Genomic DNA, 72089 nt, shown 5'->3' on the forward strand with positions numbered 1-72089 from the left:
TTTCATTGTACTCTAAGAAAAATAAAGAGTCAAGATTTCAGAAGTTAGTAGAACAGATGACATTTATATAATGAAAAAGATTGTCCAGCTACCCTTGGAAGAACCACATTACCCCGGAATACAGGGCGGGGGGAGTACATGAAAGCCACAGCAGGTCCGAGGACAGGCTGGGTCGGAGAAAAGACGGGAGAAATTTTGTTAGACAGAAAGTGGAAGGGTTGAGTGATGGTGATACCTGTACCATGCATGGGATTTTGACAAGATAGGTAGACTCTACTTAAAATCATGTCCAACCTTCCATTTTAATTATATTAAGAGAACTAGTAAATTTTTAATTACTTACCATCTCTCTTTTTGACAACAGACTGATGTTTCTTTTAAATATGACATATATTAAAACTTAAGAGATGACTCATTTTTATACAAAGGACTTTAATATTCATGACTCCTCTGCCTTTTCACCCATCTAATTTACTTGTTGGTTCACTCCACAAATACTCCTTGAGTACTCAAAATTGTCTTCTGCGTAACTCCCACCCCTGCCCTCAGGCATCAGGTCCTTCAGGAAGGCCCCGTGACAGCCACGAGCAGGGCACGTGTCTTTTTTGGGTTTTGGTTATGCCTACCAGTGTCCAGTCCATAGCAAGCCTCTGGGAGTACTGTTATATGGAACTGGGTTGACTCGTAGACCCTTCCTCAGGCGCTGGGTACCCAGGCGAATATGTTCAAAGTGCTACCCCTGAGCAGGAGGGTAGAAAGGGCAGAGTTGGAGTGCCCTGCAGAGGAAGCCTCCACTTGGAAACAGGTCACAGGCTCCCCCTCTCCCGTCCTTGTCGAGAGGAGAGCAGGAAGGTCTCTCTGGCCAGCCCAGATGGAGACTCGCTCTTAGGGATGAACAAAATTCTAGTCCTGAACCTCTGGTCCGCATGTTCTGCCCCAATTACTTACATTCCTTGACTCTAAGAGGCTCTGACAAGCAACAAGTGTGGAACATGCTGGGACTTGATTATCCTGTTGAATAGGCTCTGGGTGAGCTGGGTAAATGAAAGGCCTGCTGCTGCCTCTGAAATCTAGGCCGAGGAAATAAAGTGAAATTGGCAAATACAACATTTCAAATGAATTCCAGCCACTACCTTCAAAGACACGAGAGTCAAACCAATATGTGAGGTTCATAGGAGACATCCAAGGTGCTCGGTGACTGTTAATCGGCTATTCACTCCTGAGTCCACGTTACACGCAGACTCTCGCTTTCAGCTCAGCACACATTTATCACAGGCTGGCTCTTCATGTGTTTAGTCATTCGTCACTCATCGCACGTTTCTGCGTGCCCAGAGCTACGCCTGCCTGAAGAAACAGGGACGGGCTTAGCCAGGATTGCCCCACCCCGAGGAAGCTCATCATCTAGTGAATGGTCCACACAGGAAACCATCACTCAGAAAACCAGGGAAGATTGGGTAAATACAACAAAGAAAAATACGGAGTGTGAAAAGGACGTAGAATGAGGTGCCCTTGTCTAGGCTGAGTGTCCGCAGCTCCCTCTCCAAGGAAGCAAAGTGGAGGGAAGGACGTGAGGATGAGTTGGGGGGAACCAGGCAGGTTCTCTAGTGAGGGCTGGCGCCTGCCTTTAGAGAGCTGGAGACACAGGTAAGTCCATATTGGCTGTATTAGTCACGATGGCTCCGGACGCAAACAGAAGGAATCTTAAACTCAGTGAGCGTGGACAATAAAGGAGTTCATTATCTCACGTGACTGGAAGTCCAGAGGTTGCGTTGAGCAGCCCCTAGGAGCAGCTGAGTGAGTGGACTTGTAATGTAATCAAGACTCGGGTTCCTTCCATCTTAGTCAATGTCTGTCTGTCTGTCTGTCTGTTGTCTTCTCTTTCTCTCTCTCCATCTGTCTTTTATCCTAAGCTCCATGTTCCTCCTGCATCTGATCCTGGCCAGCCCTGTAGCCCCAACAGGGCATCCAGAAATCACAGGACTGATCTACACGCATTCTCATTCACGTTCAGGAGGGCGGCACAGAAACTGTCTCTGGGCACGAACTGTTGGATGTAGCCTTCGGTTTTCTCAGGCTAATTCGTTCTCCCAAGTTATAGAAATTGCAGGGAAACGTCTTGCACTGATTGGTTTAGAACAATCAGAATTCAAACTCTGGAGGCAGCACCCCCAGAAGGGGTGGAGCTGAGTGCCAGCATGAACGCAGAGCTCTGGTAGGGAAGTGGGGATAGATGCTGCGTGAGCTGCCATCAGGGCCCACTGCACGGATTCCCACGCATACAGGGGAGACGCACGTCGAGCACACTGCTGGGCAGAGGGCGTGAGGAGAGCCTCGTCTTCTCTGGTTGTGAAAAGCCTGCATTTCATTCCTGTTCTCCCACCACCAGCTGTAATAGCTAGGTTAACAACTGGGCCTCTCACTCCCGGCTCGATCACTTTTAAAATGGGGGGAAGAATTATAGTTGTATGGCATGCTTTTGAGAATTGAATACAATAATGTAGGCAATGAATTTGATATATGACAGATAATCGATGTATGTTTCTTCCTCCTTCTGTGACCCTCCATCCATCTTGCCCCAGAGAACGGGGACACGCTCATTCTCATGGCTAAGCAGCCTCTGTGAAAGCTCAGTGGCAAAGTTGGGTTTAAAGATGGGGAGAGGAGGACAGCAGAGGACATAGCCTACGTGCGACACTGGAAACAGAGAAGAGCTTAACACCGGAGAAGGGAAAGGCGCCTGGGGTGCCGGGCATGGATGGCGCACGTGTTACGTGTGTGACTTGTCGTGTGCGTGGGGTGAGATGGGAGGGGAGGCAGAGGAGGGCCAGGTCTGCTCTCACCTCAGGATCAGCCTTCCTTTCGATGGCTCGTGCCTTCTCCCTCGCTCAGGTGCACTGTGTGTTTTCTTCGGCAGGAATCCCCTCTCTTCAGGTTCCTCAAATGTCATGCGAAGAGGAAGCAGCAGACCAGCCCACTGTCCACCCACACGCCCGGACACGCGTGAACACCGCCTGGACTCACCCTGCGACCACAGCGCAGAGCGGTGTGTGCCGATCAGCAGGTAAGGGGGGCTAACTCAGCAAAGACGTATAATGTTCTGCTTCTGAGGGCCATATCGACGACAGAAGCATGGGGTGTGCTTTTGCTCTTGTTTCAACAATTTATAAAAATGAATAATGCGATCTTATACTAAGGAGAGGGCAGAGACATGGGGAGGACAGAGAATTCTAACCACAACGTTTTGATGAAATCTAGAGATGCCAGGAAACATGTGTGTGGAAGGGTTTAAGGAGGAAATGTGGGAATCTAATATTCCTCCCAGAAATTGGTTTGGTTTAGGAACATCCCAGTAGTTTTGGAACCTGTCTGTATTTTAAGGGAAATGTGGAATGTGCGAAGTGAAATGTAGCATACTGGGGAAAGGTGAGGTGCTCAGAGTTGCTGGAACACACGCTTTGAGGAGGGGTTGGCAGGAGGCTGAAGGCAGCGGCAGAGGGAATTGAGAGCCTCCTACTTCATACTCATGTGTCTGGACTTCGTTCTAAAGGAAAAGCAGGGTTCAAGAATGTCTTTAGCACAGGGACGTGCTGCTTGTGTCTTCGAGACTGTTTGGCAGCGTGGGGCAGAGTGACTACTAACCAGGGGCCAGGGAGAAGGTAGGTGTAAAGGCCCGGTGAGAAACAGTGAAGTTCTGAGACAGGGCCGATGTGGAACGGCAGGAGAAGAGCCTGGCGAAGTAGCAGTGGCCGGGTGACGAAGGGACTCATCTGCCGCCTTAAGTGAATTCATTCTGAGTGGCAGAGAAGTTTGAAGTGGGAAAAGGAGCTTTGGTATTGATGGACCATCCCTCATGTAGAAATAGTCCCAGCTTCAGGCGTGGAAAACGGAGCCAGACTCCATCCACGTGGGCCCTGGGTGGGACTGGGCCACCTGGAGCTGAGAAGACAGGGAGGATGGGGAAAACTGGGTTTCTCTGGAAAGGATGGGAGATTTCTGTTCTGAGAGTTTGGTCTTACATTTCAGACATTTATGCTACCGGTAATACCTTATTTGCATTGCGGTTTGGACACGGGCAGTGCCTCGGCTCTATTACCTGAGCGGGGGCCCCTCCCCAGTTCCCATGTCGACGTCCTAACACCCAGGCCCTGGAACAAGACTGTACATGGAGACAGGGCCTCAAAAGCGGTGATCAGGGCTCATTGAGTTCACTGGGCTGGGCCCTGGTCCACTTCCACTGATGTCTCCATAAACAGGGACTAGGACATGGACAGAGGGTTATGCAAGCCAAGGAGAGAGGCCTTGTAAGAACTCAACCCTGCTGACACCCTGATCTCAGACTTCCGGCCTCCTTGCTGTGAGAAAGCGGTGAGCCAGCCCATGTGTTTGCCATGGCAGCCCTGGCAAACCAACACATGTTTTATTTCTTTACATATCACGTGTTTATTTCATGAAACTGACCTTGTCTCTGGAGATACAGCGATGGATAAAAATCAAAGTCACTCACTATAAAAAGAATGTTCTAGTAGAAGAAAATGGGGTAAATAAATATGTTTACTTATGTAAGTACCTCAGAGCAGCAATTTTCAACCTTTTTCATCTCCTGGCACACATAAACTAAATTACTAAATAAACTCACTACTAAAATTCTACACCAAAATGCATATTTGTTTGATCTGACCAAAAATAGTTATAATTTTGATTAATTTCCACCAGACTGCTGTTGTTGTGTTGGCTGTTGTCATTTTTTTATTTGACCTTCTAAGGGAAAAGATGCCAGTGCCCCTGACTAATAGGCACCACATGTTTTAAAAGCACCAGTTGAAAATCATTGCCCTTGAGAAAGAGATAAAACAATCTCTTTGAGGGGGGCCGCCATCATCAATATACAGAGGGGAGCCAGGTAAGTCTTCACTAATGAGACGACACTGACAAAGACCGACCGAGAGGAGGGAGCAAGTTGTGCGGACACCTGGGGAAGAAGGATTTGAGGCAGTAACACCAACTGACAAGGCCCTGAGGCGGGAATGCGCTGGGATTTCTGGGGATGTAGCAAGAAGGCCACTGAGCTACCCCAGGCGTGGTCAGAGAGGGGCAGTAACTGCCTTTGGACAGTTAGCGGGTGGGTGGAGGGAGACTGGGTCACATGGGGACTCACAAGATACTCACGAGTCTCTTGGTCGAACTTTCACCAGAATGCTCTTTTAGTTTCACTGCTGTGGTGCTCCCAGTCTCTCCACCATTCTTGGGCCATAGGAAGCAACAGCAGGTGTTTAAGCCGCTGCTGACCTTGGACTGGCTTGGCCTAGAGCGAGACAGGAGGGCCAGAGTCAGAATCGCAGCTACGGGATGGCAAGATGAAGGTGGGCGTGGAAAGACAGTGCCCACGATGGGCAGCAGGCAGCATGGCTGTCCGGAGTGTGTGTTCAGCTGCATGGTGCAGGAATGTGGAGCAGGTGGGGAAGGGCCGTGGCCTGGTCTGGACCCTCCCTCTCGCATCTCAGTTTATCCACTGTCGGCCGTCCCAGTGAGCACTGACTGCCACAGGGTGACAGCACTCCGAGCTCTGGGTCTGTGCTTAAACTGTGAACTGTCCCTGGGTGTCAGCCCCTTTTGCAAATGCCCTGGCGCTTCCCAGCAGCCACACTGGCAGCCCTGCTCGTGGCAGGGGGCCGTCTCTGCCTGTAACCTGCCGCGGTGATGGGAGGCACAGCAGCCAGCCAGCTGAGGCCACACTGCTTTGTAAGCTCTGGTGTCCCAGTTCCTTTGGACCTCAGCGTCATCATCATTGTTATCATCATCATCGCCAACATTTATTCAGTGTTTGCTGCGTACCAGGTTCTGAAGTAAACTCTCACAGACCTTGATTTAATGCTCACAACAACCTGGGTGGTGTCATCATCCTCATAGTTAGATGAGAAAACTAGAGGAGGGAGAAGGGAAATCACTTGCTCGGCTTCACACAGCTAGCTCGGGCTCGTTGACCTGCCAGCCACATGGCCAGCCCGGCGCAGCTGTGGGCAGGCGCAGGCACAGCCGCACCCCCGTGGAGCCCGGGCGCCCAGCGCTTACAGGAGGCCCACGACCCGTGCATTTCAGTAGCCGACACATGCTGCTGCGGGCACTGGCCTGGTTTACTTCACCAGTGTTGTATTGCATCCTCACAAAAACCTGAATTTTACAGAAGAGAAGGCAAATCCCAGGGTCTGAGGGCTGTCATGGCTGCGCAGGGACGGGAAATGGGGGCTCCTCGGTGCCCGAGCCCTTGTGCCTGACCCATGAGCGTCGGGACGCCCTCTGAGCCAGGCTCTGGTTTCAGAGCGCAGCCTGGGTCTCAGCAAAGGATGCCGTGCGGCTCCACGAGGCAGAGATGCAGGGTGAGCCACACAGGCACTTCCCACTCTTTGAGGAGCTGAGAATACACAGCACAAAATGTTTAATGAACAGGTGAAATCAATTCAGTGAGACAGGTCCACAATAATATAATTTCAAAACGTAAATGATGTGATAAGTACACATTAGTGAGATGGTCGACATTCCTTATTGTACCCTACGTCTTCAGACAGGCGTCTATTTTCTGCTTAGAGCACACACCGTTTCAGAATCGCCGCCTTTCAAGGGCTCAGCGGCCACACGTGGCGAGACGGTAAGTGCGGTCGGCGAGCTTGCAGACACACAGATGCACCAGCGGGCTCACTCGTGTGCACGTAACAGACCAAAGCCAGTTCTGTGATGAGCCAGGTTGGCATTCTCTGCTGCTGCTTCTGTTTCCCTCGTGTTCCGGACATACCTTGCACCCACCCACTTGCACCCACCCACCCATACCCACCAGTTCCCTGCGCCACCCCCCGCTGGAGCCCCCGCACCCTCCGTAGGGCGCCCTCTCCTCTGCGTCCTGCACCGCACTCTGTGCGCTGTTGACTCGGGGCCCTTCTTTTCTGGCAGATACGAAGAGTCGAACATCAAGCTGCACTTCTGAGGGCCAGAGGAAACATTTTTATCTTCATTTATGTAAGAAAACTGAAAGCAAGAACAGCATGAGGTGGCAAGAGCCTTGGGCTTAGTGTCAAGAGAGCTGAAGTCAGATCCCCTCGGGCCCTGATCCACAGTGCGTGAGTCTGTGCACCGCAAATGGGCTCAAAGCCTTTGCCGAGTCGCCCCTCAGCAGCCTGAAGCCCCAAGCAGAGTGAGCACCCTCGGTGTCCCCGCTCGTCCATGTGTCTGTGCCTCTTCTATGCTGGGACTGCCTCTGACATGTCCCTCCCGCCCTTCCTGCCACCCACCTGCCTGCAAGATGGCGGCGTGTCCAATACTGACGAAATGATGGGTTGAGTTAGCCTGGCACTGGTGCCTCCTCTACGGGAGGCTCCTCCTAACCAAGGATTTGGCTAAAACCTAGTAATGCCACTAGTAAGTGTGTTGTGTGCACACATGTGCACATCCGTGCACACCTGTGCATGCATGTGTGAAATGTGTATGTGTGTGTGTGTATGAGAGGATTCTGCTCCAATACAGCTGATGTTAGGGCAGGTTGAACTGTGGTTTCCTGACCGTTCCCAGAGAGTTCTGAGTCCACCAGGGGCTCCTTTTCTTCCTTGGAGTTTCCATTTAAATGTCACTTTCTTAGAACATTTTCCTCATCCAGACTTTATAAAGTAAAAACCATGCTTTTATTCACCATCTCTGTTTTTTCCTTCCTTGCATGTATGTTAGCTCACAGTGACTCTAAGTGTGTAAGTATGCACCTGTTTGAGAGAATATGCTTTTAAACTGAAATACAGCTGTGTAAAGGCAGACATCCGGTGGCTTGTCTACTATTGTCATCATCGTTCGGGTTTGTCCCCCACTGCCTGACATTGTTCACGGTGCTTAGTAGTTATTCAGTACATAGTCATTGGAGAAAAACAACAGCAATAAGGAAGTGAGGAAGGAAGGCGGGAAGGAGAAAGGAAGGAGGAAGGAAGGAAGGAGGGAGGGAGGAAGGAAGGATTATAGTGAGGAAAGGCAAGGAAGGGTGAAAAATGCAGACCCACTTATTTAACTGGATTAATAGGTTTTAGCCAAAGTCCTTTGTTAGGAAGGAAGGAAGGAAGGGAGGGTGAAGAGAGGGAGAGAAGTGGGGATAAACAAACTAATGAACAAATGAGCTAAAAAAAAAGGAAAGGAAAGAAAGCAGTTTGGTAGGTACTTAATTTAACAATTTAAAGGAGCCTCTTATTACTCTTGTGTATTGGCCTCATGAGCCGACTTAATTGTCAAGAATTTTGTATGATAATCAAACAAAGCAAGTTGTAAACAGTACAAAACTCTGCAAATCAGAGGCCTCAAGCCCTTCCCCGCCTGCTCCCCAGGGCCTAGGACACACTTGCTCCTTCTCTCCTTCTGGCCCCATCCTCGCCCTGCTGCCTGACAGTGCCTCCACTCCTCTCTGTCTTAATCCCTGCTCACTCTCTACAGCGTCCTCTGAGACTGCCCAGTGATGCCCGTTCCCTGCATTTTGAGTTAGGTATCTCCTCCACATCTTTGTGGGGTTCCATGTGCCAGTAGTGACAGGGGCAGGAAGCCACCGCCCCGGCCATGTGGTTCACAAGAGTCTGTTTAGGAGCCTGTCTTCTTGACTTGGTGGTTGGCTCCCCAAGGGACGCCATGTCTTGTTCATTATAATAATTGCACTTAGCAGAATAACTGCCACATGACTGTAAACACGGAATCGATAAATGCAAAGTTGATCGAATAAGTGAACACACCAGTGGATCAATAAACATTTTACAGTTGCTGAACATAGGAGCTGTTTTTGTGAGAATTGTCATACATTTCCTAGTGCCTGAAATACAATGGGAACATAGATGCATGGCGCTTCTTTTGGATTTGTTTTGCTTGGGGTTTTTTTTTTTTTTGGATGGCTGGTTGTTTCTCTACATAAGAACCACTTTCTCTAGGGCTATGGAGCCCAGTCAGACCGCAAATGAGTACTTCATTCATCACGGAAGAACAACAGGCATTATTCTAGACATTCACTGCCTGAGCAAGAGCTGAGCCCCTAATTCACTCTGACAACTTCTTCTAAGTAGCCAGAGTGGATTGGAAACCTTCTCTTGAGACATTCATTGGGAAAATCAGTTTGGATTAGTCTAATAACTGAATGTCAACTGACTTCCAAACAAAACAGCGAGGCTTGCTTGCTTCTTCACAAATCGAGTAACTCAGAAGAATGCAGTCTCAGGAACCACTGATGATCATTCTCAGAGGGTGGAGGCCAGCCGGGGAATTGTTTTTACCTATAGGCCAAAGCCCAAGGACCTTCACTTAGCATCCACAGCCCTTTACAAGTTAGCCCTGACTCTCCCAATCATCGAAAGACATGATTAAATTCCACAAGCATTTCTAGAAAAGTTGGGGGTGGCGGGGAGAGTGCATTTCAGGTAAGAGAACAAACTGAATAAAGTCGGGAACGTGAGCTAAGTTCAGCGAGTCAGGGTGTGCCCACGTGGGAGGAAGTGATGATAAAGTGGGGAACACGAGGACTGACTGTGACGTGTCCTGGCAAAACTGCTGCCTGGACCCGCTGCTCCGAACAGGGAGGTGTAGATGGGCACTTCCTCATTCCTGCCCACCGAGCACCACTCGGGACCCTGGAGCTGGTGCCAAAGACAAGGAAAGGGGAACTGAGAGGTTGTAGGAAGCAGATGAGCTGTTAGGGACCTGGGGACTGGAGGAACAGCCCTGTGGCAGGGTATCTTCTGTCCTCTCACCCAGCAGAAGAAGGTGACGCAGGTCTGGCATTTACCAGTCCCTGACTCACCAACAGAAGAAAGTACGGGAAGGCTCATTCCATCCCTGGATCAAACGGGGTCTCTCTGGATACATCAGGGTACTCAGACCCCACAGGCAAGAGACATTGGGTACCCTGTGAATAATAAGAAGACAGGCAAAGAACTTCCCTTACCCCACTAGGCCTGAGACTCCCTCCCTTTTTCCACTGAAAGATTCTGAGGGGATCGGGCACAAGGCCAGAGAGACACAGTAAAGCAAGTGGCTGCATCCAGGAAGCCTCTTTGTCCCCACAGGCTTGACTAAGATTCACCTTCCCCTATCAGAGACACCAGGAGACTTGGGGGGGGGGGCACTCCAGTAGAGCAGCTGGGCTTCGGGAGACCCTCTGCAGCACCAGCCAGGACAACGAGAGCCCCACAGCACCCAACTGGACAGATGAGCTGAGACTGCACAGGTTCTGCAAACAGGCTGCCATTGGAACCTCCTCCTCCCAGGCCAGAGCCACATTCCACACCCAACCCGGTGACTGCTGAAATAAGTAAGGGCCGAAGTACTCTGTGATAACAAGCGAATGTCCAGAATGCAATGGAAAATCACCTGGAATGCCAAAAACAAAAGAAAAAAAAATCACAACATTGATGAGAAAAAACAATTAACTGATACTATGCCAGTCTGAATCAGTTGTTGGAATGGTTGCGTTGTATGGTGAGGGTTTTACAGCTTGGTTATAAAAATGTTTTATAATTCTGATACAGATTCTCTTGATAGAAATGAAAATAAAAAACCTTAGCAAAGGCCTAACAATTATATATAAAAAGGACCAGCCCTGACTGGTGTAGCTCAGTGGATTGAGTGCCAACCAAAGGGTCACCTGTTTGATTCCCACTCAGGGCATGTGCCTGGGTGGCAGGCCAGGTCCCCAGTAGGGGGCATGAAAGAGGCAACCACACATTGATGTTCCTCTCTTTCTCCTCCCCTTCCCTTCTCTAAAAATAAATAAATAAATAAATAAATAAATAAATAAATAAATAAAATCTTTTAAAAAATAAAATAAAAAGGACCAAATGGAAATTAATAAACTGTAACTATGATAACAGAAGTGGAAAATATCACTGGATGGGCTTAAGAGTAGAAGTGGAAATGACTTACTAATCAGGACCGTGTGGTATCAGTGAGTGAACAGGCACACAGATCAACGGAACAAAGTAAAGGTCCTAGAAATAGACCTACACGAATGTGCTCGATTGATTTTTCACAAAGGTAAAAAGATAATTTAATGGAGGAGAGACAGCCTTTTGAACACATGGTGCTGAGCATTTTGGGCAACCCATAGGAGGAAAAAACAAAAACAAAAAATCTTGCTCTAATCCTCAAACAGCATATAAAAATTAACTGAGAACTAATCATAGACTTAAACAGAAAATATAGAACTATAAAAGTTTTAAACAAACAGAAAGGGTAAAATCTTCAGGAGTTGAGGCTAGTCCTCTGTTCTTAAGCTTACAACAAAAACATGACCCTTAAAAAGGACAGATTGATACATTGAAACTCATCAAAAATTTGAAAAAATTGTTTTTTGCGAATCCATGTGAAGAGGAACACAGAAAACAACTTACTGTATTTTTCAGACTATAAGATGCACCCCCATTTGCCTCCCAAATTTGGGGGGGAGTGCATCTTATAGTCCGAAAAATACAGTACTGACTAGGAGAGAATATTTTCAAACTTCATATGTGGCAAAGAATAGTATTTAAAATATACAAAGAACTCTTAAAACTCAACAGTAAAAAAAAAAAAAAAAGACATTTTGCCAAAGAGAATATATAGATACCAAATAGCAGATAAAAAAATGTTCAACATCATCAAACATCAAAAGTTAAGTGAATTAAAACCACAATGAGATATTACCACACACCTGTCCGAATACATGAACCATGAGAAGATATATTCAGTCCCGATGCGGACGCTGAGCATCACCTGGAGATACTGGACTTCCAGCAGATGCGGTGGGGCACACCACACCTGGCATGGCTCTCCTGGGGAAGGTGTGAAGGTTACCTGTATAGCAGGAGCATGAGACAGGTTTATTGCCGTGACCAGAAGGGTCATGTTTTTCTCTTCTTGGGCACACAACTATTCCTGCAATTAGCCAGTAGAATATGATAGTCAACTAATTCTACAGTCAGTCTGACCCATAAAACAATGATCCTTCCCCAGAAAGCTTCCAGTTCTTTGTTTCTATCTGTTAGCTTCATGGAGAAATTTTAAAGAACGTTTTGGATGTCAGTGGAGCCAGAAATGGAAAGAATTTGGATCCCAAACATCCTCCGAGATGCAGGGTTCTCTGGCTAACCCACATCACACTGTGGTACATGCTCTCTGGCAGAGTGAAGGGATTTGGCGGATGTAATTAAAGCCTTTAATCAATTGCCTTTAAGTAAATGAAAAGGGATATTGCCCTGCCTGGGCGTGACCTAACCTCATACATTCTTTGTAAGAGGGTCTTTGTGTTAATGTAAATGCAGAGTCTCTCTCTCCTTTGTTGGCTTTGAAGAAGGGGGTGGGGAGAAATGAGGGACACCTGTAATAGTGTCAACAGTTAAAAATTAAAGAAAGAAAAGCAAGCTGCCATGAATTCTATGGCACAAGGAAATCAATTCTGCCTCCTGATGGAGTTTGGAAGCCGATTCTTCTCTCGCTGAGCCTCTGGGTGAGGACCGAGTCTGGGTGACCCCTGAGCAGAGGGCAGAGTTACATCGTGCCAAGAATTCTGACCTCCAGAAACTGGACAGGAGGAAAGCGTGCTGTGTTAAGTTGCTAATGTGTAGTAGTTTACTGAGCAATAATAGAAACCCGATAGTTACTCTGCGTAATCTACACTGTATTTACTTTTTGGCAAAAAATATATCACTAGAGTCTTACCAAAGCAAAGAGTTTCGTTATAGTTTCCCTTATTTTTCTCAATCAACCAGAACAGTTTCAACAGATCCTCTTGTAGGTATGATGTTCCTTCTCACACCCTTTTCTCCAGTCTCTCACCTTATCATCGGCGTTATCTTGAGAGTTCTACCCCAACCGTGGAGAGCTGAGACATAATTACACACACAGTTTTTCTCTTTATCTACTCAAATGTGTCCTCTTGCAAAGCCATGCGAAGAGCGACACCAGCTGTAAGAGACGGATCCCCAAACCCCAGTGGCTCCATACAGCAAAAGTTGATTCCTCCTTGGGAAACAGTCCAAAGAAACACATGCTCCAGGAAACTCTCCCACGAAGCTGTCTCCCAGGCGCCTGTTCGGGTCCGAGGGTTCTGACGTGCACTCCAGTGGCCTCCACCAGCAGCTTCCACATCGCTGCGGGGCTCCTCTCTGAGCCGCCACCACATGGGTGCACCGAAGGAGGGGTCCTGCCCAAGAAGCCCCTCGGCACTCGGCCTTGAGGTGGGGGGCCTGTCCACCTCTTCTCTCCTCAGTCCCACTTATGGGTCCCAGATACTCCCAGTTGCAAGGAACCTGAAAAATATCATCCAGTCTAGGAAGGGGCTGGAAGGGGAGGGAAGTAGGTTTGAGGCTCAGCTAACATTATCTGGCAAAAACAGGAAGCTTTATTGCCACAAATAGAAAGTATTTCTCTTCATGCATAGAAATTAAAGTAAAAGTGAATACCATAAATTATTGATATTATCTGAAATTCTGAGTCCCAGCTCCACCTTGATGGAGGAAAGTGAATCTAAAAACGCTGTTTTCCTGACTGGAGTTGTCCTGAAAGTCATTTCCTCAAGCCCTAGGTATTGAATGAGTTGAAAACTATATCTAATTTAGAATGTAACCCATATCCCTAAGCAGGAATTGGTCAATTATCCTCCTTCCTGTCCTTACTGCCTCCTTAACCCGCCTCCTCCCACTCGGTCGGCAGACACAGGTGGGAAGCACCAGGGTGGAGAAGTGGCTCTCCACCGGGTGTCTTGGCATCCAGGTGACATTTGCCAGTATCTGGAGGACTTTGGGGCTGTCACAACTAGGGAGGGGGCACTGCTATTGACTTCTCATGGGTAGAGGCCCGGGATGCTGCTAAATCTCCTGTAACACACGGGACAGCACCCCCCACAACAAGAGGGTAACTGTCCCCGAATACCAATAATGCCAAGGCTGAGGAAACTCGTATAGAGCAATTGCCAGTTAATTGGTAAATCCGTGATATCACGTAGTCATGCAGGAAAAACCTGAAGCACATATTACATGCCAGGCACTGTTCTGTATTCGTGAGGCAAAAGTGAGTAAGACAGACAGATTTCTTTTCCTCGCGGCACCTGTATTCTGGCTTATTACACATGTGACCCAGCTAACCTTCCTGAGAGTTAGGTTTCTCACCTACGATGCGAGGGTCCATATAACTCTCAGGGCACGTACGGAGTTTAAATGAGACAATGCATGTGTAACGGGTCGTTAAAATGGTACTCTTCATGCTTCGCGGGGCATGAATTCAACAGATGTTACATTCCAACGTGAATTGGAGATAGAACATCGTGGAAAAATGACTGACTGTGACTCACAAAACGTGGATATAAAGAGTAGATGGACTTTGGGGAAGGACCCTGGGGCTGGTGGGAGGGGTTTGGGAGCACAGCCAGGCCTGACCCGTGCCCCTGGGTTTGGGGGGAAGGCACAGGAGGGCCACTGAGCCATGCTGGAGAGTGTCACAGGAACCCCGGGCCGCAAGGAGGGATGGTGGCCTCAGGGAAGTCACTGCACCCCTCTCAGTGCGCAGGCATCGAGCTGCGAGCAGATGAGATGGGATGCGAGCCTGGGCCCAATTTGAAGGAGCTGACACGAGAAGTGAGACCCAAGAAAGGTTAGGCAAGCTTTCAAAGGCGCTGTGTCTTGACTCCGCATTCTCCACATCACGCTTGCCCCCACCTCTGCCCCCACCCCCACCCCGGCCCTGCCTCCCAAGGCTCCAGGGCCATGTTATATTCATGATGAAACCCCCAGACTGGATTCTAGAAAGTCTTGTTTACTTTCCCCCTTCTTGAGGGAAACCCCTGATACCTCTGAGGCCCTTGTTTGCCAGAGGAGAGTAACAGCCTCTGATCTGGTCAACAGAATTCATGGAGGGAGAGTTTACTTCCAGCTCAAACAAAAACAGTGTAAAAGCCCCAAACCAAGCAAAATTCAAATGCTCATTCATGCAGCGATGGCTCAGGGGATTTCCTAAAATAGGGCAAGCTCTAAATAAATGCATACAATGGCAGCAGCCGTAAAATGGCACAGAGCACTAATAATAGTGTAAAGCTGTGTTTTCTAAACCAATGCCTCACGGGGTAATTATCCTTCAATGAAATTGTCCTTTTAAAAAAAGAAAATATGGTTGTGAAGTTTGGTAAATGGTCTGAGTTTAGAGATTTAAGTTAGCATTCTAAAGATTCTGAGACGTCTGGTAAAACTGTAGTTACCTGAGCTTCACCCAGCTAATGAAAATTCTGAACTCAGGTCCTAGAGCCATCTTTTCTGTATAGTGACTGGCCTTGAGAAAAGAGACTGTTATGTCCTTCCCGTGGACACTGTGGACAATACCAATAGGGAGCTATTTCTCTTTCCTTACCAGCCCCTTCATGTCAACCCTTTAATACCTGCCCATATGCCCCCACATCACCGCTAGGCAGAGGCTTCGTAATGTAAATGGCAGAAGTCCACACCCTGTCTTTTCTTCCACTGTTTTTCCTGCCCTGCCTCCCTTTAGCTTCTCTGGCTTCTTGGCTCTGCAGTTGGGCTATTTTCCTTGACTCAGTTCTTGGCCAAGCCCTTTGGGTTACCTAGTTTGGGCTTGCTCTCTGAGCTCTGAGTGAGGTAGGTCCCTCTCAAAGACCAGCCCCCTGGTCTCTGACCTGTGAGCTTCACATACTGCCATACAGTCCATCGAACAACTCAGCAAGCCCTTGCAGAGAGCTTGAACTGAACACACGGGTAGGAGTAGGACAGGCCTGGGCGTCCACACAGTTGGTGTTTATAAACTAGAGCCAGACAGACAGGCTCTCCCAAGGCAGCGTCATGGGAAGCGAACGCGCGCCGATGGAGAAGGGCCTCTCACTTAGACTTGGGGGGCCAGGAGGAGGCTCTGTAGAGGAAACAGCACACGCTCTAAACCTTGAGGGCGAGTAGGAATATCTAAGTGGAAAAGGTGGCAGTGAAGGCAGTGTGAGCGCCCCAGACCAATGGAACCATGGGGTCAAAGGGTTTGCCAAGAGACAGAGACAGACCTTAGAAGGCAGAAATAAGCTCCTCTAACAGAAACCTGCAGTTTGGGGGGCTGAGTAACGGGGAAAGGGTAGAAAGGTGCACACTGAGACAGCAGCCTGGGGCCGGACGGCTTGGCCAGGCCCGCCTCCTGGGCCCACCCTTCCCTGGCAGTGGGGAAGAGTCACCAGACCCCCGTGCTCTGTTCAGCCTCGGGCATCAGTGATCTTTTCTCACGGGTCCAGTTCCTGCCCTTCTGCCCAGATCTTCTGCTAAGTTGAGCATACTCTGGTGTGTGCTAGGAGCCTCACCCCGCCCCCATTGGGGGCAGGAAGAGAGGCTTGGGGCTGAGGCCTGGGTTCCCTAAAGGCCAGGTGTCTGCAATAAACACTGCTGGGGGCTCACCCCCAACCCCCACCCCATCTGATCCTGTAAGTGTTAAAATTCCCGCCGGTATCTGAGGATACGGAGGGAGATAAAGTCACTCATACGAGGGTACATGGGTTGTAAATCCCAGTGGGAATCCAAACACTGATTTACTGAAAACCATCCTTTTTCTATCCAAAGGTAATTTTTCTGAGATAAACGGTTACTCCCTAAAGGGGGTAGAATTAGAATTCAGGTTCTTCTACCTCCAGGTTGCATGTTCTTTTCATAACCACACTGCCCCTGGACCGAATGATTGAGTGGACGGAGGGGTAAACAAACGCATGAATGACCGCACTGGTCCCTGCATTTTTTGAAATGACATGCATTGAGTTTGCTAACAGAAACAAAATGTCTTTTCTACTGTCATTTTTTTCTGAAAATGAAGAAGCTTCCCAGCCAAGCTCTTCTGGGTGAGGCGCGGTGGTCTCCCAGTATCCATCGCCTCCCAGAGACACAGGTGCCGAAGGCTCCGTTGTCCATCATGGGTTTGTTTTATTTTATTTCAAGGGACATAATGAGCATCTCATTTATTCTGGGCACTTTTTCTGATGACATACTAGTTGCCATAAAATCTGAAAAGTAAGATCAATTTTATGAGCAATTAAATGGGGTCTCTCCAGAGGTAATTAATTTTATGATGGAGGTTGAACAAGGTGAGAGGGGCACCTGCTTTAGAGGCGTTGCTGATGGGGAGGAATAATGGCTGATCGGCTCTGCAGTCGTTCCAAATTACCTTGCTCTCAGGTCATTATTTATAGGGTAAGCCTGCTGCCCTGTTTGCATGGCGAAGGGAGAGCGCATTGTTCTCTGTAGCCTTTAGGAAGCAATCTACCCTCGCTCTTGTGCCTGTGATGGAAACCCGAACTGCTGCAAACTGGACTTTTCCTTCCTGCAAGACAGATGTCCTTTGATCTGCGGCTGAGGGAACAATGAGGCTATTAATCAGGGAAAGGACCTGGTACTTGTCTGAACTCAGGAAATTGATAACAAAGAGCTAAGAAACAGGTGTTTGGAGGCTATGCCCCTGGTAGAATTAATTAATCCATATGTTCATTTGATAAATGTTCATTGAGAATATTCTGTATGTCACACACTGTGCTAAATATTAGTGTTATAAAGTGAAGCTGAGCATAGTTTTTGGAGAGCTTGTGAATCTGTGCGAGAAGACGTGTTTCTCTGCGATGATTCGAAAATGTGGTTTTTTTTTAAATTGCTCTTGAATAGGCTCGACCACCTCAAAATTCATTGCTTACAAGACAGATGAGTAATGTGACTTGTCTCCAAGGTGACTGGTAACCCACGCCTTTGTCCTCAGAATGGTGTCCCTGCCACAGAGGGACACGTTTAACTAGAATCATCAGGGACAGTATAGTACAATAAAAAAATGCCAAAGGACATTCTAGTCACCATAGTTTATCAAAGTGGTATCAGTCCTTCATGTCTTCTTCATGCAGTCTCCTTTTCACCTGAGTCTTTAGGGTACAGACTGTCCCCTCCCTTACTGTGTCCCCAGGTATGGACACAGTGTGGACCTCTGAGTCTGGGGACTCTGTCCCACCCCAGTTGTCCTAGTATAGCTTTGACCTCAGGCAAAAGTTTTACCTTGAGGACCCTCCTCACAGCCCCTTATAAGGACTATATGCTTATAGGCTTGAGTGAGGAAAAAAGGCGCACCCCAAATCAATGAAGAGAAAACAAAACGAGGCCTCCCTGGGTTGCGTGACAGAGAACTCAAGTGGAAGGTGGCTTCAGGCCCAGCTGAACTGCTGTTCACAGGTAGAGACGTGGGTGATCCCCTTCCAGACTTGCCCCCTTGCTGCTTGGATTTGCTCTGTGTTCTTTGGTTTTCTCCAGCAGGGCTTCTCAGACAGGAGTAGCCTCTCCTGTCCCTGCATTTACATTGTCCCTAAAGCCTAGACTCTCACAAGGAAGAAGGCCCCTCCTCTTATTTGCCCAAAAACATTTCTGGGATTCATTTCTGATTGGACCAGTTTGAGTCCCATGTGACACATCCGACCAGCCTCTAACTGGCCAGTTGTGAGCCACACACCCACCCCTAGAGTAAGGAGTGGAGTTAATCTCATAAGACTGCAGTGGACGTGGGGAAGCTTAATTTCTCAAAGGGAGGTAGGAGTGCTGCTTGCAGAGGATGGAGGCCCAGAGAGCAGAGTCCTCTCGACCTGTTTTTCTTCTCACCTGGAGCATTTAAGCGTTACAAAGTTATTGGAGAATTAACATAGATCAGTGCAGAGTCTCTCACGTGGTGGAAAATACCGAGCAGATGTTCAAAAAGCCCATTTCGTTTCCTTAAAACCCAGATGCATTGTTTCATGCTTCCTTGTCTCTCCAAACAAGAGGCAGAAGGTGTTTGGTTAAACCTTATGGTTCCAACTTTTGTTTATAGCTTTGTCCAGAGAAATGAGTCTGTCAGCTTCCACTGAGTGATAGGTGTGTATTTTCAAAAGGAAAACTGTTTATAAAAACACAGACTGGAATTGCCAGAAATCTGGAAAGGTACCTTGGAAAAGATCACTTGTGTTGACAGAGGTGACCTACCTCGTCCGCCCAGTGGCCATACCGTGTCCCAAGAAGAAAGTTTCCGCCAGACCCTTAATTCCCACAACAGGAAAAATACAACTGGGAAGAAGAGATTCCAAGCTCCCCTCTGGCCCTCGCTGAAGTCACACACAGCACAGCAGCTTCCCTGAAGGTCTGAAAAGCAGAGGTTCAGATGAACACTCCAGCCGTGTGGCCTTAGTGAGACAGAAGAGTTCGTCCCAGAACACGCCTGGCTGCGCACCTGCAAACAAGGCCAGGGGAGCAGAGCAGTGTGTAGTCAGGGTGTTTAAAAGGCCACCTGGCTCTCCAGAGCAGACCCACCTGGACTGGGAGACATGGTCTCATGGCCTGGGTTGGTCACCCAAGCTCCTGGCTTTGGGATCTCCTGCAAGAGCTAACAGTCATTTTGTGACTGGTAGTCTCCTGTGTATGGTCAGCCCACACCCCTTGTTCAGAGCCATGACCTGTCAAACAATTCAGTGACCTGTCCCTCCACAAAGAGGCAAGAGGAACCAAGTCCAACCCAGCTACTGGAACCCTTCCTCTGAAAGCTGGTGATGGGAAGGCGCAGTGATGACGATCTGGGCCCTGAGCAAACCCTGCCCTGCCCTGCCCGTGGCCGTGGCCGTGGCCATGGCTGACAGCGGGGGAACCGTGTGATGGCTGGCGGCTGCCCCAACGCCGACCAGGTCACCGTGAGGCACGTTGCTCTTCCTGCCTTGCTGCGTCCAGCAATAGCACTATTCCAAACTCCTGATGGCGGCCGCAGCAGAGCAAACTCCCACTTTTTTGAAGTTTCCCCCAAATTAGCTAACAAGTTCAAATCCTCTGGCAAGTCCTTCTTAGCACCATATTACTGGAAACCCCCTGGTTCCCTCGGTGTGGGGTGTCCCTTTTTTTCAGCAACTCGTGAGCTCAGCACTGTTGGACCAGAGTGTGGCCCTTGGGGTCAGCAGCAGGAGGACACAGACGTCTTTGCTGAGCACCCAGTCCATGCCGGGCACCGTGGGGAACTGTCCCTATGTGGGTGGGTCACATCCCTGGGTCCAGTCCTGGAGGTCTGGCCCCCTTCCACAGGCAGGTATGTTCACTGGCCCCATCCTGCCAGCACCTGCCGCCTCTACAGTCCAGCGTGGGTGTGTGCTGTGCCCTTCTGGATAAACTTCTGTTGTCAGGACCTAATTCTGTTGGAGAGTGAGAAGCGTTTCCACAATTCAGGACAGAATTGGGAGACAGAGCCCTGGCCTCGGGCAGGAAGCCTGTGGCACGTGGGGGACAGAGGTCCTGCCTCCCTCTGCGGCTTGTGCCTCCCTCTGGTAGGACTGTGCTGCCAGGACCTCAGCATGCGGGCCCTGGGAGGGGACAGATGACCCCCGCCACACGACAGGGAGCCTGTGAGCGGCACAGAAGCCTGGCCACATGCCCTAGACAGCAGGCCATTCCCGGGAAATCAGATTACTGAGTTGCTTGTGAGTCCCGGGGTCCGTTTTTTGGTTAAGTCCAGCCTTTGGTAAACTCCCGTGTCAGTGTGTCGGCCTTGTTTCTACTATGTAAGTGGTGATGCTGGCTGGCCGTCCTTGGTCCAGAGGCTCAGAGAAGAAGCGCCGCTCCCTGAGGCCGGGCTGCAGGAAGGGGCAGTCAGTGCCTCGGGCCCCCAGACACCGAGGCCCCTCGGGGCAGCCTCAAGGAGGTGGGTTCACTTGTTAGTGGGTGGCAGTTCCTTCAGAGAGAGCCTTTGCTGCTTTTAAACGTGTTTTGCCCTGAGCTCAGTAACTGATCCTCCTTCAATAATTTGCTAGTACTTGGAGGGGGAAAAAAAAGATAAGGAGAGAACAGTCTGTGGCCCGAGGAAATCACAGAGAGGCAGCCTAAGGAGGAGCTAGCAGTTGGAGGGATGTGGAGGATTTAACTGTGAGTGGCTTGATGGCCGCAGACCCTGCACACCCGCCCTGTTTCCCCTGCCTCCCTCACTTTTGCACAATGGAAACCACAGCCCAAATGCCCTCTGTCTTGCTGAGAATAAGTGCGTCTGTCTGAGAGCCCTTCTGTCGATCCCTCCCTGTGCTAATCCCCCCATCTGTCCTGCAGGGGCAGCCGCTCGTTGCAGAGTTATGATCTGGAAGTCCAGACCTGTATCATGCGATTTGAGCAAAGAAAATACTGAAAACCATTCACGGCTTCCTGGGCGGGATTATGGTGTGCTCGAGGGGTTTGAAGTATTAGATGTCTCGGAAGCACAGGTGAGGATTCAGCAAGGTCAGCTGGGCTTTTCCTCCCAGAATTCTGTAAAACAAGCCACAGAGTTCCACTGTGAGGCGCTTCCTTTAACAGGGTATTACAGTCAGTAGCCCTGTTGCATCTGCTGTGCCTGAAAAATTTTTACATCTTTTATTTACAGCACTCGACTGGTAGACGGACTAGTCACAGGGAGCTCAGGTCACTCTGGGGCGGGCTTACAGACATGCCAGGTCAGGCTGAATGTGTAGTATTCCGGAAGCATTTTCCTGCGCCTGCTGTGTGCCATCTTTTGTGTTTGGGCCGAGGGAGGCCTGAGTGGCGCATGTTCCGTGTGATCAGCCCTGGAGAGGCGGAGCCAGCTGGTAGACCCTGTGGCCACCCCTCCTCAAGCCTTCCTCCCTGTCACGTGGCACATCCATCCAGCCCCACGGTGGGGCAGCGTTCATTCACAGGGTCCGCTCATTTGTCCCGCACTTGCTGAACTCTAAAGTGAGTCACAGATCCGACTGCTGTCCCCTCCATTGCTAACACCCTGGTCTCAGTGTAATCGTATTTGAAGAAAGATGCAATAAGTTAAGCGTGCTTGGTGTAATAATACCTAGAGCAGCGATTTTCAACTGTTGTGCTGCAAGAGTGTTTAAAACATGCAACACCCGACTGCTTAGTCAGGGGCACTGACTTCTTTTCCCTTAGATTGTCAGATATAAGAATGACAACAGCCAACACAACAATAGCATCTGGTGTGAAATGCCCTGTCCGTAACCATAGACACACAGGTAATATGATAACAGCTGCATCTTATTGGTCACGTCACATAATCAGATTGCATGTTCATTGGTTAATTTTGGTGCCAGAAATCCTTATATGCAAGTGTAGGCACCTGATTTTTTAAAAAGTCACTTTAGAGCCAAAAGGGTAGGTAATAACTTTTTTTTTTTTTGTAAATCAATCAAAATTATAGGGATTTTGTATTGGATCAGCAAAAAATATAACATTTTTTTTTGGTGTGCCACAGGATTTTAGTAATTAGTTTGTGTGCCAGGAGATGAAAAAGGTTGAAAATCACTGACCTGGAGCAACCAGTAAAAAATATGAAGTACCAACAGTGTCACCGGTGCAAAATGGGCTGCTGGCAATGCAAAACCAGAAGAAAGGAATGAAGAGCCACAGGAACAAAAAGTGAAAGGTATAAATGAAAACCAAGTAGCAATTACGATAGAGTTAAGCTCAAATGTATAAACATTTGTAATAAAAATTTAGAAACTAAACAATGCAATTAAAAGGCACAAGCTGTGAAATTGGACACAAAGCAAGACCTAGTTACAGGTTATTAACAAGCCACTTCAACCGGTGGGTAATAGAAGGATAAAGTATATATTGTAAACACATTACAGTGAAAAAGAGGTGTGACTATTAATTAATATTCATCAAAGTGTACTTCAGAAAAAATGTTATTAAGCAGGTGCATTTAACAATAGTTAAAGATTAAACAAATAACAGTTTTGAAGTTTCACAGAGCAAAAACGGAAGAAATCTACATGATATAAGCAAATGTACAATTGAAGACAGACATTTATTTTAATAATTGATAAAATACACACAAAAATATTAACAACATCAAAATTCATAGTGTTGCTAATTCCATATTTAAAGGGGACATCAATAACGAAATTTAAATGCCTGCAGTAGAAAAGAAGAACAGTATAAAGGCGATGGCCTAAGATTACAACTGAAGCAACAACACACAAAAAGTAAATTTAAACATGATATGCAACAAAACAAGTGATCAAAATAAGACAGGAAATTAATGAAGTAAAAATGAGATATAAATAGAAAAAAATCAGCAGTCCGTTTGATTACTTGGAAGGATTAATGAAATTGATGGAAAGAACATATATGGCAACCCAGAAAGGGCAAGAAACCAGAACATACCTGTGTGACGTGTAAAGGAGCAGGAAAACTCCTGGGTTAGGTTAGCAGATGCGCAGCTCAGGGTGTAGCTGCGCGTGACAAAGTGGCAGCCGCAGCGCCGCAGCCTCGCTCAGAAATGGTTTTGCAGTGCGGTGGTGGTGACAAGCCTTCCCCACAGGCAGAGCTGTAGGCAGTGCGCCATGTCATGCACATCGATCCTGTGCAAGGGAAGTCACCCAAGGTCAGGACAGACCTGGAAGCATTGGCAGAGGTGCGCGGCCTGGACAACTGGTCAAGGGCTTGGATAGAAATGGTTGCAAGACTGAGAATGTGGAGTTACAGGTAAAGGTAAGTGATGGGAGTGGTTGTGAAGTGTGAAGACCTTTGTGTCACATGCTGATAGTCAGCAGACCACCTTGGGAAAGGTCTTAAGTCAGCAGACCAACAAATTGGGGAGGGTGACGTTTGCCAGACTCTGCCAGTAGCCGTGCAGGTGATGTCAAGAAGGTCACATTAATTAAATATCCAGAGGGGCAAGAATGGAAGCTGGGCATCTGCCCAATGGCACGGACTTCGGTTTCCCAGGAGAAGCAGCTATACCCGCTCCTGGACACCTAGCACTCCTCCAGAAACTAGGTGACCACTTGATGTCAAGTGGAGCCACCTTGGAAGGGACAGCGGTTCATTCTCAGAGGGACAGACGTGCATTCTGTGCACGGATTTGTGTTTGCCGTCCATAGAGCTTCTTCAAGCATGACCACTGGCCCAGGCCGCACTGAGCGTTCAGCCCACCTGCATGGGATGCCACATAATAGCAGGGCACAGGGCCCACAGCTGACCAAAAGAGGCGCATTAGTGAATCTGTGACCAAGGCGTCCAGTGTGATATTACGTGCTCAATCACACAGCAGCTGTGGGCCTGCTGGAGCTCTGGGACACCCTGCTGGAGGCAGAGGCGGGGCAGAAGCCTCTGCTCAGAGGCGGTGCTTGGTGAGGACAGCACGTCCCCTGCCATGCGCAGTGCGCTCTGCGCCACAGACCTCCGTCTGGGGCTGTGCTTTCCACAGGAAGCATGCGTGTGGCCAGGACCCAAGGGATGGAAGCAGGTGCGACCTCACTCACCATCCCTCCCAGTGGCCGCAGAGGGAATCAGTGACCCCTCCCTGTGACTCTCCGCCGCGGAGCAGTCTTGGATGTCAAAAGGAGCCCACCTTCACCAGGGTCACAGCATGAGCTTCACTGAATTAAAAGCTATGGGTGCAGCCTGGTTAGTCGAGTCTTTTTGCCATGACTGCAGGCAAGCAAAGGAGCCACCGCCTTGGCAGCGGGAATGCACGTGGTCATGAAGGTAAGGTGGGCTGCTGCTATGCAAAGAGGTGGGGAGGAGTTTGCGCAGTACCCAGGCTAGCCACCTGAGTGCTTCCTTGCAGGCCCTTGACCCCTTGTGATGAATGGACAAGCATAGCGACCAGGGACTGCGTAGGAGGGTCTGGATTATGCTACCAGCTGTGCCCCGAGGGAAGCAGGGGTAGCAGCTGAGAGAGGAAACAGAACTGATAGTGGAGGATGACAAGAAATGGCCATCGGGACCAGAGACTAAAGAAGTGGTGTGGGTATACTTCGTTCCACTGACTCCCTTCTTCTAACTGTCTCCTCTGCCAGAGTGACCCCGAAAACAGCAAGGGAGTACCCCTAAGTGCCTGTGGAGGGAAGGATCTGAGCGATGCAGGAAACAGGCTGTTGTAGTCACGATCACACCTCCCAGAGGCTCCTCGATGTCCAGCCTGTTGGGGTGGGAGGTGGGCATGGAAATCAGTGACTTCCAGCAGGCAGCTCCTGGGGCCTGCCTCGGCCGCAGGGACGGCTGGCCCCAACTCGGGCCCTTCTCTGAGCAGCTGGGGCCCAGGGACAGAGGTAAGTGGGTCTACAAAGGCTCCACTGCCGTGCCCAAAGTGAGAAGACTCCGATGGACAATATTTACTGCAGAGCCTCTCGGGGGACTGGACGAGGCTTTGCTGGGTCTGAACTGCTCTTCAGCATCTCCCTCTGCCCAGTTCTGCTTCTCCTCCGTTCTTTCCTGCACGGTGATCTTTAATAAGCATTTCATACCCAGACCTCTTGTCCATTCTTCCAGAGAAACTGTGCTAGTTTTCTGTGGCTGCTGTAACAACTGCCGTGCATTAGGTGGCTTAAAACAAGACAATTTGTTATCTTCGTTTGATAGGTCAGAAAGCTGACACATGTTGTGCCAAGGGGTCGGACTAGGTTTCATCCCTTTCTGCAGGCTCAGGGATCTGTCCCCTGCTTGTAGAGGCCGCCTTTGCTCATGGCCCCTTCCTCCGTCTTTAGGGCCAGTGACATTGCGCCGGTCTGGCATTCTTCAATTGTCACTTCTCCCTCTCACTGAGCTCAGCAGGGAAGGGCACTTTGGTTTTAAGGGCCCAGATTTTGGATCCACCCAGGATAGTCTGTCATCTCAGTGTCCTTAACTCAGTCCCATCGGCAAAGTCCCTTTTGCCATGTGAGGTCACATGCTCATGGGTTCCTGAGACGAAACGTGGACACTTCTGAGAGGCAACCGCTCTGCCAACCACAGAACCCGACAATCTCGCAATTGTGTTAGCCTTCACTTTCTTGTCTTTAAAATTGTGTGAGAGATCAAATGACTTCTAAACTAGCTTTAAGACCTAATAAATCAAAGGCTCTGGAACTTGTGACTCTCCCCAAATTGTACAAAACATTTCATCAGCTGGTGCATACCCACTTGTCTCTGAAGGTGGGTGCACGGCGGTGAACTTGCTTCCCATTTCGTCTGGGTTTCAGAACCACTGCCCTCAGTCCATGTGCATCCTGGGTAAGTGAGTCACGGGCTACTTTGCGATGGTTCGAGGACAGCGAGCTATCTTTGCATGAGAAACTCAGCTTCACAAACGTTCTCTAAATGTGGGTCCAGGTTGTGTGAGATGACAGGCATTTGCACAGCTGCCGTTGTTCTTTGTAGCAGCTTTTATTGGCTGCTCCCAGGGATCCAGAAGTGAGTGTGCTTAGCATCTTCCATAGATCTTCTAAATGGCCCTGTGAGAGATTCTCCTTAATCATCGCAGACTTACAGATGGAGTGACACTTAAAAATTTCTTTTCCTCAGGTTAAGTAGCTGGGCTGTTTAGGGCGTCCAATCCAGAGCCCCAATTCACTGTTCCGGAACTTGCTCAGTCCCAACAATCTACTAGAATTGTGCTAAAATAAACACACAAACATTTATTTCCCAGCTTTACTCAGTGTCTGCCTCATCAAAATCTTCACAGCGGGTGTCTTGAGATTTATATTGTTAAGAGTTGCCCTAAGAAGGGCTGAATTAAGTCAGATCTCACTGGGTGTGGTTATACCATTTCTACAGATGTGGAAATCATTCTATTAGCTTTGGTAAATAGCCTTGTTCCAAGCCCCTGAGTCTCCTACTCACCTAATCACCCTGCTTCCTGGGCCCTCTAACTTTCTCAGGGTCTGGTAAGTCACAGGTGAATACCCAGGTGAGCAGGGGACCTCCAGGTCCAGCTCCAGTGGCACTAGTAGCATTGCCCAGCAGTCCACGGTGGCTGCCAGCGTCCCAATGCGTGGAGTCTGATGAGGAGGCAGGTTTAGAAAGCCACACGGCTATTGTTAGATTTTGTTGATTATATTCCAGTTAAAGGTGAGATCATATGGTATTTGTCAGTTTTGGGAAATTATAGAAAGAGCCTTATTCTGGGAAACTGAAGAGTTGAATTCTAGTACAATTTTTTCAGCAATTTGTGTATGATTTATTTTCTCTGATCGTTGTTTCCTAATCTACAAAATTAAAAAACTTTAACTCTTTTAAAAAAAAGAAAGAAAGAAAGGAAAGAAAGTTATATGGAAGTTCAAGGAAGGCATTTAAATATGTGTGGCTTTTGACGGTAACCTAAAACAGATCCAGGTTCAAGTTTTGGCTTCATTAGCACCTTGGATGTAGCGCTTATGATTGCGGGATTGCTTCCCCACCTGCGAAAAATAGGGCAACAAGACTTTAGGGTTGTTCTGAGCTTTGGATGAGCTAATTATGTAAAAGAACTACATAACGTTTAAAACACTCTACAATTGTAAAAAGCTTTCGTTTTTACTCTTAAAAAAGGGAACTCAGAAATATTTATCTAATGAGATAAAAGCCTATACCTAGCTGGACTAGCTGGACTTTAAGTGCCCCCTAAACTACTAGCAACCCCGTTAGGCAAGTAATAGGCTCTGTCGCGGGAGTGTCTGGGCCCCACAGCTGAACGCACCATTGCTCTGGAAATGAACCACCTTTTCTTCTTTGCCCAGGGGGAAGGAGTCTTGCATCTTTCACTTGGACTTCGAGAACTCGGAGCGTATGGGCCCCGACCTTTGCTGCCCTGCGCGCTTCCAGGCAGGAAACGGATGATCAGAAATGTGTGTTGAAGACTTTTCGATCGAACCACTATTTCCAGTGAATAACCCAATGTCTCACACACGTGTTCTTTTATACACTTACACTTACTGTCACACTGCTGTCCGTGTCAGGCTGGACACAGACACTGTGGCATGGCGGGGACAGTAATAAGACTGACACTCTCATGCAAAGAAGCACTAGACTGAATATATGTACACTGGGAGTCCAGCACAGGCTGCCAGTGGCATGAGGGTGTAAGCTACAGAGAGATGGGTAGGCAGGGGATGTGTGTGCATGCGCAGGCATATGTATCTGTGTGTCAGGGTGCACGTGCATACACTCGTGTGTATGTGTGCCCATCTGTCTTTCTCTGTTGCCTATCGATCAGTCAGTATTGAATGGTCACCCTTCTAAAATCGCAAGCAAATGGCATGACTAGACTCACACCCAACTGCTAATTATTCTGGTTTATGGGAGAGTTTAGTGCTCTTTCCTCATGTTATAAATGTACTGGAAAATGCTAAGGCAGTAGTAATACCACTGATAAATAGTCAAAAAAACATGGCTCCTTGGGTGTTACAACCCAGTGCAGGAACTGGGGCCTGAGGGAGGAAGGCTGAAAATGGACATGGGTAACCCAGCAGGTGGTTTCATCGGGGAGGCAAAGAGCTCTTTTCCCAAGGGGGTGGCAGTGACGGCCATCCTCCCACTTCACTGACTCACGAGACCTTGTGGAAGTAGAATCATCCATCGTGTCAGGGAATACTACTGTTCAGGGAGCGCTTGACCTGTGAGCTGTTGGCACGGGGTGCTGCGAGGAACCATTAAGGTGCAGCTTGCCAATGTGCACGATATTTGGGGAGCCGCTGCTCCCAAAAGGATCAGTTTCTGTCGGCTCACTCTGAGGGCTTCATTCTCGAGACACAGAGGTAAAGCTTAAGTGGAAGAGGTTTTTCAGACAAGTTGCTGTACTGTGTGCTTGTGTGTGTGTGTGTAAGAGAGAGGGAGGGAGAGAGAGAGGGAGAGAGAGAAGGAGGGAAGGAGGGAGGGAGAGAAAGGGGGAGGGAGAACGAGAGAAGAGGAAACAATTCTATTAAAGGAGTTTTTAAATCCCAAAGTCTCCCTCCTGACCTGTGTCACTGCCGCACAGCCCGCCCACAGGTGATCACTGAGCCTCTGTGGGGAGTGGGGTATGAAATGACACATGGAAAGAGTACCATCCTTGGTGTAGGGTCAGAAGGTGTCTGTGCTCCCCGACATTCATATGCTGAACTCCCGAGCCTTGTTTCCCCTTTACATTTGCACAGTTGAGCCCTCTACTGTTCAGAGTACTTCTAGCATTCGATTTTCAGGACAGTCTCCTGGGCTGTCTGTCTGTCTCATGGACACGCTTTCTTGGTCTCTTTTTCTGGGTCCTTTCCCTGTTCCTCGTCTCTGGCTGGTGGAAACCCCCAGAGGTCAGTCCCTGGGCTTCTTCCTCTCTCCCTTGACTTTTACTCCCCTGATAGTCCGGCACAGTCACGTGTCTTTAAATGACACGTGCACACGTGTGATGGTCACCTTTCTCTCTAGTTTACTACTTTCCAGTATTTCCATCTCTGCAGGTGGTGCCTTTCGCTCAGTCATTCCAGGCAGCAAACTAAGAATTGGCCTTGGTTCCTCTATTACTTATATCCCATGTAAGTAGTAAAATTCTACTAATAATAATCTAGCAATAAGACTTTCCACCACGCCTTTAAAACATACAGTCAAACGAGCAAACAGGGCCCCTCCTCACTCCCATGGCTGTGGTCCTGGCCCGAGCTGTTACCATCTATTAGTGGCATCAATGTCCCAGTCCCCGAATGGGCTCCTTGATGGCACTTCTCCCCTGTACCACCCAGTTCCAGAGTGTTCTTTAAAGTGATACGTTTTTGTGTCATTTTTCTGCTCAGAATATATGCCATTAAAATGAAATTCAAAATCCATGAAATGTCACAAGGTCTTACATCATCCCACACAATCTTGTCCCTGCCTGTCTCTACCTACCCACCTCCTCCTACTCTACCTCTTAGTCACTGCCATTTTGCTGTGATTAAAAAATGTCAAGCCTGTTCCTACCCCTGAGCCTTTCTGCTTGATCTCCCTTCTGCTTAGAACCTCCCTTTGCCTGGCTTGCTCACACCCTCACAGAGGCCCTCTCTGGCCACCCAAACTAAAACAGCATCTTGCCTCCCACTGGCAAGCCACTGTTTTGCTTTATTTTTTATTGCAACCATCTTGATCTGAAATTCTTTCATGGATTGATTAATATAATAGTGTATAATAGTGTATTTCTTTTTTTAAATTAATTTATTTATTTATATTCAGTTACAATTGTCTGCATTTTCTCCCCATCCCTCCACCCCACCCCAGCCAGTCCCACCTCCCTCCCCCACCTCAACCCTCCCCCTTGATTTTGTCCTTGTGTCCTTTATAGTAGCTCCTATAGACCCCTCTCCCCACTATCCCCTCCCCACTCCCCTCTGGCTATTGTTACAATGTTCTTAATTTCAAATACAAAGAGAACCTACAGTATGGGAAAACATATTTGCCAATGATACCTCAGACAAGGGCCTGATCTCCAAAATACATAAAAAACTCACACGACTCTACTCCAGGAAGACAAACAACCCAATTAAAAAATGGGCAAAGGACTTGAACAGACACTTCTCTAAGGAGGACATACAGAGGGCCCAGAGACATATGAAAAGATGCTCAGCATCACTAACCATCAAAGAGATGCAAATTAAAACCACAATGAGGTACCATCTCACACCAGTCAGAGTGGCCAGCATAAACAAATCCACAAACAAATGTTGGAGAGGATGTGGAGAAAAGGGAACCCTAGTACATTGTTGGTGGGAATGCAGACTGGTGCAGCCACTGTGGAAAACAGTATGGAATTTCCTCAGAAAACTAAAACTGCCCTTTGACCCAGCAATTCCACTGCTGGGATTATACCCTAAGAACCCTGAAACACCAATCCAAAAGAACCTATGCACCCCAATGTTCATAGCAGCACAATTTACAATAGCCAAGTGCTGGAAGCAACCTAAGTGCCCATCAGCAAATGAGTGGATCAAAAAACTGTGGTACATTTACACAATGGAATTCTACGCAGCAGAGAGAAAGAAGGAGCTCCTACCCTTTGCAACAGCATGGATGGAACTGGAGAGCTTTATGCTAAGTGAAATAAGCCAGGAGGTGAGGTACAAATACCATATGATCTCACCTTTAACTGGAATATAATCAACAAAAGAAAAAAGCAAACAAAATAGTGTATTTCTTCAACCCACAACTCCTATAATAATCTAAGCTCCTAGAGGACAGAGTCTTTATATCTGTGTGTGTGTGTGTGTGTGTATATATATACACATATATATATACGTATATATATATGAAATGTTCCATATGCTTAGAAGAGTTTGGATTATAAGAAGGTATATATGTGAATACAGATACATAAGTAGATAGATAAAGTAGGTAGATGTGAATACAGATATATATGGGGTCTGTCTGGAAATAGTCCATCCATTGTTAATATAATGAGAGTGGTATGTGTGACATCAATGTAACCTGGCAGCCAAGGAGACTGGAATGCACATGCACGAACAATGACGACTTCACTGTACTGGTCAGTGGGGGTGGTAGAAGCTGCTGAGTGAGCATGTGCAGTGTGTGGCTATCACATTCAAAATGACTGAGTAAGTAGAGCAACGAATCTGCATCAAATTTTGCATTAAGCTTGAACATTCCTCTGTGGAAACTATTTGGATGATTCCAAGGCTTTCTGGGATAGTGCAATGAGTGCAGTGCAAATAAAAGTGTGGCACAAATTCTTCAAAGATGGTCGAGAATCTGTTGAAACTGATCCACGTGCTGGAAGGCCTGCAGCAAGCAGAACCCCTGAGAATGTTGAACGTGCACGGGCTGCAGTCAACAAAGATTGGCGACCAACAGCGCAGAGAACTAGAAGCTGACCTGGGGATTCCAAAAACTACTGTGTCTGAGATTTTGATGCAGGATCTGGGCATGAAACGTGTCGTGGTGAAATTCATTCCACAGCTTCTGCACCCAGAGCAGAAGGAACATCGTGCTGCAGTTGCTAATGACTTGATTCAAACCACCACCAATGAACCACATTTCCTCAAGAAGGTCACAACCAGGGATGAATGGTGGGTCTGCAGCTGTGATCCAGAAACGAAGGCCCAGTCGTCCCAATGGAAGCCGCCTGGTTCTCCACAACTGCAGAGGGTGCAGCAGAGTCATAGCAAGTTCAAGATTATGTTCATTGTGCTTTTTGATTGGGAAGGTGTTGTCCATCATGAGTATGCCCCTCTGGCCAGACAATTAATAAGGAGTACGGCCTCAATGTTCTTTGTTGGTTGAGAGCAAACAAGGAAATGGCAGTAGCTATGGGCAACTGGTGACTGGCAGCTTCATCACAACAATGTGCCTGCTCATGCATCACGTCTTCTACCGAGTTTTATGATGAAACATCAAATCATCCAGGTGACTCAGCCCTGCTGCAGCCCAGATTTGGTACCCTGTGACTTACAGCTTTTCCCACAACTAAAATCACCTTTGAAAGGGAAGAGATTTCAGACCAACAGTGAGATTCAGGAAAATATGATGGGGCAGCTGATGCTGATTCCAACAAAGGATTTTGCAGAGTGTCGTGAACAGTGGAAGAGATGCTGCGAGAACTGTGTGAGGGCCCAAGGTGCCTACTTTGAAGGGGACTGAGGCATCATTGTCCTATGTACAATGTTTATTTTATCATCTATCTTCTTCAATAATTGTCTCTATTTGTCATAGCACGTGGCTGGATACTTTCTGGAAAGGCCTCATATACTATGCATATATATCCTTTATATTCCGTATATTCTCTATATCACATGTAGAAGATATAGTGACTATTTATACATACAAATACAATACAGTTAGGTTTGCATTCCTACCCCTATTGAATGAATAAATAAATGAATGAATGAATGAATAGCCCCACAGACACTGGAGCGTGAGCCGCAGTGAGCGAGCAGAGCTGTGTCCACGCTGCCTTGTCCTGCCTGACCACTCTGGTAATTGGAATGGCTCCAGAGTGTCAGTCAAGAATTCTCCAGGCTGCTGCTAACAAGGAGCAGACCTCTCTCCAACAACAAGACCTTCTGGAATCAGGTCTCAGCGGGCCCTTCAGAAATAACACAGACACAGGGCAGTAAAAACAGCCTGCAGAAATGGCGGCTATACCTCTCTTTACAACCGAAGTCTATCATAGGAAATGCCGAGCAAACACATATGAATAGAAATGAATTCTCAGATTTATCTGCTGGCTGTAACAACCTAATAAGGTTTCCCCAGCAAAAGCAGGGCAGGTGGGGAGGATAAAAGCACCCTCAATTTCTTCTTTTCAGCCCACACACAAAGGCAGTTCCTCCTTGTTTCTAGCTGGGGCGTTCTCTGATCACACATAAGTGGTCCTAACTGCCTTTGATTGGAGGTAAGAAGGGAAGGAGCCCTCTTTTGTGTGGCTAATTCTCCGTGGCACAGAGTGCAACCATCCCACCTGGTGCCCAGGCTTCGCCTCCCTCCAGGCCCACTCCTGAGGCACCATCACCTGAAGCCCTCGCCGTCCAGACCTGGAACGACGGCGTGTGTATGTCTGTGTGTGTATTCTTTCAGGCCAGAAGTTAAAACCTCTAGTTACCTCAGTTGTCAACTCATTTTCTGCTCATGAGCCCTAACCGCATGCCCTAGTTCTTATAACTGGGCTCTACTCTCCTCCTCTGTGCTCGAGCCCCCAGGCCCCAGGGCTCTCAGGACACGTACACAGTGTCCATCCTGGACGTGGTTCGTGCATTCCCAACTGTGGTCCTGACTCACCTTCACCCCATTCCCCCTTCCTGTCCAAGACAGCCTTGAAGTCGAGGCCTCTGAGCCCCGCTCTGCTTGAGAACCCCTCCATCTCAGTTCAGCGGGAGAGTACCAGGCCCTGAGCAGCGGCGTCCCGAGACAGCGCTGAAAGCAGCAAGTCATTCCAAACCTCGGGTTATTCTAGAAAAGAACTAAAGCTGTGGGTCAGGAAGAATTAAGGTGGCGACAGGCACGGCACAGGAGGAGTAGGTGATATTTTGAAAGCTAGTTTGGGGGAAGCTAGAAAAAGCCGAATTACACAGGCCTTGGGACACACCCCTGAGTCTGCTGGGATTTGGGAAATAGTGTGGGTAGTAGAGCCAGAATGGAGGCGGGAGACGGGGGTCACCACATGGGTGAAGAATGATGAACACCACAATTGTGTCCTATGACCTGTCGTTTGCTAAGGGCAATGCTGGGAGGCGCAGCCCCAGCCCACATGAGAACAGAGCTGAGTTGAGGTGGTACCCGATCACAAAACTGGCAATTTTGCTATTGCTATCTCCAGCAAGACTTTCGTTATGCACAGGGCGGTGTAGGATTTCTACCCAAAACAATGGACTGAGCTGACGTGAGAATGCTCTTTCCCCAAGCTAATTCAAATACAGTGCTGGCTCAAACCTAACCAAAATTTATTATTTTTCATACACAAAGTGAGCTCAATCCAATGAAGAGATGGATCACACACACATTACTAAGGAGATGACAAAACTAAAGAACGTATGGAAAAATCAGAACCAAATGTGAGAGTCCATGCCTGGGGGCTAGATCTTTCTTTCACCTGAGGGGTGGTCCCCAAAAGTCCAGGACCTGGTCCCCGTGACCACCAGAGCTGCCTGCTGGAGGACGGGAGCGTGCGTGCCCAGGAAGAGTCTGAGATAATGACTTCACACAGACAACAAGTGTCTCCTGACATCTGTCACAAACAAGGCACTGTTTCGGGCGTGGGGGCACATCAGCAAATAAGGCAGACACAACCCTTGCCTCCAGGAGATTTATACCGCAGTAAGAAAGTACTGAAAAAGGGCGTCCAAATAAGAACTCACAGCTCATAAATGTTCAGTAAATCCTACGCTTCTTCCCAAAAGCCCAGGGAGTCTCGTTGGACTCAGAAATTCGGAGATGCAGCAGTTCTTTGGGGTCTTTTATTCATTTCTTAAGGAGAAAGAGTTACAACATCATAATAGATACCATTCAGTTATGGGTCAGTTCTGATGATGCAGCCCAGGCACATGGTTTGGTTTTGACTGTGTTCCCTGTGTCCAGCATTTGAACATCTCCTACATGTGGGACAGAAGTGTACTCCAGGACAGCAGTGTGAGCTGTCGTCAGCCAGCCGGGGTTTGAATCCCACCTCTCCCCTCACTGGCTGAAGGATCTTGGGAAGTTTGCCTAAACCCACTATACTCTTTCCACAGTTTTAATAAGTGGATATCTGCAGAATGTAACTCATGGGCCAGTTACAATTTATCTACGCAAATGACTTAGTGCTTAGCATGTAGTACGTGCTCAATAATTATTAACTGTTACGATTCCATTTTGATGCCAGATAAAATATACCCATGATAAGATGGCTGCTTCTTGATTCTTCATTCAAAAGATAGGATTCTTTCTTTTCAGATTCTCGGAGGTTCCACCACTCAAGTAGCACTTAAATCTTTACAATTTTGGTGAAATGCAGCCCCTCCCCTTTCACAGACAGACAGCTTTAGAGAGGGATGCATTTGTTAAATTGATGAGGGATAACAAGGATTATTCCAGAATCAGAGTAAGTAAAAGGTGTTCAATAAATTTTGACCAACAAGTCAACTGCAGTAGAGAAGAAAATTGTTCACGCACGGGATTTGGAATGATTTAGGGATAAAGCTGCTTTGAAATGTTCATCCATTCTGTCCTCTAATACGGCCCGAGGGTTGATTAACTCTCTAAGCTGGGTTTTAGGAGAAAGCCCCTGCGATGTCCGCAGGTGAAGCCATGCTGAAAATGACAGAGTGCCATATCCAGGGCAGTTAATCTTCCCTCGGGGCTGCTTGAAGTCCGTAGACTTTGATTTGCTAAGATAGGCTCGTAGGGCCCAGTGAAGTCAAAAGGCACGTATGTGTGCCTTTTCTGTGGGGACAAAGATGCCACTGCTGACGATAGCAATGACGAGGACAGTGGTGGTGCCAATACTGCTGGCAGAGGAACAGCTGTTTACAATCGAGGGGTGGAGCCTGTGTTAATTACTACATATGCATACTGTAACTTTACCCACAAGCTAGTCTGAAGTAGAAGTAACAGTATCTTCATTTTACAATTCAAGACACTAAGAGTCAGGGAGATTGTCACACTATTATTAACAGCGGCAGAATCAAGATTCACTTAGTCTGATCTCAGAGTTTCTGCATGGAATCTGCTATAAAATAATTAAATCTTGAAAGTCTGTAAATAGATTTTCTTCATGTTACTATTCTTCTTCAGTCAAAAATAATGATACTAAGTACAAGGAAAACATGTTCAACCATATTTGTAAATATTAAAAAAATAGGTCTTAATAATAAGATTCTTCCATTTGAAAAATTACTCTTCTGAGTCTAATATTTCATTGGTGTAGAATTTACCCACCCAGCGTGCTCGGTTTCACAAACACTTTCTATAAGCTCACGTGTCCCTGATATAATGATGTGGCACTTGCATTGTGGGCTGTCCATAAATTAGCTTGCCAGCTAGTAAAAATCATGGTAAGAAAAAGAAAAATCTCAGCTTTCAAACTGTGAGGGGCATTTCCTGGGACAGTCGACAGTAATATTTGAGCATCTGGAGTGCACACCCCAATTATAGCTTACAATTGTCGAGCCGGCTGTCTCATTCTGTTGCCACTGGGCGTTATCGAGACACCTCTCTGAATCATTCCGGAGCTTCGTGGAAGGATTCCCAGGGGAACATGCAAGGCCACCATCCTTGCCTGGGTGCTCTCAGACAAGAGGTAGCAAGAGACCTTGGATGTCAGAGATGAAGGGTACATCAGGGATGATTTGTCCTTTTGCAAATGAACAAACTATGGTGCAGAGAGAGGATGAGAACCATTTAAGGTCACAATATTAGTCAGGATAAGGCAAGGTTATGTTGAAGTAACAATCTCACATTTCAGTGCTTTGTTTTAAAAAAAGTGTATCTCTCTCTAATGCCACATGACCCCGATACTAGTCAATCAGGTACGCAGGCCCACCTCACCCCTTCACCCCCAGAAATGCATCTGGTGGGCAGATGGAGAGTAACTGAGCAGGGAACTCGAGAAGCCTGAGTCGTACGGCCAAGGTCATAGAGCCATGCAGAGGTAGAGCCAGCTTGTAGCATCGGTGAAACAGGCTTCCAAAGCTACACTCTTCTAAATGTGACATTTCCCTGGTGGGGGCTCTTTAATACCGGTCACTTCCTCTGCAGACATAGGAGCCCAGAGGAAGAAGGGATTCGAGCAGACCCAGAGATCACAGAGCTGAGCCAGGGCCAGGCCTTCTCGGGTTCAGCCCCTAGTCCTTGCCTCGCTAGGTTTCTTACCGCTCCCATCTCCTTCCCACTCGGCCTGCAATCGAAGCCTCTGGGCCAGCCGCATGAGCAGCGTGTCATACGCGAGCACCCTGCTGCTCCCGGTGGGTGTGGTCCATGGACCAGCTGCGTCAGCACCCCTGGGAGCATGGGAATGGAGAGTCAGGGGCCCCCTCAGCCCTGTGGAATCCAAATCTGCGGGGAAGCAACGGCCCAGATGATTTGTGTGCACGTGCATGTGTGGGAGGCACCACCCTAGTGCACCGTGCCCACTCTGACTCTGGGGCTTTGTGTGGGACGTACCCTCCTCTCTGAATGGTGTAGTGTGGACAGCGTAACCTTCATTTCGTCTGGGAACCTGTGTTCAAAGGGACTCCCCTCTCCAGCACGGGGAGATGTTAGTTGTATGCCTGGTCTTCCCCACCCCGAGGGAGTCTGCTGAATCAGGCGGGCCTGGGCGCTGAAATTCCAGAGTCCAGAGACTAACGTGAGGACCGTGCTTCCGACGAAGTGCAGTCAATGAGCGAACAAATGAGTGACAGAGCTGGGGTGTGGCCCGAACAGGGCCGGTCAGCGGCCTTTTCTGGGGAACCGGCGAGGACCCTGACAGAGTCACCGCCCATACTAGACAGTACAAGTCTGTGTCTGCTCAGAGCCTCCCACTGGCTGGCAGAGGAAGAAAAGTCAGAGAAAAGAAACAGGAAGTGAAAGCCGTGCGTGAGAACAAGACAAAGGCAGGCACAGCTAAACCAGGTCTCACACGTGCCCAGAAGGCCCCTTGAACCCCTCACTCATGGTAGCAATACATTCCCATTTGTGCTTGATCTCATTCTTCTTGGTGTCTCTAAGTAGCAACTGAATGATTTCCAATCAATACTTCTGGATATTTATACCTGTATTCATCTTTCTGGGCAGAGCTTAAATGTTACCTGAATGGAAATCAGTGTCCCATCTCTTCTCCAATGCACCCTCCGGGCGTGTCTCTGCTGTGACGCTCACCGCCCGTGTTGTTCTCACTGGACTAGAAGTGAGGGCAGAGGGCAGGCCCACGGAAACCACAGCATGTCGAAGAGTGCCTGGCATGTAGTAGGCACTTCATCGAAATATTGTGAATAAAATTTTATTGTCAGCAACTTCCACATTCTACACATACGCAGAATTTGCTTTAAACCCTTGTGAACATTTCAATTTAGTATTTTAGCAGAATGGGACGTATTCTCCTGGGCAGGTCCAATAAAAATAAAGGAACAATGTAATCGCCCAGTCTTTTTGGCTTCATTAAGTAAGGAATTGGAGGCAAAACTGAGAAGCCAGGCAGCACTTGGGAATTCGATCCGTCCTTTAAAGGACTTAAAAAGAACAATTACCAGGACAGGGTTCCGCAGTTAAAATGAATCTTAATTGAATCAGTCTGGAAAGAGAAGCCTGAATGAGATTTAAAGGGAAAGTTTAAGGGATTCTTTATAATTAGGTAAGTTAATTCAAAACATTCACAGTCTAATGGCTCCATCCACTCTCAGGGCTGGATTGAGAGAAAAGAGAGCACGTTAGCCAGAAGCACCTCTGTAAAGCTCATCCTGTGAGCTTTGATCTCCTCGCCTCGGTGGCCTGGGACCTGGAGTGGAGCAGAAATTGGGTGGGGGACTAAGGTGGTGCCTCAGACTATGGGAAATGCAAGACCAGGGGAGAACTAACAGAGGCTGCATTTGCAAAGACAAATCAATGAAAACATTTAAAGTCATGTTAACAAATCTAAAGCAAGCCTGAAATGCAGAAGCAAGTTCAGTGATCTGCTCTGGATCTCAACAAAGACAGTATATTTTTAGACAGAGCTAACCACCCCCCCCCCCCCCGGCAGGTACTTGGTAGGAGCACTTACTGGGGGTGGGGCACTAGGCAAAGTGAAGCTGCAGGAGGCAGTGAAGAGGTGAGGACGACGTGGGACCTCCCAGACAGGGAACCCTACCGACCACGTCCACTCACAGTGATCAAGTGCCCACCACACGCACACCTCCGTGAGTTCATGTGGCTGCCTTCACCTGGCGTGCAAATTCTCACCCGCCCCTCAAGTGCACTGAAGTGAAGTGGGCTGTCACCGGTTTAATGCGGGCTGTGATTTATGGAGATGAGTCAGAACCAGCCCCCATTCTGTCGAGGCACGCGGCCCAAGGAGATAGAACACCTAACACCAGAGGATAAAGCCTATCAGACAGAGGCGGTGTGAGGCTTCCGAGGATATAGCGTGTGCTTGGGTAATCCTTCTTCAGTCAGCCTGTGAAGTTTAACAGCATTTCAATTGGCAAGGGATACCCCGCAGGTAGAAAACCCAGCACAAAGAATCCTGCATGGGAATACACACACACACATACACATACACATATGTGTGTATGTATATAACATTTTTGCCAGAGCAAAGAGTATATTTGATTCTGCTACTACAACCACCACTACGATAAATTCTTCACAAACACTTGCACACGAGTCATGTTATGCCAGTGTCTTCGCAACCCTATCAGATGGACAGACAAAGGGATTTTATTCTCATTTTACATTTGAGAAATTGAAACTTAAGCCAATGAGCCAGAAATGGCAGAGCCAAAAATGGCAGAGCCAAATCTAGTTTTTCACCTCCAATCTGATGCTTTCTGCCATTCTACAAACCAGTAAAAAAAGGAGGGGCAATAATGGAAGAGAAGGCCATACAATGATTAGAACCACATCATGTAACATCTTTAATGTTCCTCTAAAGTGTTTAGAATGCCGTATGTAGACACTTAATAATCATGATATATATGTATATCACCCAGTATCTATATTTCCCAGTTGCCGTCACCTGCCCTGTCCTATTTTCCTGACTCATTGACGGTCTAAAATCTCTTCCCTTTCAAAGGTGACTTTAGTTTTGGGAAAAGCTAGAAGTTGCAGGGTGCCAAATCTGGGCTGTAGCTAGGCTAAGTCACCTGGGTAATTTGATGTTTCACAAAAAGATTCTGCATGAGACCTGATGCATGAGTGGGCATGTCGTTGTGATGAAGCTGCCAATCACCAGGTGCCCACAGCTGCAGCCTTCTGAATCATCCGAATGGTTTCCACAGAGGAATGTTCAAGCTTAACATGAAATCTGATGCAGATTGGTTGCTCTACTTGCTCAGTCATTTTGAATGCAACAGCCACACAGTACACATGCTCACTCACTAGTGCCTACCACCCGCACTGACTAATACAGTGAAGTCGTCATTGTTCACACATGTGCATTCCAGTCCACTCTCCTTGGCTGCCAGGTCACATCGATGTTACACAAACTATTCTCAGTATATTAAAAACGGCTGGACTTTTTCTGGACAGACCTCATAGATATAGTTATGTATATAACTATAGATATATCTGTCAGTCAATCTAGAGCCTATTGGTCCTGTTTCCTTGGAGACCCCTAATGCAATATTTTAACACTCACAAAAGCAACACTGAGTAGAACACCTGGAGCAACGTAAGGTTACTGTTGTCTCCCTCGAGGACTGAAAAAAGGCTGTCACCTGGTATTTTTCTCTTTTAGAGCAAAAAGGATAGAGCAATTAAAAAAATAAGATTGAGCCCGAATGGCTGCCCAAACCTTTTGATGCTGAGAAAGGGTATTACCAACGATGATGAGAAAGTGATGCTTTTCAGCTGAGTGATGCTGAGAAAGATGCACACGTGGTTATATATACACACGTATAGGTACACGCACATGCATATACTCATCTATGACCCTGAAACCAAACTGGAAGGTGAATGTGTCTAATTGCCTGAGAATGTGTGCTTTTTGTTAAAGACACATAGGCTCCCTGCCTCTGAGCTGTCTGCATGCATGTACCACCCTGGAACCAGGGCACCAGCACGCTCCAGCAGGCGTTGTGGAATTACCATCCAACAAAGACGTAGGTCACCTGAGAGCTCTGAGACCGCCTTGCACCAGGCACCCGGAGCCCAGCTCTCGGTCCTCCACCTCGCAGGTGGAGCCCCCCAAGCTCTCGGGGACCCTCCCTGCCAGTACACTGCTCCCCATTGTTTGGGCCTCTTTCCTGCTCCTCCCTCCTCTTTGCTGCAGCTGGTTCCACCCAGCGCCCTGTGGCCTTCAGTGCTCCTGCACTCAGGGGCCTGCGAGTGACGACAAGGGACTGCTACAGACCACAGATGCCCGCCTGGGTGGAGAGGGCAGGAATTTGGCACCTTCCAAGTATGGTTTTTCATTGACTGAAAAACTTGCCTTCATACTTACCTGTTCTCCACCCTTTACCACATGAATGTTCTCGAATATGTCTCTTAACCTCTTGGAGGTCCCGAATTCATGGGGTCGTCAACAAGATTAAAGGAAAACCTCCATGTGAAACGTTGGTACAATGGCAAAAATTCTTTAACTGTCCCAATTAGTGTTGAAGTTTTTATTATATTTTATTTTTATATGTAAATCAAACAACCAGTATATCCCTCAATGGATTATTGAGGTAACTGAATGAGATAACCTATGTATTACAGGTACAATAGGGCCAAAAGCTCACATGGAAGCTCGATAAAGTTATTTCTATTTCTTTCCTTCTTTTCCCTCATCTTTAAAAATCTTCCGAAAAGTAGAATATGTTGGTGACAGAAAGATGAAAAGCAGCATCTGGTCCAGAAACCATCACCCGCCCCTTTAAGTCATTCCAGAACACCATCGGTGGTCCGGAAAACATCACCCCCCCCCTTAAGTCATTCCAGAACATCATTAGTGGTCCAGAAACCATCACCCGCCCCTTTAAGGCATTCCAGAACACCACTGGCTACTGTTGCAACCCTGCGACAGTCATCACACTCTGATTCAGAGTGGCCTTGACAGTGCCCTGTTCTACCTGACATTTTCTGGCGGCCCCAGTTTCCTCCACATCCAAGACTACTATCCAAAATTTCTTTCTGAGAATAAGAACAAAAGAAAAAGAAAAGCAAAACAAAGTAAAAACAGAGATAGAATTTGTTCCGGCGCCCCTCACCCCAGAATCTTACTTGGAAAAAAGTGTGCTGAGATTAGGCATTTCTCCAATGAATTTCACCATGACAAAGGGTAGTGCCTACCCACCCGAGACCTGGGTTTCCGTCCATGACTCAGGGCCACTGCCAGGGGAGCTGCTGGGCCAGGAACTGCGGTCCCCACTGAGCCGGACAAGCAGTGAGAGCACTTTGTGTCACTTGGTGGCTTGGCCCTACTCAGCACCCCCCAATGATCTCTCTTCTCCCACGTCTTCATCTGCCTGTCAGCTGCGTGCTGACAATCAGCGCAATCTTCAAAACCAAACTTTGAAGGCATCAGGCCCTCCACTGGTCTTTATTTCTGAATAAATCAGAGAAGCAAGCATTGCCACCATCAGCAGTCAATGTGTCTGAACAAGACATAGATTTCTGTTTATTAGGCTATTGAGATTCTGCAGCATATCTGTTATGATAGCTAGTGTTTACATTAATAAATACAGTTCTTGACTCTATATAATGTGCCAGGAATTTACAAGGCATTGATTATGAAACGATGGGAAAAATAAGCGTGGTCCATGCCTTCGCAGAGACTGAACGCAGGGGGAGAGACAAATAACGTAAAAGCAATTTCAACACCACTGCATCCAGCAGAGTCCAAGGGGCGTGGCAATCTGGGACAGTACTGGGTAATCCAGGAGCTCGTGGTGCTTCCAGCCAGGAAGCAGCCGTATTGGAGTTCTCGGGGAAGGCTCCCTTGGAGCAAGCCTCGGAGCAGCAAGCTGTGTGATGTGCGTGCCGAATGTGTATCACTGGGCCTCCGGGAGGCCTGTGCCCAGCCGGTGCCCTCTGGCTACTCCCACCACTGCCTGGCTTCAGGATTCCCGCCTGGGCAAGGGGCACATTCCTTTGGCCTGATTCAGTGATGGGCTGTGACCAAAGCTGGGTCTGTGAGTGGCATCTCTTGGAATTCACTGAACATGTTGAGAAAGAGGCAGTTTCTCTTCTTTCTCACTAGCCAGCTGCAGGCTGCAAACTGAGATCAGTCATTGGCTGTCTTTCTGTTACCAGAGGAAGCCTGCGGTCTGGACACAGGTTCTTCCACCGTGTTGCAGGAAAGGAATTTTAGGGACACATGGGTGGGAGGATCTGAGCAATAGTGGCGGATGTGTTAGCACGCCCTTGAAAAGCCCGCAGCCCTTGGCGAGGTGCTTCCCCGGCAGGTCCAGCAGCAGAAGCCGGTGGAGGTTGTCGTTCTGCCCCCAGATACGCCACGCCCAATGTCTCATCCCCAACCCAGTGGCTCAGCGCCATCTTGCTGCAGAAGAAGTCTAGCATCCTTGCTTGCAGGCCCGCACTTGGGCCCACCAAGCCCAGGAGGGTCAACAGGGCCCAGAGCCACATCACCTCGCCACTGGAGGCTGACCTTGCACGAGTTACTTAACGTCCCTGTGCCCCCTTCCCCTGTCTGCCACCAAGGCCCCTGGTGCCCTGGCTCTAAAGAGACGGGGCCTTTGTTAAGCTTCCTTGCATTTCCTTGGGCTTCACAGAGAGCTGGCTGTCTCTCAGACTACCCAGTCTCTTTCCTGGCTTTTCCCTGGCTTGCGTCCTTGTCCTATCAGGTCTTTTCCTCAGCTTTTCCAGGTGTGTCTCCTCGCCTTGATGGTGTCCTGCCTCAGCAGAGGAATTTCCCCCTCACTGTTCCTCCTTCCCCGTTAATCCTAGGGAACTGCCCGGTTCTTCCCGGGGGTGATTGGAAAGCCGGTCCTTCCCACCCACATGGACATCAATCTGGCAGAGCAATTCTGGCTATTCCTGGAGTATCTGTGAAACTGTAATTTCCCAACTTGACCCGGCTCAGCCAGTTTTCTCCCTTCTCTTGCATTTAATCCCTACCTACCCGCCCCCAGTCACATTTCTACTGCGTCGGGCCAGCTTACTGAAGAACAGGGCCAATGGCCAGGGGATCAGGGCTGAGAGGTGAAAACAGGCCGCCACTCCCCAGGGGAATTTTCAGGGAGATGGGACACTGTTTTTCCCCCAAAACAGTTTGAGCTATTTCTGTCACATGCCACCTACAGAATTCTAGCAAATATAACCTTACCTTACAGTCCTGTTTATTCACAAATCCTTATAATACAATTTCTTTTCTTGTGATACGTCAGAGTTACAAGTGAATTGAGAAGGACATAGGTTTTTCCTTGCCATGTAATAGCTGTGTGAGCAGGGACAATATCCCTAAACCCAAGTGTCCCAGTATTAAATGTGTGGATAAAAGTTCAGTGACACGCAGGGCTGCTGGGGTGAAGAACTGAGACCTCTGGCCTCACATTCTGACCTACGGTGCAGTGACTTAACACTGTGACGTGAGTGCCTCTCTTGCATCTTGCTCAGAAAGCACAGATAAAGTAAATTCTTTAGAGAAGGTAAATTATAAGTGAACACAAAATCCAAAAGGGAAGGGGGAATGCCCCGGTGCCAGAAACCAGCGCTGTCTGCTCATGAGCGGGTCTCCGGGCTCAGGGACCCACACAAGATGGAAGTCCTTCGGATGCAGGACTGTCAGCCCCGTAGAAGGACACCTTTGTTATTGACCAGAGAATCCAGTAATTTTAAAAGGAGTTCCCCACGCAAGTAAATCCAGGGCCTGGGAAACCCAAATGTCGAAGCGCAGGAGGGACCAGAGAACCATTGTTCACCAGCCAGGGAAAGAGGGAATGAAGTTTGGCTCTAGCCTGAGCTCTGGCTGGCGCGAAACAAGGAAGCTCACTCATGAGAACTTGTTAAACGCCCTGCCCTGCATGGTGTGCGGGCTGCAGTCCTGTCTGAATTACTCAGTGACCCCTCGGCCAATCAGTGAGCAGTCTCCGTCCTGGGAGACTCCTGGGGCACCTGGACGATGAAAACCCCAAGTTCTTCTGAGGCAGCATTTCCAATATCTAAGGTTCTCCCACCAACACCCACAATGAAAATACCGCTTATGGAATATCATCTCTGATACCAAGGTTTGGCTAACATAGGCAAGGCAGATGCTAATTAACTGAATGCAGAAAGCATTAGTATAGATAAGGTGACCTTTATAAATGATAAAATAACTAATGCACCAGAAGGGCACTATAATCCCGGACCTGTGTGCACTTAAAAACATAGACTCTAAGAGGAAAGCAGAAATGACATTAGATTGGGTAAAGAATACCCAGTGCAAGACTGTAACACATCTTTTTAGGAAAATTATAAATCAGATAAAAAGTACTAAAGCCATAGAGAAGAGATTGACAAACGTTTTCTTTGAAAACATTTCTGTAAATTTTTTGCAAGCCACATGTAGTCTCTATTACACATGCTTCCTTTCTCTCTCTCCATCTCCTCCATATACATAATCCTGTAAAGATGTAAAAACTTTCTTAACTCAGAGGCCACACAAAACAAGCTGAAACCTTGGCTGCACTGGATTTGGCCAGGAGGCCATAGTTTGCCATTCCTGATCTAGAAGATAAGAAAATATGCAATAAGCTTAACTTAATGAAACCTCATTAAATCCTGCACCAAACAAGTAAAGTATGTACATTCTTTTCGAGCAAATATGAAAAATTATAACAATTGATCACATGATAATCCATAAAACAAGCCTCAATCAATATAAATTACAGCCAATACCCTAAAAACCACAGTCCTGTACCACAAGGAAAAAACATTAGGAATTGTTATAAAAGAAAGCCCCAACATGCAAACATTGAGAAGTTTAAAAATGAAATTCCTAGTAAGTCATGGGTTGAAGAGAACTTTAAAAGTGAAAATGTACAGCTTTAATGCATGTATTGGAATGGAAATAATATCAAAATAAAAATAATTACGTGAATAATGTGTTATTAAGAATGTTAGGAGTTTTTCTTTCAAGTCAAGAACTGGCCAACAAGACTCACTCGTGCAGTTCCGACTCAGCAGGGACTGGAAACGCCTGTTGGCACTGTAGGACCCGAAAAGACAGGGGAGCCAGCGCACTGTCTGCAAAGGGAGACGTCGAAGTCGCCTTGTGATAGTTGACCGACAACCTGACAATGCACAGAGAAGTAACAACCTGCAAGCCATCAGAATCGAAGAGGCCGCAATAAAATATCAATACTGTTCTCAGTTCTAGGAACAGTCGATTGACATAATTGTGAGTAGAGTAGTCACAAAAAGACCCACATTATTAAAACGTGTTTCATGCTGCGAAAGAAGACGTTCAATATTGCAAAGATGTTGAGACCACCTCAAATTAGTCCTTAATCAAAACCAGTGTGGTTTTTATGCAACCACTTAAATTTCCATAGAAAGATGCAAATCTAAGAACAGCTACATCAAATTGTAAGTACATGTGTAAGGAAGGAAATGCTATAGAAATAAAAACAGCATGGCATTGGAGAACAGAAAAATAGACCAAAGAAACAAAATAAGAAATATAGAAAAGAACTCAGAGAAAAATATGTATTTTATATATATGATGTATAACTAAGGTGACATTAAAATGATGAAGGGACATTTGGTCATCTACACATATAAAAATAGACTATATCATTATTGGACATTAAACTCATACACATCACATGGGTATATCAGATGGATATATACATATATTTTATATATATTTATATATATATATACATACACAGATCAATCAAGTGGACAAAGACCAAAATAGAATAAACATTTTAGCAATGTTAAATACGAAAACACTGCCTTTTAGTTACCAGTATCTGGTAGAATTTGTGAAATAAAAATAAAATCTAGTTTTGATAAAGTTGAATACATTAAAATTAAACGATTCTGTGTGACAAAAATTAAAAGATAATTCATAATCTGGGAGTACATATTACACACTACTACATACTATGTAAGTGTCAGTATATAACATATGAACAAGTCATGCAAATCAATACTAGCAAAAGTAAACAACTCACTAGGACATAGGAAGAGAGCAAAGAAGCATTTCATAATGAAAAAAACTAGAATACTCTAAAAATAGAGATTTCTAATCTCACTAATCATGAAAACAGTGTAAATTGAAACAACATGGCTATACCACTTCTGAACTAATGAGAAATTTTTTTAGCTTAGTAATATAAAGTATTGCCTTCGTTGTAGGAAAACAGAGCCCTCGATATTCTGCCAATGAGAGTGGAAACTGGTGGAACAACTTTGGATCACATTTCAGCCAAAATTCCTCAAGTTCAATTCAGCGATTTTGCTTTCACAAGCTGGACACAACACTGTCACACAGGTGTACAAGGGGACATGGGAGGTAGCCGGGGTATCTTCTGGGGTCACACGGGGGTTTGGGGTGAACAGCTGACTGCGGAGGAGAAGCCGAGGCTTGGCTTGCAGACAGCGGGTGTGTCACAGAAACGCAGGCTGGGGGAAGGACCGCATCCCAGCAGCCGCATTCAGAGATGGCCTTCGAGACCAGGAACGGGCGAGGGAAGCCTCCAGGGCAGAGCTCCGGGCAGGGCACACAGTCGCCCTGCTTGGGTAGGAAGAGTAGTGTCCCCAAACAGGAATAAATAAGGAGTCGTGAGCCGTCATGAGTGGTCTGGCTGGCTGCTCGGGGGCTTTGCAGGGAAAGACTGGGACACTGATCAGGAGTCTGGGCAGGATGTTTGGGAGTGGCAGTGAAGCGTGATGTTCTTAGTGTCCCTTATCAGTGTTCATCAGAGAGCATTTAGCATGACTGAGGTGCCAGCCAGCTGATGCCAGATGGCCTCTGCCACTGGCTACTCAGATGCCACCGCAGAGGGCACATGGACAGAGCGTGCACAGGGCCAGACCTGGACGATGTGCAGAAGCCCAATAGCAGCGCCTCACCAAGGTCCATCTCCTCCTGCCGCTGGACGTCAGACCCCCAGCACCAGGAGCCAATGCTGAGCTCTCGGTGGGACATGATTTCTCAGACTCTGAGCCTCTCGGTGACACGTGGGCACACTGGGCCCCCTCTGTCCTGAAAAGAGCAGCAGTTTGTTCTCATAGAAATAGACACATGCTCCAGGCATGGATTCGCTTTTCCTCATCACGAGCCACAGCCAGCACCACTGCCCCGGGGCTGCGGAGTGCTTCATCCACAGGTAAATGGTGCCATGCGAACCACGTGAGTCCAGGGAACCCGCCTGACATGAAGGAAGGCTAGAGGAGCGGGCCCAACTTCGCGATGCTCTGATCAAACTTTCCACATCACCTAGAAGCTTCGGGCGCCATAGAATGTTGAGCTGGTCTGCTGACGCACCGCCGAGGACACAGTTCGGAGAGAACAACCCAGGATCATCGGGCGCCATTTCGAGGACCCCGTCTGTGCTCCGTACCGAAGGTCTTTCCAGGGTGCCGTGTTCCCAGTAGGAATCTCGGAGTAGACTCAGCACTCATAGGGACCACAGGGAGAATGTGTGCTTCCCACCCGGCACCGGTGGGCTCCAGACGTACTGGTCTGCGATTAGACAAGGAGAGCTTCATCAGCAGACACAGCAAGTGAACTGACTGTCCGAGTCCCTTTCCAATAGGGACTGGCCATCTGCATCTGCAGGAGGGGCCGCTCAGTGATAGCCGCCGGTAGCTTCCTAGCGTTTAAATACCTGTTTTTTTGCCTCTTCCGTTTACGTAGTTTTCAAATGCAATCTATGCAAGTTATACAGGGTGAAAACAATTTAGCCAATGGTGTAAATATGACCGAATATTCCGCAGTATGACATTTGTGGCTGCATCAAATTCGAAACACTAAGCATACTTCTCTGATTTGGATGTTGATTGTAATTGCGCCTGCCTTCTCTGTGTGGAGCAAGTCAAGGAGCCCCACGCAGAGCGCTGGCAGGAGTTCCCAGGATGCCCTGTGAGAGCGCTCACACGCACTCGAAACTTTGCCATGCTCCCAGCAGCAGTGTTATTAAGACTTGAGGGTTGATGCATGGAAGACAGAGTAAACTCACTATACTGTGTCAAAATCTTACTCAGAACTTCCCTGACTTAGGAATTTAATACCGCTGCTAATCTTGAGTCTGCCTCCTAGAGCCCCACGAGAGAGCCTCGCCCCAGGTAAGAGGAGCCGGAGCAGATGGGGCCCTTCCAACGCCAGTCTCTGGCGGCCCATTTCCCCCATCTTAATTATTGGATATGGAAGCAACTGCACAGTAGGAAAAAACATAAAACTTATGTAATTCTGCTTCTAATTTATGCCATAAATTGTGACTGTGCCTAATTGCCTGTGCCAACCCCAAGTTCCAACAGGAAAAGGATGGCAAACCATTTTTAAGAACAGATTTGACGGAGGTTGTCAATGTGGTAAGCAGACTAGCTGAGAAGATGCAGAATGGCATCGAGCACACCGTCGATTATCGAGACTTCTAAATATGTGTATAACACCTGTGCCCTTGTATATGCGTTTCCATTCTTATTTGTATATGCCTTTCTGACCCAAAACAACTAAGGGACATGACTGAGTTGCTGACCTTGTTCGTGACACTAACAAAAGCAGGAGATTGTCCCGGAGGCTTCAGGGAGTGCCGCGGTCCCCTCTGCTCTGGGCCCAGCCTCCCCTGGCGAGGCAGCAGGCAGGGTTGGGGAGTGGGGGACATGCCCTCCATGGCGGGCTCACTCTCAGCTCGGGCATCTGACATGTGGACAGCTGTCTGTGTCCTTTAGGGAGGACCCCTGACAGTACAATGACAATCATATCACCCCCTAGGAAAGGAGGAGGTGGGGAACGTGGGCAAACTTGCTGGCAAAATGCTAACTATTCTGTGGCCCCGAAGACACTCGTGCAGACCTTCACTGTGCCCCTTCGTCGTTGCTCAGCGCAGATGAATGGGGTGGCTTTTCCAGCCTTAGCTTCCTCTCTCGGGTATGGGAAGACAATGCCCGAGGGCCCGAGTGTCTGTCGGGGTGCCGTGTGACATTCATGTAAAGTACTCACTGGTGTTTGAGGCGGCTTTGGCGTTAGGGTTGTTGGCACTTTAGATCAATGAGTTCTGTCGTGTATCTAGAACAAGACAAAGCACTTTTGAAAATGATTCTCATTGTCATCCGCACAACTTTTGGAGGGCCTGGTTTTACTCATTACACATGCGAGAAATGAAGGCTAAAGAAATCTTGTGACTTTGTTAAGGTCACATAATTGGAAAAGGGATGAAACTTGGCCCAACCCTCCTGAATCAAACCCACACATCGCCTCCTAATGGAACAGCACACCAAGCGGAATTGCTCCGTCAACTCTTCCCTGCAGCCTAAAACACACCAACAGCCCGGGATCACTTACAGTCAGTTGTTCTTGCCTTCAGTTCTCATTTTAAAAGATGAGTTAAAAGTAAACACTGAAACCAGCCTGTGGATAAGCTGTATTCTGCATAATAAAATGTCAGCAAACTTGTGATTTATGGATGCATTCAACAAATATTTAAGTCCCTTCCACATACCACTTAAGCATATACTGAATATTAACATCGTCCATATGCATACACAAATTTCATGTAATAAGTGCTTGACTAAATAGGCTTTAATAAATTTTAGGGCAAATCTTAGTTATTTAAAAGTAATATGTAAGATTCTCCTAAATGTGGGTCTCACTATTCACCAATTTCTCCTCACTAGGACCCTTAGGCGAACAAAGGTAGAATCTATATAATTTTAATACTAAGAATATATTTATTTATAGTGCACATTAGTTGAGCATGGCATTAAATAAAATGCTAGTTTTTGGTGGTACAGTTTCTGAAATGTTAGACTTTAAAATATAGAGGCATTGTCTTAACCATCCCAAATTCATAAACAGTCTACTTAGATCTTTAATCATTTTTGTCCCTAATGGATATTTTGTAAACCCATGAAGATGACAAAATTCAACAAGTGTGGCTCTCCTTCAATGTAAAAACATCACAATGGCCTCTGTAAAATGCTATGTAACTGTAGTGGGAGGAGTTTAATTACCCTCCCTGGGTTTTCAAGAGAAAAAAAGAAGTAATTTTCCTGGCTGACTACTATCTAGAATGCTCAGGCCATGACTAATGCAGCTTTTCATTTTGTTGATTTCCTATCTGCTGCCTTCAAATATTTTCCTCCTCCCACATCATCTTCCACCTCCAGCCTTCCCATCCCGCCCAGCCCAAATGTAGCAGACAGAATACAGAGTCATCCAAAATGAGTTTTCTCAGGATCTGCTTTCCAATCAATTCACGTCTACTTCACAGGAGTTAAATTGAAAACATAGGAGAATGAAATTGCATTGTTCTTGCTTTTCTTTTTTGTAGCGAATGCATACTTTGCTATAAAATGTCAGAGCTCTATATGGGAGTAAATAGGAATAATCTCTAAATGGTATATTGAGTATGTATTTACACAGAAAGAAATGGATAGAAGCATTTATTATAAAGCAATATATTTTTATTACAATATAAAAATATACACTGGAAACATAAGAACAAGCACAAAATATGTGTACACTGATATACAGTATACATATTGTTTCCATCATTCACTAAATAAGAGTGCTACGTGGTAGGGCGGAGCCAGGAGTGGGATCCCAAGTGAACAGACACAGCCCCGACCTCAGGGAGCTCACCGTACGGGAAGGCAGAGAGACAGGCCAGGGGACTCTTATGGGACGTAAGCTATTTTCGTGGTTATCTCCAAGTGTCTGCAGATGCACTGGGGACTGCACGAGACTCATTCTCCTCGCCCAGGCGGCCTTAGACCGGTTCAGGTGACTGATCGGAGGTCACAGGCCTAATGAGTGGGAAAGCCATCTCACGACCACCGTCAAGTGGAAGGGTCAGAGCCACAGTCCTCTCTCAAGAGAGGGAATGTGCAAGGTGCTGGTGGGGGAGGATATTATTAATACAAAAGTTTAAAGAGTCAGATAATAACTAACCTTTAAAATATACATCCATAATACATAACGCCGCACCGTCCCCCTAAATTCATGTGGGTGAAGATCTGGCTGTGTCACGGAGGGGAGAGAGGAGAAAGTTTGAGAAAACCACTCAGGGAAAAGGAGGGGGATTGAGGCTCATGTTTGGGGCGAGTCCGATGTGCACGTGCCCGCCACGCTGGGGACGGACATTTAGCATTTAGCGGGCTGTTCTATAAAAGAGAAAAATCCATCTTTACCGGATTGAAGCTAATCCCTTAATCCCTTCCATTTGTACAGCAATTTGCAGTTCTCCAAGAACTTTTCCAACCATTATCACATTTAATCTTCACAAATGCCAGGAAAGAACACACGACAGGGATTAACCGGCCCTTTGAACGTAAAAAAGAGAAGGTGTGATTCGGCCAAGGTCATAAAGACAAGGGGACAGGGACAGAGCTGGTGGAAACTTTTAGTTGTTCCTTTTATTTGTAGCAATGGTCCCTTTTTCTTTATTTATGTGTTTATTTATTTTTTACGTTTTAGGCCTGGAGGTAGATATTAATTTGGGCCACCAGGGGAAATAAGGAAACAAATAACAGTCTTGTGTGTTGTGTCCAGCGGTCACACCAGGTGAAAGGGGACTCCTCCCGAGATCCTGCCTGGCCTCTGAGGCTCAGCCAGAGGGCTCTAGAAGTGTGGTCTGAGGACCTGCACCAGCCCAGAGGCCCTGTTTCCACTCCACAGCGAGATAAGGGGCCTGTGTCTGGAGGCATTCCGCTGTCACAGAGCACACGATCCTTTCAGGCAACATGTTTTCATCGGAGGGCTGTGTCCGCGGAGGGGGCGTGCCAGGTGCTAGCGCAAATGCGCTCCTATCACAGCCCTTTAGCGAGCAGTTGGAGGACAAGCCCTTTGAGTAGCAGGGCTCTCAACCAGTGACGCTCTAGTGTGGAATGTCAAAGTGGCCTTTCTCCATGGGAACCACTTGAGTCTGGATGGAGAACATTGACACCGGGGACTTTCCTGCTCAGATCTCGCCCATGATGCTCTTATCGCCCCACCTTCCCCACGGGCACGAGCACTCCTTCCTCAACCACGTTCCTCTGAGCTGTGCCGCGTGCCGGCTGCAGGCACAGAGACAAGCACTTAGAGAAGAATGTGAGATGGGCTGACAGACGCCTGGGCAGGGGGCTCCAGGAAGGCCGAGGGTGGAGGGGCCCACCCCGGGTGGGTGAGGGGAGATGTGCGGGAAAGATGCCAGAGAGGACGGGGTAACTATGCCGAGCCCGGTGAGGGCTGGAGCTTTGCCAGGTAGATGGCAGAGGACGGCGAACCTCCCGAAGAAGAAACAGCACGTGGGAAACCACAGAGGGGAGAGAGCGTGCTCACAGCATTGCCGGCACTTGAACATTCGGCGGGGCGAGGGCCGCAGCGCGGGGGGTGGGGGTGGGGGGGGCCTGGCCATGAAGGGTCGTAAAAGACGGTGTATGCAGAAGTAAGAAGCCTTGCTGTATCCCGTGGGTGGTGGTCGGCCACCGAAGGCATTTGTGCGGGAACCTGAAGAGTAAGGTCCAAGTTTTCAAAGCATGTCGTCTGGATACCAGAAGATTGTTGGGGGAGGCTGTAGCTGGAGGAAGGAAATTAGCAGATTTTTATACTGCTATGCTATTTATTCATTTTTATACTATTTTTAAAATACTAGTTCTTCCTCTTGCTCATCACAGAGGGTTAAGGCCATCACAAACTAGGGCCTTATCAGAGCTGTTACTAAGTTCATAACCCTCCTGCTTCTCTTTAAGGAAATGCTTTTTATTAGTGGAATAGGATGTGAATAAAAATTTGAACACCCCAATATTTTTAAGTTCTGTTAAGTACATGTACATGTGAAAATTAAAAATACATCTCGATGTGTGTGTAGTCCTCTAAAACATACCCATTTCAATGGGCCTCGGGGACAAACCAGGGCAACAAACAGAGGAAGCTTCAAGCTCAGTCCGAGGCACACAGGTGGAGGCAGCGTGGCCTCCGTTTCTCTGGAGAAGCAACACAAGGACCTGCTGTTTCGGAGTGATTGCTCAGTGCCTTTGAGCGTCAGACGTCAGACCTCTGACCTAACACAGCCCCGAAGCCGGGAGTTTTTATGGGGACTCTGGCTGCTGCACCTCGCAAATCCAGCCGTGACTCACGAAAGAAACCGCTCTGTGAAGTGCTAATGGTGTGGGACAAGGCTGGGCCGGCCCAGCCACAGCGGGGCTCAGAAACTCAGGTGTCCCTTTCCGTGTCTCTGCCTCGCACCCTCGGAGTCGGCTTTGTCATTAGGCAGATTGTTTCCAGAAGAAGAACCATCATTACTGGAGCCCCATATCCTTATGACTCACCATCCAAAATTAAAGGAGACCTTTCCCAGTGTCCACAGACCTGCTCAGAGCAGACAGTTTTATTTTAACACTTTCTCATCTTCAAGATGACGAGGTCAAAGGCTCGGTGAGGGCGATGTTTCAGGGTGGAAAGGAAACAGGGCCACAAATGGACAGATAGCCCTCGCAGGGCCCAGCGGAGGTGGGAGCATTGTCAAAGGGTGCTGAATAGCTGCACACAGTGTACTAGATGGCCTTTGCGATTTGTATACGAGAAAACTGAGGCTTGGATATGGAAGTCGACAAACACACACAATCTTGCCCAAACCACACAGCTGATCAATGACAGAACAAAGATCCAAAATGACCACCGATTCTAAAGCCCGAGGTCTTGCCAGCATGCCACCTGCTTCTCTAGCTCTCCTTTAATGCGAAGGAGCTGCCAGTGACTAATACTTCAGCAAGGAGAAACATATCAGTGCGTTTGTTACATTTGCAAAATCCAGTTTCCAAGGGACTTCTCATGTATCAGCTTTCTTCTTTGTCTTGGCCTGTTCTGGGTATGTGTATATTAGATTACGTTAACATGTAGCTTCTTCGTGCTATTTCATATTTCTCAAATGCAATTTACAAAAAAACGAAAGCATCAGAAAAAGAGCAGTTAATTGGAAAGGACCCAGGCCATGGACAGCTGAACTCAATAAGTCTTGGATTTCGAGTGGTGCTTATTTTTTCTAGTCAAGTGCCCAGGCCCACATAGAACGCCAGAGATGGTGGAGCAGCCACACCTGGAGGTGGTTTTCAAGTTGTGGTTGGCAGAGCCGCAGGCTCCCAGGCTTCCTCAGGAGCCCAGGCAGCAGCCAGAGTTGCTGCAGAGCTAGCATGTCTCAGGCAACCCCCGACCCCCTCGGCTTTCCTAGACAGTGAGAGGGAAGCTGCTCTCCCAGGAGAACGGCAGCCTCGCTCACAGGTCTGATGCTGAGCGTGGTCGCTGCTGCCCCCTCTGCCTAGCGCAGGGCAGTGGGGGTGGTTTTGACCCTCCCCTTCAAAGGTGTTGAATTCGAAACACCAGTGAGCTCAGTGCTTGAGAGGTTATGACTCACATAGGCAATGGCTAAGTGGTCAGGGCCCTGGAAGAAGGAATCCAAGACGTTCATTAAGTTGCCCAGAATCAGCAGAAAAACAGACTGATAACAACCAACAGACTCTGGGCTCAGCCATCAGCGGCACCTGCTGCACTGTGGCCAGGCAGCCCTGAGCAGGTGGCTGGTGATGGTTTCAACCAGTTGCCTTTCTGTGTGGAGTTCTGTGGCTTCTGCCTCTGTCAGGGAGTGTTGCTCACGGGAGCCGCCCTCTCTCATATCGACTGTCGTTTGTATTTAGATGTTCCTCAATATAGAGCTTACTGTACAAAGCTCTAAAGTAATTGTTTCTGATTATTCTTTCTGGTTTCACCTCATTATGTGTCTCTCGTTCTTACCCCCACGCCACCCCTTGCATTAGTATTTTTTACCATGTAAACTTGTCACACGGAAGGGCATTAGCATCCCTTGCCTGTCTCCCCCAGGAGCGTGTGAGTACGTCTAGTCACTCAGCAAACACTAGTTTGGCAGTGATTCTAAGCCACGTCCTGTGTCACGCACCAGCCTCGTAAACTGAATAAACACGCATACTAAGCGCTGACGATACCGTGGGGGTGGGGAAGGGGGCAGAATCACAGACATGAAATGGTAACACCAGGGTGTCCACGCGCTGGGGGAGAGTCCTGTGCGGGAATGGAGGGTGCACAGTGCCCGGCCCCAAGGGAGAGGGAGGGCAGAGCAGAGGGCAGAGGGGCCCCTTTTTGATCAATGCTTCCTCTTACTGTGCATCAACAAGTGGCTGGCTCTGGCTACCAGTGTCTGATTAAAACCACCAGTGGCCACCTGAGGGGAGGTGCCTTCAGGCCCCACTGGGTGAGGATTCGGGAGCCGAGTACCTCTAGGGCCATTAGCAGCTCTTGTGACAATCTGAGCTCCCGTCTCTGGTGTGAGCCAGCCTGGCTCTGGCTTCTCCAGCTTCTGAAAGCGCTGCCCAAGGCCCCGTTAGAGCTGTGCGCCTTCATCTCCCGGGCATGAGAGAGAGAGACAGTGCCTCCCCACAAAGGCACTTTTCTCCCATACGGGCGGCTGAGACTTCAGTGGGAAAGAAAAAGAGGTGAAACAGCGTGCCCATGAGATCTCTGGGGCCAAAGAATGCGTCTCGGTGGCCTCCAGGCCAGGTGGTTCCAGAGAGGGGACCCTATGTGAGTGGTCCCCTCAGGTATTTTGCGCACATCTTTAAGAGAATAAGAAACTTTTGTCAGCACAAGAGATGGGAGACCCAAGGCCCTGGTACAAGGGCACCAGAGGCTGAGGTTTAAGAGCATGGGTTTGGTGCCGGCAAAAGGAAGTTCACCCTCTGGCCTGTCCCTCGCTGTGTGAACTTGGCCCCCATATCTCATCTGTCTGCATCCCAGTTCCCTCATCTGTAAAAGGGATATTGTATCGATATTTACCCCCTAGTGTGAGAGTTAGGTCGGAGAGTGAATAGTGAGGAGAGCTTTGCCGGTAACTTTCCTTGTACCCACATGCATCTCAATCCCTGGAACTTCCCTTTAGAGCAAGCAGACTGTGGTTAGGGTTTGGGAAATCGGAGGAGACTCTCATAACCACGGGGCGAAGGCAGCCTCAACAAGAGGAGACGCAAGGCTGTTGTTTCCAAACGGAATGCATTCGGTGGGAAGCAGGGGACGGGGCACTGTTCCTCAGCGCTGACTTGGGAGATGCCTTCTGCAAAGAGCAACATTGTTTCGAGAAGAACAATGTCATTGTGAAGAACATTTTGGGGAACACGACAGTGAACTGATACCTTAAGGGCAGGGGTTGTGTTTATTCATTGCAACTGTCAGATAATAGTTCCCGTGAATGGACTAGAAAAGGCTTCAGTCCGACTCTTGTAGTGGACACAAAATGGAGGGGCGCAAATACTGATAATGCAGTGTGGAAGGAGCTAACTCTCCTGAGCTTGATGCCAGTGAGGGAAGACAGGATAATGCCAGAAGTGTGGTAGGTCAGGAGGAGGCGGACATTTGTAAACCATCTCTGCCGTGGACACAACTCTTCACCCACACAGCCTGGGGTGTGGTCCTCTGTTCACATCAGTGTGTGCGGAGCACCCCCGCTGCCCCAGGCACCGGGGACTTCAGGGAGATGCGCCATGCCTCCGAGCAGAGGAGCCCCGTGTCCCATCCTTAGACGGGGACAGTGGTTACATTGCCATCCCCAGGCTCTCCCAGAAGGCTAGGTAAAACAGCATATGCCAAAGCACTTTCTTAAAGTAAAAAGTGGTTTTCAAGTGTGCATTGTTGTTGAGTCTTCCGCTCGGGGAGTTCATTAAACAAAAAACGAGGACTTCCAGATGGAGATGTGAGCTGAAGCGGCTCCCACAGAGGGACCACACAGTACCTGTGTCCTATTACATGTTTGCATCTACTGAAGCCTCGTGCGGGATTTAGGTTTCCAAGGAGAAATAAGGAAAATGTACTAATTGAATAAAAGCTGGATGTTTTTTATTATTAAATGTCATTCAAAGGGCTTCAGAAAAACATGTTCAGCTAATTGGCTATCATGAACAGATATCTATGGAAACAGCTGTATATTAGTACTTAAAACAGACGCTCATTTAACCATTTAATGGAAAGTAAGAACGCAAAAGCAAGCCGAGTTCAGTGACTTCTTGCAACATAGGTAGTAGGAGAAGACTGCAGAAGTTTGAAGGAAAAAAATAACCGGTGAAAGTGGAAAAGGTAAGAGTGAGGGTGTAGAACAGACAGAGGAAAGCGTCCGCCAGCCTGTGCATAGGCGGCTGCGCTTGTGTCCTTGATGTAATGATACCTTGTAACCATATTTAACATACATTATCAACAATGCAAAAACATGGGGCTTTCCGTACGCTGCTCAGGGATACAGCGGTGAAAGAACCCCATCTCGGCCCCTGAGGAACTCACAGTTTGGAGAAGCACACCCTAGTACGACTTATCTTAACCAGTTACATCTACAACCATCATATTCCCAAACAAGGTCACGGTCCAAGATACTGAGGGCTGGAACTTCAACAACTGAATCTGTGGGCAGGGCACAATTACACCCATGACGTCAAGAAAATACAACAATACTAAATGTGTATGAATCTAAACTCAGATTTTCAACTTACGTGGAATAAAAACTTATGGAACCAAAAGGAGAAATGAACAAAATCCGCAATCTGAGACTTACCAGGAAAAGAGGGAAATCACCCGCTGTCATAAACAGAGACCAACAAAAGTCAGCCTGGAACCTTGCATTGCATCAGATGAGGAGTTTCCTTCCCGCTCCGCACACCAGCCGGTGAGCCCAGTGGTAGGCTGCTCCAGGCAGCTGTGTTGATACTCCATGAAAAGGAACTTTTCTAAGATGAACAGGGGGGAAAATGTGAGGTATGATGACACCTTCAACCCAAATTTTTAAACTTTTGTCACTCACCATGTCAAAGAAAATCTTTTTTTAACACTGCAGCTGAAATTGAATAGGGAAGATAAGGACAATTACAATTTTTAAAAATGACTGAATTTGAATGCGGCAATGAAAGCATTAAAGGGCATGACTCCCCAGGGAAATCAAACTCTAGGGGACGTTCTCCCCTTTCTGCCTAAACACATGCCTGTTTTGCTTATTAGCTGATCCAGACCTGAGATTTATACATCCATCTCTCTATAACTGATAGAAAAAATAGAAAAAATATCAACAAGACTATAGAAGCCTTAAGCAACATCACCAATTATTCTAACAAATATTTATAGAACACTCCACCCCAAAACAGTAGGATACACCTCCTTTGAAAGTTTGCATGAAAATTCACAAAGGTAGCAATATCCTGGGCCAAAAAATATACTTTTACTTTTTTAAAAGATAAAAGAAGATAATATTTATTTATAAAGGATGTTCTTAACCATAATGCAATAAACTAGAGATCAGTAACATAAAGACAGCTGCAAAATTCCTCAAATATTTGAAAATTACACAACACACTTCAAATATCTCATGGTCAATAAATACTTTTCAAGGAAACCTGAAAATTTTAAAAGTTAATAAAAATAAAAAACAACATATAAAAATTTGTGGGATGCAATTAAATCAGTGTTTAGAGGCAAATTTATAAAAAAACAAATCTCCGATCAATAGTTTGTATTCACTTTAAGAAGTTTACAAAGGATTACATTGAATAGAGAGCAAGCAAAAGGAAGAAAATAATAGAGATAAGAAGAGTTTTATTTAATGGAAACATTACCAATAGAGAAAAATGAAAGGAAGCAAAAGTTAGTTCTTTGAAAAGATCAGTAACTTGGTAAATTTTCAGCCAGATTTACAAAGAAATTCATAAGGAGGATACCAGGTACCAACATCAGGAGCGAAACACAGGAGTATCACCACAGTCCCCACAGACATTAACAGAACAACACAGAAATGCCACAAACCACTCAATGCCCATCGTCGACTCAACAGCTTAAATAAATGGCAACGATGTCAAAGATACAAACTACCAAAACTCACTGAAGAAGAAATATATAACCTAAATACTTTTATATCTACTAAGTAACTTGAGTTTATAGTTTAAAACCTTCCAACAAGGAAAACTTTAGGTCTGGATGGTGTCACTGGTAAATTCAACCAAAGGTTTATGGAACAGATAATATCAAGTCTGAGTGACCTCTTCTGCAAAAGACAATAGGGTGGAGTCCTTCCCAGCTCACCGGTGACGAGCCCTAACCCAGACAAGGACTTCATGAGAAAACTACAGACCAGTGTCCCTTCTGCGTATAGATGTGAAGACCCTCACCAAACGGAGTAAGTTGAGTGCAACGACATACGGAACAAACAACGCACCCTGTAGGTTCGGCCCCCCGCTGGCATCTGGAGGGTGTGAGACAATCCGGACTCCAAACACTCGGACTGTGGCCATTCCTGGCAGGATCCCTGGGAAGCAGGCCCTGCCACACCCCGCCCACTCCAGGAGCCTTCCCCGAGACCACCAGCTCTCTCCCTGCTCCTCTGCTTTCTGTTCCATTCGATGGTGTCACTCAGCCATCAGCGCATTCTCGTGCAGAAGGGCTAGTACGCCTTCTTTTAAAAATAAGAACACTGAGGAGCTAAAAGGCCGACTTTCCTAGAGTCACCCAGTGCCAACTGGTGCCAGACTTTGACCCCGAAACCTGTTCAGGTGATGATAACTTAGTACTTGTAACTATGATATAACTATGTCTCCCTTTGTTGGTCTTTCAGAAATGATAAACTGCCAGGCCTACGTCATCCTCTGATTCCCACCACCCATCCCACAACCAGAGCAGCAGCCTAGAACCACGTAACGTGGTTGATCTTTTTCACGTAGCTAAATCCCATTCAGCCTTCCAGCTTACTCAAACACGGCATTCTCGGGGAACACTTTCCTGACCCTCACCCCACTGTAGGATCTCTGGTTACATAGTCCCGTAGCTCCTCCTATGTCCCCAGTCACAGCACTTACTGTACTTAATCATACATGTCACTGTGTGAAGGAAGGGAATGTCTGTGTCATTCACAGCTGCACCCCCAGTGCCCAGTACCCGTGACGGCGCTCAGCACGAAGCGTGCACACGCTTTGTATTTATATATGTCAGTAATTCCGCTGTGGTGCATGTAATAATTGCTCTGGAAGCTTATCGAAAATGCAGATATGTCAGATTCCGTGTATCACCGATGTGGCCCAGGAACTTGCTTTGGACCGAGCGTTTTTCAAATTTCAACGCAGGACAGTTTGCAGATGTTTACGGAGTGAATTAAAGTTTGGGCGGATGGATGGGTAGATAACAGTGAATACACGCATCGCCAAGCCTTTGGATGGATGAATGGACAAATAAGTGCATGGCCAAGCTGAGGGGAGACCCGAGACGGTGTTGACCCCCGGAAGACTCATTCTGCTCCCCCAGGGGTCCAGCCTGAACAGGCAGCAAGCCTTCCCTATGACATCTCTTTACACGCACACGCTCCGGGGTGCAGCAGTTCCCTGGTGATCTTCCTGGTATTGTAAACGCCCCACCAACACTCCAAATGAAGACTTTGAGCAACATCATTACAGCAACAAACCATCGGGATCCAGGAAAAGTCTTAATCAACTTGAAAGTAAACACTAGGTTGCCATTTATGTAACTATCATTTCCCCAAACACGAACTGCTCCAGGCCAGCACTGAATACAGATAACACATCTATTAGCTGGAAATGAATAAAACGGTATTTATGAAATGAGTAATTTGAATTTGATTAATGTTTATAAATGTGTTTACATATGAATTGAATATTAACCTATAGCTTGAGAGGGTTTAATTAACCTTGGAATATTGTTTTGGAGCACAATGAAAAATAACCAATTCACAAAGGAAAAGGCAAAGGCTATCTGCATGCACAAATGGGGTCAATTAATTAAGCAATTTGCATACATTTGAATGGTTATTTTCAGAGGGTTTTTTTTTTTTGACACTTGGCTCTTCCTGTTCCCAGATTGTGTTTGCACTGTTCTATTTATACAACACACATCAATCACGGAGCCACTCAGGGTGCATCCCAATGGGCTCATGCAACTCTGGCGGCCAGTCTTCCTGCGAACTAGTCCCCTCTGCACACAGACACAATGACTTGTCCAAATGAGCCCTGGAATGATGAGGAGGGACATCAGGTTTAAACTAAACCGATGAATTTGATGTAGCTCCGTAAAATACTGGTACATAGCAACTGGAGTGGACTAGACTAGAAGTTCAGTCATTCTTTCATAAGTGAATTAATGAATGAACGCTACTGTGGGTTTTCAAGACACATTGAATGCAGTGTTTTTTAAAGGTGTTGAAATAACCTTTTTACCCCATACCCTTGAAAGGGCTCCAGCTCTCTCTGTTCTGCACTGGCCTACCACTCAGGAAGACTTCGTGAAGTCTTACTGTATTCCAGTTGCTTTATAAAAATAAAATGTATATCCACTATGCTCTGACAAACGAGTTATTTTAGTATCTAGGATTTGCAAATTCCCATGAAGGACCCTCCAACCCTTCCCACTACTAATGCAGGATTATTGAGGCTCCTAATGCAAAGCCAAACAGCTGGTGAATCACATAACGGTAAGATTAAGTAGATGTACAATGAAGCCTACCTGCAGCCCCAGCCACCAGTGCACAGGGAGGCCGTTGTTAATCAGACGCCCAAGGACTGGAAGGGGGCAGAGGGAAGGACCACAGCACCGTCAGGAAAGAACCCCAGTCTCGTAGGTTTTGTAGTGCACCGACTGTGCAAGGTGCTGCTGTACACGTGACCCGACATCAGTTTGCGAAAGAAGTGTGGTGGGAGGAAATGTGGTCTTTGTGTTGCTACACTCGATTCTGATCCTCAGGGTTTCTCAGCCTTTAAGACCGAGAAATGGCGCAGGGAGCAGGGTAGAAAGAGCATCCCTTCACCCAGAGTGCGGTAGGGCTTTGTGCGGTTGTGTGAGCGTCCCCTGCAGGCCACAATTGTAAGCACAGAAGAAAGTGTTCTGCCCACCCCCACAAAAGTTTCCCTAAGGCTTTAGGAGACAATGTGAGGTATCTGACTGTCGGCAGCGCCTCTCTTCCCGCAGACATAACGAAGAATGAAGAAGACAATAATGCTCGGAGCCGGTACTGTTTGAGCTAACAGGAAAAGTTCAGGTGCGCGGGACTCGTAGTCAGTCCTGGCTTTCCAGTGGCCGCCTCGGGCGGAAGTTTAGCTAGAGCCTCACAGAGACAAATTCTTCGGGTGCAGTGGTCAGAGGGAGTTTCTTGGAAAGACAAAAGTAGTTCATGGAAGGCATTCTGCTACAGTGACCCCGATCTTTGCTCACTCTCCACCTTTGTCAAGGTCTCGATCAGTCCGCGGAAGAGCCGGCATGTGAGTGCAGCGCTGGGTAGCTGAGAGCGGGGAGGGGCGTGAAGTGCGCTGCAGCTGGGGGTGCAGCACGTGTGGAAAAGAGCGTGGCCTTCGTGTGTCGACTACGTGGCAGTGCACTGGGCGTTGTGCGAGGCAAGGCCCGGGCACGTACACTATCTCATTGAATCGTCACAGTGACTTTTCAGGGGATAAATTATGCCTATATTTATTTACTTGGCAACGAAGATTTATGGAATGTTTAACTGTGTCCAGTTTCCCTTAAGCAATGAACAGCAAAGCCAAGAAATTAGCCCCAGGCTGCCTGACCCCAGTCCCAGAACCTCGCCCTGGCTCCACTGCCTGCTAAGGGTGGGGTCCACCCAGACGGCCCGGTGGAGTTCACTGAGCTCAATCGCTGAGGTCCCCGGAGGGTGGGTGGCCTTCCCCAGAGCCAGGGAAAATAGCACCTGAGGCTGATTTCCATGTTCCCTGGTACGTACTGGTCAGAGAATTCAAGACTCCTGGCAGAACAGCCATTTCCCAGAAATAGGGTGGAAAGCTGCTTGTCCCCACACCCAAAACCCACACAACTTCCTTGGACATGATCTCCATCTTCCCTTTCCCGCCTGTCCCTCCCATTTCTCTTTAACTCTCAGTGGCGCCTGACCTGCACGCCCTGTCTTCCTCATCTGAGAAGGCAGGGAGCGGGCACAGGGCAGCATGCTTAGGTTCGGGATCAGTAGAAGGGGGTTCAGTCAGGGCTGAATGGCTGCTTAGGACATGGCCTTTATGCGACACTAAGGAACTCCCCGTTCACGTCCCAGCCTAGGGGAAAAGGAACTTCTGGCTACTCCCCGGCTCACTTCCCACCTTTGGTCTCTGAGGTGTTGCCTGGTGTCCCACGTCCCGCCTCCCACAGGCTGCCCCCCACCCCGAGCCTGAGGCTGTGTGACCCCACCCCCCACCCCAAGCATGCCTTCAGTGCTTTCTTTGGTTCTAACCTCCTGTTGTGTCTGTGACTGTGCTCGCTCCCAGTACCAAGGGGGACTCCACCCAAGTCAGACCGTGACACCCTGGTGCTCCTCACTGGCAGCGAGTCACCTGCTGAGCAAAGAGAAACCACCCGAGGACCCTGGCTAGGCTCTGGGGATTCCGGCGCGCAAAGCAGGCGTTTTCATGTTCAAAGAAAGACACGTATCGAATATGCAGGATCTCATTGACCTCTTACAGATGTCTACCCTGTGAGCTTTCCTTAGAAGTAGTTCTCTCATCCCAGGCTAGCGGGGCTCCCTCGCCGCTCCCTTCCACAGGAAACTGCGTGGGTCTTTAGCCCCAAACGCTGCAGTTCAATTCGCTGGCTAGTTCGGGTAGTTCTTGTTCTCTCTGTCTGCCTATCTATCCACCCAGTTTTCTTTCCTTCCTTCAAGGAGAGGACAGGAGGCAGACCGAAAGCCAACAGCTGAGGAGCTGCGCACCAGCCGTCCCTCGGAGACGGCCCCGGGTCCAAAGAACCCCTTTTCCGAAGCCCTCTGAACCACACAGCTCTGCCGACTCAGTGATGCCCACAAAAGTGGAACCAAAAGGTCATGTTCTCCAAAAACTAAATCCCAAATGAAGTTTTGCTACCTCCTCTCCAGCCCAAACCACCTGAAATTTTGACCAAATCAGTTTAACTAAAGTTTGCTCACTTGAAATATATCAGCTAAAGTCAAGGTCTAAGAAACTATGAACCATAGGGAAAGGATACTAATGAGTCCGCATTTAGTTTCAGATTCGGTATAAATGCTCACTTTGTGTTTATTTCGATCAACCCTTATCCATTATCACAGGTGTTTTTATAAGAAACAAATACCAATGGGCCAAATGTTTCTTCTAAATATATTGTAGATGAGCCAGAGATGCCAGCTTTTCAATTGCATATTCCAACTCCTTGTAAGATGGGTTTTCAAATGTCTCCTGAACCTAGGTCAATGGACCCCTGTACTTCAGTCCATGTGGTTCTAGGAATGCTCTGTAGTCGCCCAAATTCATAACACAAATCAGCGAGGAGTTCTAAAAATTATTTCGAGAAAAGATGCTCTGCTTTTCAGAGAAAATAATTACTTGATGCCTAACATTCCTCTTCTTTCTGATTAAAAAAAATGATAAATAAAATAATTCCCTGCAATTTTCAGATTCACAGTCTTTCCCAGGAAAGCCACGTGCCTGAGTTCAACCTCTCAGCTCCATTCAGTACTAGGGACGCGCCCTTGGACAAACTGTGTCATCTCTCTAAACCTCAGTTTTCTTATCTCTAAGAGTTTTTCCAGCAGCAAATACCATGTGGAACCCCGTAATGTAACATTTAACACGGAGAGTGTTCAGCACACCTTAGCTGAGTCTGCGGCAAACCTCCAGCTGCCAATCCTATGGTTATTTCTTGTCATTTAAAATGTTGCCTCTAAGACTGTCGTTCACTCTGAATTTGTTCCTGCCTGTGTCGGTGCCTCAACCTGTAAGGACTCAGGGCAGGGATTTCAGTTCATGTTCAGTGGTGAGCACCACAGCGGGATAGGTTTCCTAAGATTACACACGCAGATGCACACACATCACATATCACACACTTACTTACTTAGCTCCTTCCACGTGCAAAGTCCTTTAGGCAATAAAAAGATAAATCAGATGGGCATCGTGCTGTCGGGCCCTTAACATCGAGCGGGAGGATGAGAGACACAAATCACCGAATGCCCGAAGCAGAGAGCGCTGCCGCTTCTGGGACATCTGTGCGCCCGGTACTTTTCATCTGGCATTTCGGCTTCGGAAATCCAACTTTCTTCTTCCTCTGTAGACCTCTTTTCCTTCCCCTCCCCACATTCCTACCTTGGCCAATAAAATAGGGATCTGCCCTGACCTTTGCATGCTCTCAGAAGCACTGGGGAAGACGTTGAAGTTCCGGAAAGCGGTGCTGAAATACCGAGGAGTGTGCTGAAGTTCTGCAGGGCGGGGCATGCTGAAGCACAGCTTCCACTTTCTCTCTGCTCCCTTCTTCTCCGTCCCCACAAGACAAATAGTATCAATCCATAGAGCCGAGTTACCACCGTTGCCTCAAAGTCAGACAAAGTCCCCCGTGCAGGTCTCGCCCGTTTCTTTGCCCTGTGGGGCCATGGGGAAGAGGGCATGCTTTCTCACCTGCTGGGTAAACCCGCGTGAGTCAGGGCTCAGCGTCTGCCTTCCAACCTTTCCTTCTTCCTCGTTCTGGGGTTCTGCCTCTGCCTGCGACTTTTGTCTGAGCCATAAAACCAAACACATCATTCTGTGGGTGTGTGATGTTTGGTCTGTGTATTCTGATGTCGTTAGCACGTGGAAGGCAACCCAAGAGACGGCAGAGTGGGTCATTAGTTCCCATCACCTTCAGTTTTCCGAGTGTTTACGAGGCCCCAGGAATTGGGCTAAGTGCTTTCCACACAGGATGCTCACAACAGCCGTATGAAGTGACTAATAAGAAGTCCCACTTGACCAATACATTTCTCTAGGTTCAAAGGTTCAATTGGCAGAGTGGAAAGCTGTGTTGACAGTGATTAATGCAGTAAGAGTCATACCCAGATGAGGAGAGACACCAGCAAGGAGGGGGCATGCAGGAAGGATGAAAGATGAAACTTCTTTCATCTTTTCGTTATTTGTGGAGAAAGGTGAAACCTCCAACTTCCATCATGGTGGTACGTCTCTGTGAGGTAAGGTGTTATCTCTGCAAACTTTCTGCTACTCTGCAGACCTACGACTGAATCTCCAGGTGAAGGTCAATGCCGTTAAATTCTCAAGCATGTTCTCAGCACCTACGGCATTCTAGACAAAGCTCTTCCCACGGGAGACGCAGATAGGACAAGAAAGATCCTGGCACGGTCTTTGGAAACGACAAATGCCGATCGCCTAGAAGAAATCACTGTATGTTTCTGCATCCCAGGCTCACCTGTTAGATGAACCAGCTGCAGCCGCTGGCTCTGCAGGTTTTGTCTGATCATGGACAATAACACGCACCAGGGGCAAGCGCTGGGCCAGGCCAGAGCAGGAGGCCCATGGGTGGCCGTTATGAAGAAAAGCTCCTGGAGCAGAGGGTGCCCCCCCTCTACCCGCACCCCTAGGGACCCTTGGAGAAATCAGAACTAACAGGCTTGAAGTGTGGGTGTAAATGCACAAAGGTGACTACAGGGACAGGGACAGAGCAGGAACAGCCCTGTGCCGCCCCCTGACCAGTCCCACCTGCCCACCTTGACTCTCTCCACAACCCGAGGAGATCGGCATGGAGGAGAGAGTGTATTTTTATTGCTATTTCCAGGGGCTCAGAGAACAGAAAGGTACTTTTCAAGATCACAGAATCTTAACGTGGCAAAATTGATTCTGTGCTTTTTAGCCAGAAGGTCAATACATGCGAGCCCACTGGAGGTTGCGGTCATATCCGCTGCGCTGCGCCGTGTGTGTTCGGAAAACTGGGGTCCCGTTAAAAACAGGTAGCTCGTGCCGCAGGAGGAGGCTGTGGAAGGGCCTCTGAAGACTCGGTGAGAGTCAGGCTTGTAGGGCACCCGTCCTCGCCCTTAGTCGGCCTTGCCCATCTGGGTAGGCACGAGGGCACCCTGTGGCTGACACATTAGCTCTTGATGCAGGCTGTCAGAGCCAGGCCCAGAGTCCCCAGGACACGCCTGCTGCGGGTGGGCAGGCCGGGCCTGCGCCTGGGAACAGCAGTGCTCTCAGCACGTGGAGGCTGAGGGGCCTGACCCCCTCCACAGGCGTCCTTCTTGGCACTTCTCCCACTGCACCCTGTCTCGTCTCCCCTGGGCACCAGAACGGAATCTCACCCTGGGACCCAGGCGCTGGAGTCGGCTGCAGGCAGAGACCCCTGAGTCTCAGTGCAGGGAGCATTTCACTTCAGGGCCCCTCCCCCGAGTGTTGTCGCCTGGGTTTCCTAAAGGGAGACGGGATGACAGTGTGGCGGTGGTTCTAAAATCATTGGCTTATGATCATGTAGTTCTGCCTTCCTCCCTTCTTTCCTCTCTCCTCTTCATGCCTTTACTGCTTTTACTGAGTGCATGGTGACTGTCCCATGCACCCCATCAGGGGCTGGAGCAGAAAGGTCAAAAGGACTGACCCCTTTGCCTTGAGCCCCCAGCTGATGCTGGGGAAGACAGGTGAATCAAAACTAAGTCTCACACACTAAGCCTGTGTCAGAGGCGTGTGCCCAGCATGCTGGGTGGAATCTCAGAAAGGGGAGGTCTCACCTTTCACCAGGACTGCCACAGGAGACCGACAGAAAGGCAACCCGTCGGGATGGTGTGGGTGCAGGGGAGTGTGCGGGAGGAGCAGAGAAGGGGAAATGCACAGGGGTGCTGTGTGCCAGGTCACAGGCCTGGAGCCATAGCTGTGAGCTGGTGCTTTCACAGGGAGGAGCGGCACCGTCAGGCAATGCTTTTGATGTGTGGACAGTGGATAGGAGTGGGGCACACAGGAGCAGGGCCCTGTAGACACTGGGCAGGTGCGAGTTGGTAAGGATGGATGAGCCAGGGCAGGGTTATTTCCCCTACAGTCCCTGGGCTCCAGAAAGCCTACCTACTCCTCCATGCCCTTAGATATAACTGAAAATAAGTATAATGCTAATAAATGAAATAGGACACATACATATATGGTAAAATTCAAATGCCACTTAAAATTCTTTTTTTCTAAGTGAACAGTTCTATACAGCCTCTCTAAATGCTAGATTGTTTGAATTTATGGCTCTTGTGAGATGACTTGTGACAAAAGAAGCCACCTCCTCCTTTAGATTTCCCCAGCACCCACCAGCACCCCGAAGCACACCTGCCCTTCTCCACTCACCCACATCGCAGGCTAGAGGGAATTCGGGCCACACAGGTACGCAGGGTTCCACTGTAGGACGGGAGCGCTATCCCTCTCCTGCACTGAGACCAGGACCTGGTGCCTACTCTCAGATAATGTTTGCACGGGGGCCCTTCATGTCTTCGTTTGGATTTCAGACTCAGGTCAGCATGTGCTGGTGTCTCTCTCTTGCTCTTCCTTCTCACTCTCTCTCTTTCTCTCTCTGTTGCTCTCTTTCTGTCTCTCCCCATTGAGGGAAGTGTTTGCATTTCTCTCAATGAGCCACGCTCTTTCCTGGGTCCATGGGTCCATGCTGCCTCCTTCTTTTCTATAGCTATTTGTTATTTAAGACTCAGATACCACACCCTCCAGGAAGTCGCCTCTGACCCTTCCCAGGCTGGGTTAGCTGCCTTGGCACTGACCCTCGATAGCACCTTGCTTCCTTGTATCGCAAACACTATGCAACTCTACAGCAAAATCCTACATTTCTGCTCCGTACAGTAAGAGCTGGGGAAAGGGTGGAAACTGGCCAGTCCTGGCATTCTAGACCTGTTTTCCAGGGCACACCAAGCAGGAGGACTAGCATGAACTACAGCTTCAGGCCCCAAAGAGACCGACGCTCTTGACAGCACACGGGTGCGGCAGGGGTGGAAGACTGGAGCAGTCGGTAGGGGCCTGGTTACAAAAGCAATTTGAAACTCAGTCATGGACTTGAGAGTGTGTCCCCAGTACAAGGAAAGTCCCTAAGAGGTCATAGACTGGCTTTATCCAGTTGGCATCTGATTGGGGAATTTTCCAAGGCGGGGAGTCATCGTGTTCATGGTTTGCAGGGTTTGGTCCCCCAGGTGTTCCCCCATTAAGTACTATCAGCACACTCCCAAATAGATCCCCCATTCTCCCGTGTCCCATTTCCCTGTGACCACGAACCTAGTACCAGGTGCTGTCGTCTCCTTTTTCTGCATTTCTGCTGCAGCCTCCTAGCTGATCTTCCTGCTTTTCCTCACACTGCACCTCCCTACTCCCACCCACCCCCTCCACAGCTTGGTAGCCCACACTCAGCAACCACAGTAATCTCGCTAAAGCATAATCAGATTATGCCATCCCCTGATTAAAACCACCTAATCTCTTCATTTTCACTTAGGAAAAAAAATCCAAATTCCTGGCCATGCTCTACACAGTCCTACATGACCTACAATCTCCTTTTCTAACCGTTTTAGTTTCAATTCGAAAATCTGCCTCTCAAGGAGACTTTTGCTGACAACTCTAGGTCGAAAGAGCTCTGGACGTCCCCTCCCCACAGAACAAAAGTCATCACTCTTTGGACAGAGCGGCTGTTTGATTTTACAAGACGTGATGGGGCCCGTACGTAGCTCCTGCGTTCATTTGTCTGCGTGCATGTCCTTGTTTTCTCTCTCCAGAAGACAAATTCTGGTGGGCAAGACTTTTGTCTGTCTAATCTGCCCTGTGTCCTAGGCATATGGAGAAGAATTTATGGCACAAACTAGAGAGTAAGTTTGGCTTGGTTTCCAATTGAGTGGGAATTTCTTCTACTTCTTTCGATCAACATTTATGTTCCCAAGTCAATTGATTCATCTTTACACTAGTGTTAAACCTCTATGTACCACAAGATTGCGAGATAATGAAGTATGTCTTTCCAAATCTCAGACCCTCTTGGGTCTGGACTCCTCTGGTTATTATTACTACTGCTCACCATCATCAGCAGCATCAGCAGCATCAGCAGCAGCATCGCCATCACCATCATCATTACGAATCTTTGTATCACAGTCATCAACACCATTCGATAAAAAGCTGCCTCTACCAAACACGTCACATGCCAGACACCCTGCTGCTTTCTTATCGAATCTTCATAGTAAGTGCAGGTTGCCATCATTTTCTTTTAAATTTTTTGATGGAGAAATAGCAGCTCAGAGCTCAGAAAGGTCAGATGACTCATTCAACAATCATATAGCTGCTTTACAGGGAGTGGGCTCCATGCCCAGGTCTGCGTCACCCAGGTCTTCCCCCACTTTATTCCAGGTCTTCTCACCACCCAGGTGTCAGCCAGGTCCTGGGACTTCAGCTCGTCCCCTCCCATTGTGTGGGTCACTCACTGCATCCAGCCATTCCCTTCTGCAAGGACTGGCTGGGGACGGCCTTCTGACTCCCATGCCCTAACCCTGGGGAGAGTCCTCACGAAACCAAGTCCACTCCATTTCTCATCTGACTGGGGAAACCCGAGAACGTGTGTGTGTGACTGGATTGGTGAGGTCACCTTACTGAGACAAACTCACTGAAGATCTCTCACTGCCCATATGTGACCTTTTCGTCTCCAGTAAGTGCTTACTGTCTTAATTTTAATGCAAAACATTTGAAGCCCAGAGACCCCACTGCCGTGGTGTGCACATCACTCAGAGCAGCACTTGCCAGCCCCTCACAAAGATTCTCTATGGCAACGTAGAGATCTCCTTGGAGCGAGTGTGGGGGATGGTGCTCTCAGCCCTCATCACGTGCACCGCCGTGGAGCCCGGCACAGCAAGCCCTGCTTCTGGAATTACACTGATAATAAGCGGAAGAGCTGAAGATTTAAGTTAAATCTTTGACATCTCAAGGGAAAAAAGTCAGAAAAACATGCCTCATATTTTCTCTCCCTTGTCAGACAAATTGGTATTCTGTTGATCTTGGTTTTGAAATATCTTGCAATTCAAGCTGTTAGAGAGAGAAAACACTTATTTGTCATCACTTTCCTATGATGCTTAGAAGCGCACTGTCAGGGATGATTTTTCAGACCTAATCCAGCCACGTGAGGGTGGTGGTTTGAGTTAATTAGCCTGTGACAGCCTGGATTTCTCGAGAGGGCCTCCTGGTCTTGCGGCGTATTTAAAGCAAGGAGGAAGGAGCCTGCTGTGCAGCGAGTGGCCTGTGGGCCCTGCATTGCCAGTCGGACCTCTTGCCCTACGCGGTGTCATAGGCTGTTGAGCCCAGACGTGGGTCAGTGTGTTTTCATGCGGGCAGGCTCCTTTCTCGAGGCCCCTGCGGGTTGTCTCTGCTCTGCGACGC

The sequence above is a fragment of the Desmodus rotundus genome, chromosome 8 (assembly GCF_022682495.2).
Source record: "Desmodus rotundus isolate HL8 chromosome 8, HLdesRot8A.1, whole genome shotgun sequence".
In the NCBI taxonomy this organism is placed as follows: domain Eukaryota; kingdom Metazoa; phylum Chordata; class Mammalia; order Chiroptera; family Phyllostomidae; genus Desmodus; species Desmodus rotundus.